This window comes from Ursus americanus, chromosome 11, assembly GCF_024610735.1.
Source record: "Ursus americanus isolate L20-20 chromosome 11, mUrsAme1.1.p, whole genome shotgun sequence".
Classification (NCBI taxonomy): Eukaryota; Metazoa; Chordata; class Mammalia; order Carnivora; family Ursidae; genus Ursus; species Ursus americanus.
In genome coordinates, this window is record NC_142137.1 from 13088130 (window position 1) to 13160218 (window position 72089).

General features: G+C 36.1%; 2 pseudogenes; one reads left to right on the forward strand and one right to left on the reverse strand.

The window, feature by feature from the left end:
- Window positions 1–24619: 24619 nt before the first annotated feature.
- Window positions 24620–24953, reverse strand: LOC123798589 (small ribosomal subunit protein eS24 pseudogene; annotated as a pseudogene).
- A 32940-nt stretch (window positions 24954–57893) lies between these two features.
- LOC123798591 (large ribosomal subunit protein uL14 pseudogene) lies at window positions 57894–58293 on the forward strand (annotated as a pseudogene).
- Window positions 58294–72089: the final 13796 nt, after the last annotated feature.

Genomic DNA, 72089 nt, shown 5'->3' on the forward strand with positions numbered 1-72089 from the left:
TATGATTTGTTAAAGTACTTTAACTATTCAACATTATCAGCACTGAATACCATGACTTAAAAGATGAAAAGATATTTTAATAGAATCAAATTTTTCATATCACAGAAACAGGAAGAATTTTAGGTTGAGCCTGACATTTAAGAACTGGAAGTTTTGTCCTTGTTTCCAATTTCCTAAGTGTATCCATTTAGGCACAATCTCTGAAGTTAACTCCAGAGAGCAAAGTAACTAATGTTACTCCAGAAGAGTAACCTAGTCCTCTTTTGTTTTACTCTTGAACCAGAAAATGGACAGGTGATTCTAAAATAGATAGGAGAGGACTGAAATTTCCCCACCATTGGAACTGAAAATATAAGAACTGATTGAAGGGAAAGCATGACTATGACACACAGCCTTGGCTTTTTAACTTCACTTAACGTAGGTTAATAAAATTTCAGCAGTTTCCTACGGGTATCAGATCCTCAAATTCTTTTCAGTCCTTCAATTGCCAGTGTGGTAATAATAAACTTTATTAAAAGGGGCTTCATAAAGAAGGTTATTATTTACTAAAACATGTTCTGCATAACACCAATCCTTGAAATATTATAGGAGAAAAGAAGTTTTGTATTAAAGTAAGTTTATGTAAGTCTGCACATTATTTCGTAATCTGAGAGATTTCTAATGCACAAATGTCATTTAATATTGCATCATGACTGTGTTTCTACTATATTCACTAATCTTTGAAAACACTTTTTAATAGCTGCATATCAACCAATATATGATGTTATAATTTATCCATTTCTCTACTGTCAACATAAGGATTTTTAATAGTCTGATTTTATTAACAATATTGTACATAAAGCTTCATGCATACTTCTGGTAGTTTTTATGGAATAAAACACCAGAATCAGAAATAATAATAGATCATGCTGAATGAATATAATAATGCTCCTAATAAATATTGTTAAGTTGCCTTCCAGAAAGTTATACCAATATGAGTGTATTATTGCATATATTCCCAAAGTTACACACATAAGAGCTTTTACAAATCAATATAAAAATCCCAAAAGAACAATGAGCAAAACCCTTAAAAATGGGAAATTCAAATAGTTATAAATGGAAAAATAATGTGCAAACTCTTGAATAATTAAAATAATGCAAATTAAATCAATGACTAAATACGTTTAATCTGTTAGATTAACCAAAGTAATTTAAGACTTAAAATAATATTGTAGGCATTCTTACTGCTAATAGGATGTCAAAGTGGCTTAAAATTTCAGGAAAACAATTAAGCAATATTTATCTAAAATAAATTAATGCCTAAAATAATTCATTTCCTTGCTATGTTTTAGAAAATTAGAAATGTGAATAGAAATATTTTCTTCTAGGGTGATCAACACAGCATCATTAATAGCAACTAATTTTTTTTAAATGACCAAGAGAAGACAGAAATATTTATGTTGATGCTGCCAATATTGCCTAATGATCCATTCTCTCCTACTACCTTTATTAAAGCAACCCTCAGATGTTAATTAATACACGCCACCTAGAAAAATGGTGTAACTCTAAGCCTTTCTCTTTGCTAGGGTGATTACATGACTATTCAGTCCAATTGGACGTAAGCAAAAAAATAAATGTGCAACATCTGTGGCCTTAAAATGAAGGATAGTCCTCTACTACTTCTCTCTTCTTGCTATAATGTGGACTTGGTAGAATGAGCTGGAACAACCATATTCATCCATGAGATGGGAGCATGGGTGGCAGGGAAACAAAGTAAATGATCTTGGATCTGATGATTTGGTGCTGCAGGAACTTACTGGCCCACCTGCTTCTGAGGCTTCTATATAAGGGATAAATAAAGATCTGTATTGTTTAAATTATCATTGTTTGGGCTTTTTTGTTACAGTAGTTCAAACTACCTCTTAGGTACATGATCCATACATGTAGGGATGTTATGCAGCAACTAAAAGCCTCCTAATAGCATGGAAAAAACCAATAAATAATGGTGCAGAAAGAAAGCAAAATATATTATGACAGTTTTTCAATTATGATATTAAAGGGAAGTGATCTCCAAAATGCTAATGGGAGTAAAGTCTTGGTGGTTAAGATTAGTGATAATTTTAAAATGTGCTTTTATTTCTAATCTAATTATGAGGATAATATCAGAAAAATCGCGATTGACATTTTACAAAATACCTGACCTGTACTTTTCAATACCTTCAAGGTCTTTAAAAACAAGGCAAGTTGAGAAAGTGTTAGAGCCAAGAGTCTAAAGAGTCGTAATAATTACATGTAATATGGTGTCCTGGATAAGATCTTGAAATAGGAAAAAAAAATAGGTAAAAACTAAGGAAATCTGAAAATGGACTTTAGTTAATATTTTAATATTATTAGTTTGTTGATTGTGACAAATGTACTATAATAACATTAGATGTTAACAATAGAGGAAGCTGGGTGTGGGCTATATGGGAAGTGTTAAGTAACGTACAATGCATGGTAACCAACGCCAAGGGAAGACTCCAAATTCATGGAGGATAGCAAAGATCAATACAATTCCCGACACCAGGGATGGAAGTCCAAAGACTTCTGCCCACTGCATCTTGGTATCTGAGTCCCCAAGGAAAGCACAACACAGCCAAGCTCTGGATGGTGCAATGCTTTTACTCACACAGGGAAGAGACAGTACAAGATCAGTTCCAATAGTGGGTGTCAGTTCCTCAATGGACAGTAGGTGTCCCTGGCTGCCAATGCAGGGCAACTGGCCTATGTGCTCCACTAATGCCCCCACATAATTACCCTGACCTCTCCCCTCCCAAATACTGAAAGCCCTGAGCAAGAATCAAGGCCGTTCATTGGTAATAATTGTGGGCTCTATCTCCTGGTAAGGAAGGCTTAAAACCCAAGGCCTATTTTTTTATGTGGCTGAGAGAGACTCCAAAAACCATGCGCGTAAGACTGCATTTTCCAACAGGAAGTCTTGTACTATCTTCACAAGTCTTCTATTAAAAAAATAATAATAAAATAAAAAATATATATATATTCTAGTCACTATTATAGGCCACAGACTTTGCTACTGATCTTTTGCTCTCTTGCTCACTTTGTCTGTGTGGGCAGAAGCCAGGCCTGCATCATCTCAATCTCTGCCAGATTCCCTTTCAAGATCTCTGACTTCCTAAACCACATACATGTTTAGCTCCATGGTCAAAGACATCAGCTCCCCTTCAAGTTACTGGCATCATTGAACTTGGAGGTTTGAAATCAATCTGGGCCTCAGCATCTTTTCATGGATTCAGTTTTCTTTTACTCTCCACTATCGTGACGTCCCTCTTACCTTCCCAGCTGCCTGCCCTGCTGACCTCAGATCCAGGGGCTGAGACAACAGATGGACATAAACTTTTAAAATAGTTTCCAAACAAGGTAAAAACCATATACTAAATCCCATATATTGTATCTTCCTTCATGTGTAAGGTTCTCTGATCGAATCTTACCTGTTTTCGCTATGTAATCTATCAGGACCACTTATTAAAAACCTCACGTATTGAGCACTAACTACCTGATTTCAAGGGCTAAGGGTCACAAAATCAATCAAGCAATCACAAGGAGGCTGAAAATCAAAAGACAACATGTCCTTGAATTCTGATACAGTATCTTGGAACCTCCTCAAATGCTACCATTTTCCAAAACGGATCAAGATAAACAACCATTTTGTTGAGCTCTCCATTTAGGAATTAATAATAGTAATGAAATCTACTATCTAATCACTATATATTCCAGCTCTTTTCTAATTTCAAATTCATTACATCTATAATGAAAATAAAAGATATTCTTAGTGGTCAGAAGACATAAAATGATTAATCACATATCTACTAATGACATTTTAAAAGTACCTCAGCCCAGAAATGTGACACTACAATCATTAAAAATCAGATTCAATTTTCAAAGATACTAATCTTAAACTTTATACTGCTGGCAGAAACATAAAATTATATCCAGTAAGCTCAGATGCTCTGGATAATGGAAAAGCTCAGTTCTATGGTGCTGCCAGAAAATAATATGCTTTTAGAAATTCTGCAAGTTGAGTAGGGAGATAACTGATCAGAATATGACAAAGTGATGTTACAAATTGTTCAGAACAGAAAAATTCCAGATCCAAAGAGATTTTTTTTTTTTGAGACACTGATTGAGGTCCAAGAGCAGCATAATGGTACCAAATGGATAAAAACAACAATAAAGTCACTTCTCATGCATAATGCATAGGCATTCTCTATTGGAGTTGATATCACCATCTGGTGTCTAATTATTCCCGCCTCATCCCACACGGTGGTATGCACCTAATGGAATGACTGTACATTATAATAACTCCGTACACAGACTCTTTGCTGCTAATTATAAGGTGCTAGTTGTTGTTGTTGTGTTTTAAAGATCATGGAAATCCCAAGGAATTTGGTGTTCATGGCTTAAAATAAGTATTTTGTAGGGTGTCACTAGGAAAAGAGAAACTCCAGCTAACTTTTATTTTTCCAAAAGATCTATTGTTCTTTTATGTTTAGTTCATTTCTTCCAACATCTGCACCACAGAAATTAATTAAAGTCCTGATTCCCTATTCTCATCACATGATCCTTCTTTCAAACAGCATCTTTCTTCAAACTGAATACTTTTATTTTGATTTATTCATATATACCTTCAAGTTGTAGGAAGGAATCAGGGTTAACTGTTATCGGTTCTCTCTGAAAATAACAAAAAAGACAACAATTCTAAGGAAACCAGACATTTATTCATCTTTCATTCTTTCATTCATTAAGCATTTGTGGCATATTTACTAAAAATTAGGAAGTGTAGGGTCTGAGGGAATAATTTATTACCACTTGAGAAGGACAAAGGCTAATTAATGAAAAAAGATGTAGAGCAATGATAACAATAAAGCTTCATAAGCGCTGTGGTAGAAGTATTTGCAAGTTCTTCAGAGAGAGGAGAGATGCTCCAGGATATCTTTTAATTCCTGCAGATACTGCTTCTTTCCTTGGTTACAGTTTTAGTTATTTCCTGCTGTACAATAAACTTCCCCCAAATGTAGTGGTTTCAAATGACAATTATTTACTGATGATTTTACAGCTCAGTCAGGGCTTGGAAGCAACAGCTCAGGCCTGTTCCACAGGGTATCTTTGGGAAGGCTTTACTGGAAAAACTGGAGGATCAATGTGAAGGTGTCTCACTCACGTGAACTAGAAGCTGGTCTGGCTTTGGCTCGTAGCTCAGGTAGGATGGTCGTTGGGGATGTCAGTCACCTGCCACATGGAGTTGCTTGGGCTTCCTCACAGAACGACAGCCAAGTTACAAAAGAGTAGAAGGAGAAGCTGCCAGCCTTTTTAAAGTGTAGGCCTGGAACTAGCGAGGTATCAATCTTCCACCATCTTCGACGTAAGAAGACAGAGGTTCAGTCCAGATTCAATGGACTGAAGACTCAGACTGCCCTTCTCAGAGCTCTGGTTCTGGCTATCTTAAATACACTAGTTGGTATAAAGTTTACCGGGTAAAAATAATCCTGGAAATTACTTTAGGGAGAAATGTAAACTCACTTCTCTTAAAATCCAGAGTGCCTATATGTAAAATTCCATTTTAATACTACGGTTCTAAAAAGGAAACTATATTCCATGGAATATTGGAAAGATAGGGTTTAATTCTAGGTTTCCTGAAATAGTTGTGTTAATCAAGAGAAATTTTTTTCTCTATCAATACATGTTAGATACATTTGATCTCAAACCACATTCTAGGTACATAGTGAACATTTAGAAAATACTTGTTATGTATCATAAGGTGACAAATATTTTATATGATATTTCATTCAATCACCAGAACAAAAGTTTCAGGCAAAATTATTATTCCCTTAAGAAAACTGAGGCTGAAGGAAATGAGTAGTTTATCTGAGCTTATATAGCTAATACGTGGAAGGTCTTGGATTCAAGCCCGGGATGACTTTCCCCAAAGGTTTGTGGTATATCATATTGCTTAAGCACAGGCAAATTGAATGTTAAGCTTTACAAGATGTATTTTTGTCTATTTTCCCTTCTGATATATTCCCAGCGTCCACTTGCAAATAAAATTTATTATTATTTACTACACACTCTATACAAAAATTTAACTTATAAAACTGCAATAAAAGTATGTGTTACCAGATATATGTGTGTATCACGAATTAACATTTAGAATAAAATAGGTAAAGCTGGGAGATAAAATTATTTATGCTCAAAGATCAGATTTAGGTACCAGACTCTATGTTGAATCTTCTAGTTGTTTAAGTATTTACCTTTTCTAATTCCTTCTTTTTCTATTCCATAAACCCCATGCTGGACAGTATTAGGCCTCTTACTTTATATACAAGCTGACAGCCTAGTAGGTATTGAATGAGGGGAATAAGTTATAAAAGTCCTATGAAAAATTTATGGAAACAATTAATTGGGTGAAAAGTCAATCAGAAAACCCAAATCCATAATACTAGGTCAACTGTAATCATATTGGAAAATTTCCCTGGGAGTCCTTTGCTCTACATTTTTCTGTTATGCTAAGAGAAAATTACATGAAAGTAGATTATAGTTATACTTTGAGACAATTATTTCAAGACCATTTGAGAGCAAAGAAAAAGTACTGAAGAGCTTTTTGAAAAATTACAGTTGTGTTTTTTTAGGTTTCTCCATTAACGTTAATTATGTTCTCCCTAGTGTCATGAGCTTAGGAGCCTTATGAAAAGAAAAATTTATTCACCAACAGGTGAATGTTTTAAGTTTCAATTCATTACCATTTGACCTGAAACATTTAGAGTTGCTTCTTTAAAAAAAAAAAAAAAGCAGCTTTATTGAGATATAATTTATATACCAAAAAGTTTGCCCAACTAACATTATAATTCATTGGTTTTTAGTTTGTCTACTGAATTTTGTGATCATCAGCACACTTATTTTCATCACTCCAAAAAGAAATCTTTTACTGAATAACAATTGTTCCCATGGCCTCACCCTCCCACCCTCTATGTTGCCGTAGGCAACATTATCTATTTTGATTTGTCATTCAGTCCAAATAGGGGAGTAGGAAAATGAAAGTATTCTCAGATTATGGGTAATATAATGTGTAATTCATAGATCTGGATTGCCTACATGCCAATCCCATGTTAATAACCTTAAAGACCAGGAAATATAGCTTTAAGTGCATCCTATGAGGCAATCAAAATGGTTTTAATGGAGTACAGAATCATAGCAATGGGGGCTGGCTCAACTTTCATCTCAACAAGGATCTTGAATTACAATCACTTTCAGAGACCCCATTAGGAGTAAGTGGAGAGAAGAGCACATATTTCAAACTAAACGCTTGTTTTATGCCCCGATTTTTTTCATGTCCTTCATTCCTTTTTTTTTTTTTAAGATTTTATTTATTATTTATTCGACAGAGATAGAAACAGCCAGCGAGAGAGGGAACACAAGCAGGGGGAGTGGGAGAGGAAGAAGCAGGCTCATAGCGGAGGAGCCTGATGTGGGGCTCGATCCCACAACGCCGGGATCACGCCCTGAGCCGAAGGCAGACGCTTAACCGCTGTGCCACCCAGGCGCCCCTCATGTCCTTCATTCCTAAAATATGTTTATGTATCTACATTCCTTTCCACTTCTTATTTATTTATTTATTTATTTATTTATTTATTTATTTATTTTAGAGAGAGAGTGCTTATTAGCAAGGGAAGAGGCAGAGGGAGAGATTTTTTTCAAGCAGACTCCAGGCTCAGTGCAGGGAGCCAGAGGCTGGGCTCCATCTCACAACCCTGAGGTCAAGACCTGAACCCAGAACCATGAGTTTGTTGCTTAACCCACTGGTCCACCCAGGTGGCCCTCCACTTCTTTCTTTATAACTCCTCCCACAATTGTCCCTGATAGTCACCACTTTAATTACACTCACTGAGCATTCCTGCGAGTCTCCTCTTCCTAATCCTGCCCCACCAAAAATACACATGTATTTCTTTAAAGTTTTATTCTCTTTTTTACTTTTTCTTTTCTTTTTTTGTTTCGTTTTTTGTTTTCACAAACAATCTCTGTTCAAACCTTTGATTTGCTTTTCTGAGACTTCTTTTTACCTTGCACCATGGACAATTTCTTTTCCTTTTCTCTCTTCTCACTCTTTCAAGAAGTAACATCTTATTCCCTTAGCTTAACCCTCCAGTGGGTCCTTCCTTTTTCAGTGAAGTCTATTAAACACGTCTTGCATAACCTCATGTAAATAATGTCCCTAACAAATTTATCAGCAGCATATCTGTGCCTCTGGTGTCAGCTTTTCTGTTGTTGAAAAAGAGAGGAATGTGTGTATTTTTTTCTGGCATTCTTAATATAACTGCACAACACAACATAATATAATAAAATGAGTAAAGACATGGGTTTGGGGTCATATGATAGACATAAATTCCCAATTCTGACTCTAAGTCCCAAGTCATTTGAATTATCTAAACTATAATCTTCTCATCTGTAAAATAGAAATGATAATATTGCTCTCATAGAATAGCCAAGAGAAAATAATAATGAATTCAAGCAGCAGAATGCGAAAATTGACCAGTAATATTAGCTATCATATTATTTTTATTACTACTTTTCATATACACATTAATCCTTCACTAGACTTCTTTTGGGTACATCTAGGTAAAACATTTTAAAATAAGATTTTTATGGCAAAGTGAATTCCAAATAACAAACTAACTTAAACCACTTTTTTTCATAGAACAGTGTTGCTTGCTGAAGACTTACTGTGTAAAAATAACATAACTGTTAAAAGATGATCTAGTTTATTTCCTGCTCTGTAGTCAGGAATATATACAAATTCATCTGCTTCTTAAATTTCTCCCATGAATATGAGGTCATTTAACTGTTTTTTGATAAACTAAATGGAACCAAAACCTTTTTCTAAGACATGTGTTTGCCATCAAAACTTGTTAGGTATGAGGGGGAAAAGAAAGAAAAAAAGAAATCTAATCTTGTCATGTCAATATGGAAATATTTTTTTATAAATCTGAGAAAATAATATATGCTTTTATCTCTCATTGTAAATCAAATTTTATCAAAGATTTTTTTCCAGGAAACATGTTTGCTGTCAATTAACCTGATAATTAAGACATAAGTAAATAAGACATAAGGCAAAGCCTGGAATCCATTTATTAAGTTGATTAACCCCCCTCGTCCCTTTGACTGACTTCCCTAAACACATTTTGCTTTGTTGTAATCCCTCAATACATGTGCTTTCTTAAATAAAATAATAAATTCTCTTTTCTTAAGATTTTATTTATTTATTTGAGAGAGAGAGCACGAGCAGGGGGGAGGGGCAGAGGGAGAGGGAGAAGCGGGCTCCCCGCTGAGCAGGGAGCAGGACCTGACCTGAGCTGAAGGCAGACATTTAACCAACTGAGCCACCCAGGCACCCCAATAAATTCTTAATTGTCCATCCGCCCCCAATTTTAAGTTCCCCGAAAGCAAGCACTTTGTCTTTATGTATTGTTAATCTCCATAATAAATTGCAGTTGAATGAAGGAATAAAAGAGTGAATTCAGAAGGATATTTTAGATCTATTCAACCTATTCAATGGGGAAATAATGCCCCATTCCAAATAGGTTCCTTTGAGAAGAAAAACAAGAAATTGGTATCTAAAATGACAAAATATCTTTTACTCAATATGCATATGTGCATGAAGCCATGTATAGTTTCTGCGGCCATGTTAAATGTGGTCACTCATATACATATAGCAAGGTTAAGTAGAGCGCGATTGATTTTAAACTTTTTTTGATGCCCTGAGAAACCTAACTAGCTACGTGGCACCTCTTATAGTATGTTGTCTAAATAAGGTTTACCCCAGTCTTGTAATTCTCTAGGGAACATAAGCATTGTTTCTGTGATCCACTCCAGAAATAAAAGCATAGCATACGTTCTGAATATTCACTGAAAACTTTAGTTAAACACAAAATACCAGGAATCGTGGTTAATATGATTAAAACCTTTAACTGAAAATGTTGGAAAACAATTTTTTAATATAATAATAAAGGTATAAAATGACTAAGAAATAATTTTAAAATTGAGGAACTAAAGAACACTGGTGTTCCTCTAGCTTGACCAAGGCAAATTAGATTATAAAAGGACCTTCCAAATTGTTTTTAAAAATGAATTAATAGAGTTTTCTCAATTTTAAGATTTTCTCTCGGCTTTTCTTAAACTTTTGGCACCTGCCAGAAAGTATGAGCAGTTGAGAAATGATGAATATGTAGCAATGAATACTAAGAGAAGAACTTTAAAATAATATGGTCAGGGTAAGTGTGACAGCTCCTTTTCTTCTACTCATAGAATGATTTAGTTTGCATCCAAAATATCATAGTGATGTTTATTTTCTAGTAGCAAAATTAGTTTTAAGTTTATATTATGAAATTGCTCTGCCAATATTTCGTGGGGTAATGCAAAAAAAAAAAGAAAAGAAAAGGACAAGCTGACATTCTTGATTCGTGTAATTTACTACCCGGCCCTACCTGAGATTCGCTGGGGTATAAAGTGAAAGCACATATGTCCTAATCCCAGCCAATTGTCCTGAGAGTAGGACCAACGTTTCTATCTTCTCTGTGCCTCCTGCCACCACCACTCAGCATTGCTCATAGTCATTTCTTTCTTTTTTTTTTTTTAATAAATAAACAAAACACCACCTGATGTGCCCTGGAAAAGATTTAACTAACCTAGAAAGTGGAAAAGTGTGCACTTTCATGTGCATCTGTGAGTCCGTGTGTGTCTGTGTGTCTGTCTGTGTGTGTCTGTGTGTGAGCAAGGGGAAAAGAGAGAGAAAAAGAGAGGTTAAATAATCTGAACAAAACTCTGATGTATCATTATTGTCTTCCTTGCCTAAAATATGTAAGAGATAAAAAAATCAGTCTTGATTATTTTGGTCAATATGTTTTTAGCAGACAAAATTTGATAGAAGAGTATAATTTTTATTTTAAGAATGTGCCCTTATTTCTCTATCAGCAGTTTAAAAATGTGGGTGTTTGCAGCATTTGGCGAGAAACCCAAAGGAGATTTATCTATGGGCACCAGCTGGTGCCCATGCAAGGCCTCACAGGGTGCTGTTCTGCTGGTGGCCACGATGGTTTAGGGCCTGAATTATTGCTTTTAAGCTCAAAAACATGATTTGGTTGCTATACCAAATGCAATAAGTTACTCAGACTGAACATGCTTATTAAATCATAAGAGATCCTCCGGGAAAAGTCAAATATTTGTAGTTTCTGCTAACTCAGGCATTCATTCCTTCTCACAAACTCTTTTCTCTAACTGAAATACCCTCTCCCGAGTGTTCTGCCAAACTGTCCAATCCTTCCAGGTTCGGCTCAAATACTAGCTCAAGCACAAATGAACTCGGGCTTTGGAGTTCTTCCTCTATGCCAAACTGCATTCTAGATAAAACTTCCTTATAATCATCAGCTCATTTTGTTATTTGGCTGTTTGTTAACTTGCCTGCCTCTCCTTGGTGCATAGGGACCATATTATCTGTGGCCCTTCATCTCTGTGTCATGGGCATAGGACAGAATTCCTCAGGTCAAAAAGCAAAAATTATTTTTTAAAGGAATCGAAGGACAGAAAGACTGGAAAGAAGAATATATAAAGAATCTTATTAAACATAGTTGTTTGCATAGAAATCGTATATACAAATTATGTAACAATATTTGCATTTATTTAAACAGATCATTCTTTCTGTAGTTATTTGCACAGAGAGTATGGCATCAGAGTTTAGGGAAGTGAATTTGGTCATCTTAATAAATAAAGGGAACAATGGGCTAACGGGAAAGCCTAATAAATAATTCTATCCCAGCACTGTAGAGTCATACCCTCCCACCAGACAGAACATTCCTACTGGTCCATACCACGGTGCATTTAATAAGACTCAGAAGACCAATATATTCATTTTGTGGGTAGAGAGGAGGAGGTCAACTCTTCTCTAGATTTTAACAGCTTTACCCACCTTTCACCTATCTTCTTCTCCCAACTTATATTTTTAATCAAAGTAATACTGTTGTTTATGGTAAAGATTGATTATATTTGAAATCACTTTTTTATATTTTTTAAACCTAGTTTGGGTTTCAATTTTATTGTAAATTTAATGTGATTTTTTTTAAATGCCCAGCATTGTTTCTGACACCTAAGAAACGTCAGATATTGCTAAATAAATAAAATGGAGTCATATTAATTTTCAAGTGATTTCTTCATCTAATGTATTATCTATATAATATGCTCATTTTTCCTAGGGTCATTGAGTCACCATCAGTAACTATTATGGCCTTGTTTCAGTGCAAGGTTATATTACCAGAAATGTAAATACAAAGTATATGAGAGAAAACACCAACATGTTCAGAATTAATCCTTTATAATATATTTTAACTCATTTAATTGTTTCTGGTTTGATCAGCTTACAAACTCAAAAAAAAAAAAAAAAACCCAGTATTTATGTTCAGGTATTCAATAAAACTAGAATCAATTTGTACGAAAGGACTATGACATCATGCCTTTAATTTAATCCTGTGAATTCATTTTTATATCTATTTAAATTATGCAATCTTTCAGAAATGATTGTGAGATGTAAATTATATTTAACTTTGTGTGTGAAGAATGACCCTGCTTTTGGCTGGTTGCCACCAAGAAGTTCTGTAATCATGTCCAGCAAATACAACTTCTGAATCTAATTTTTCTCTTCTGTGAAATAAGTGAATTGTATTAATTAATCTCTGAATTTCTTTCCAGGTATGAGAGTCTATTGTTCTATTTGGTGATGCAATACTACCAGGGATCCAGGAGACTTCAGAGTAACTGTAAAATGTCCATAACAACATGGCAACATTGTTTCAGGGTAATTTCCCCCTTGATGGATACTCCCCACTGCAGCAACGTTCATCATTTAAATTGACACCTGCAAGCTCAAAGCTCAATTAAAAGTGATTAGTAGCACATTAGAAAAAATTATAAGGCTATATGTAGACACATCTGAAAAACATAATACTCCAAGACTGGATTAAGTCTGCATTGCAAATGTCTGTTTACTTTTCCAGATCTACCACAAGAATTAAAACATGTTGAGATAAGGAAGCACATATTCGTCATTTTTCTTTCTTCATTTCCTCATAAGAAGTACGAATACAATACCTGTTAAATGAATGAGTGAATAAACAAAAAGAAAGTAGGGGCGCCGGGGTGGCTCAGTCAGTTAAGTGTCCAACTCTTGGTTTTGCCTCAGGTCCTGATCTCATGGGTCCTGAGATCATGGGTCCTGAGTCCATGAGTCCTGAGATCGAGCCCCACGTGGGGCTCCACACTCAGGGAAAGTCCACTTGGATACTCTCTCCCTCTGCCCCTTCCCCTCTGCTCGTGTATGCGCGTGTGCTCCCTCTCTCTCTCTAAAATAAATAATCTTTAAAAAAAATAAAAAGAAAGTTTACATAATTTACATGTCTCATATTTCTTCTTGCTCTCACTTGAAAATATATAAGCGGCTTACATTATTATAATATTCCATATATAAGTACCCAAGCATAAATGACTCTGGGAACAGTTGTAAAGTAGGCCAGAACTGTATTTAGTATCTCCAGGAATCTTTTTGTCCTGATTTATCTGGCTTGATTCCCAGATACCAGTGCTATATCTTCTATCTTCCTTCCTCTCATTCATGGTTAACTTCACTAAAAAATGTGTGTGTGTCTGTGTGTGTCCGTGTGCAGTATGCTGAGGATGATGGGTGGATATGAACATATCCAATAAAGAATGTGTTGATACATTTTATTCAGTTACTTACTTACATTTGAGTGTTCCAAGCATCCCATAATAATATGGTAGGTACTATAGGGATTAAAAAAATAATGACCCACTGTCCCTCAGATTCGGATCTGATGTTTAAATAGGAAAACTCCTGGATCAAATAAGAATTTCTTTACTGTGAAATCTAAAATAAAATAAAATAATAAAGTTAAAAAATAAATAAATGAAAAATAAATAATAAATACATAGGAAAACTCCTATAACAGTAAACATATAGACAGGTGAGTGACTGATAATTCTTGCCACATCAGTGTTGGCCCACTCAGCTTTTACCAATAAGTGGATCTCTCCTCGTCTCATTTCTCTTTCCTTAGATGAATGCAGGCTGCCTTGCCACAATTCTTCCACTGGGTTCTTCACAGCGGAATCCACAGAAGCCTACCAGTTATTCTGCTTCTGTCAGTTCTTGTAGACACCAGAAAGAATTCAGACAGTAAAATAGCCGTTGCTATCAAAATGTTTGAATCATAACAGATAGGCAAATGCTAATTTCTTTGAAGAATTATCCATTCTGTTTCCAAGTGCAAATTTATTTTGAATTAGACAAAAGTGATAGATATTTGCAAATTGTATCATACCCGTGAAATCATCTATATACCATTTTAGAGGTTTCTAATGTGAGAGTGTTATAAAACTATCTTTAGGCGTCAATTTGATTTGGATTTTGAAAAATAATAGAGACCCATTAAAGAAAGAATTTTAACCATGCTTGTAATTTCAATTTAAAAAAGAACTGCAGAGTTTCTCAGGCTAGGATAAGCCACTATTACTTTAATATGGGCATTGTCCCACTAGGGCTCTGCACATTTATAAAATCAAAATAGGGACCGTCCTGCTCCTATACACAACCCACTTTCCCTTCCTCCCCTCTCCCCAAAAAAGTATTTCATTGAACGTGATCGTCCTGAGAATTAGACCTACTGTTATATAAAGAAACTAATTTAGGAATAACATAAAAACCCTATAGCCTCCAGCAATTGCTTTTGATGTACAGTGGTCTGTTCTCTAACTCCTCCTTTGCCAATCCAGAAGAACCTGGGGTGCGAAATGTCTGTTTTGTTTTTTTCTTTTTCCTTTTGCTTTGGGACTACCTATAACCCTCCTAAGGCTGAGGTCAGACCAGGGGGAACATCTGTAAAAATGCAGATCAGGTTTGCTCTGCTCAGAGAAATGAGTGGTTTTAAAATAAGCATTTTCTCATCAGTATTCTGTGCCACCATTTAGCATGAAGGAGAAAAATACAACAATGAACCTAAGAAGAAGAGAAGATAAAAGGCAATGACTCAGAGGGGGGAAGAAAAAGTTTCTTCTTAATTGAGTTTAAAAGTAAGAAAAGAGAGGAAAATAGTCCCACAGCCTTCTCTTAGCGAGATATCTTCGGATCATTTTGAAGTGTATGTATTTGTATGACATCCACATTTACTGCACCAGATGGAACACAGTTAGAAGTAGAAAAAGGCTTATGGGTATTGTGGACACAGAAGCTGAGCGCCCCCTGAGGGACAGAGCCGGCAAAGCGCCTCAGAGAAAGCGGCTGGGACCTCCTTGGGATCATCAAATTCATCGGCTGGTACCCGTTCCAGTCCAGAAATACGGAAGCTATCGTGACTCTTCTCTCTCTCTCGTCTCCATTTGATATAATTTTATTTTATTTTTCATATAGATACAATTTAGATGTGGAAGTTCTTTTGTTTGTTTTTGTAAGATTATTTTCTTATGAACTACCTCCCCAAGTCAATTTCTCCCTAACCTGTACTCAAACCCAGTAATTTCACTTAATCAGGTTGTACTTAACCTGCAGTTACAGTTTTCTAACATTTTGTCCTCCCTGATGTTGAAATCAATCAGTGACACCTTCATGATACTATCAAGATCTTGTCTTCCCCAAACATTATTTTTCTTCGTGACACTTGCCAATTGAAGACATTTCAAAAGTTTTGTACAGCCTATCTAATCATGAGAAGGACGAATGTTATTTCATAAGCACTTATAGTTCCTCGTTTTGCTCCTTTTGAAAATAGTCATCCTGAGGAAAGTCTTCTAATTTTTCCCAGAGCTGATCACTTCTGTAATTGAGGCAGATGGGAGAAACATAAAGGGAATGAAAACACCTTATAAGAGATTGTCCATTAAGCATCCAGAACCCTAAAACCCATCATCTTTCTCTCCCCTCAACTTCCACCATCTGATACCTCTTTTGCCTCTGGACAACCCACTTTCCAAAGAGCTCTGGACAGAGGGTGGGAAGCTGTAATCTGCTGGTGGGTGAGTGCCATGGCCAGCTGGACATTTTCCTATGAGCTGAGGCAGGCCTAGATCCATCACCACTGTTACAGATACCTAAAGCTTAACTTCGAAAGTTCTGTTACAAGATTATGTGTGGTGTACTGTGCTTCCTCTCACACTCCATTTGGGGACTCTTTTTCCTGTCTCCCCAAGAAACTATAAGTAAAATTCCACATTATTCTTCACACATTTTAGACAGTCTTATTTTCTTTAAAGATTTTATTTATTTATTTGAGAGAGACAGAGTGAGTGAGTGAGTGAGAGAGAGAGAGTGTGAGCCAGGGGAAGAGAGGAGAAGCAGACTCCCTGCTGAGCACGGAGCCTGACCTGGGACTCCATCCCAGGATCCTCGGATCGTGACCTGAGCCAAAGGCAGACGCTTAACCTACTGGGCCACCCAGGCACCCTAGACATTCTTATTTGTGGTCCTCCCACCCTTCCCCATGCCATGGCAGAAAGTAGTCTCCAGGCAGGGCTTAGGTAATAGCACAGCTACCTCACGGAGATCCAGAAACGCTCATGTAATACTCATATTAGATTGTGAGATCTGTCATCAAGGACTTTAGAATCTTGGGTGCAGTATTTAGCTGCCCCTTTGGTTAATGCATCATCCAGGAAATCCAACAGCACAATTCACTGTGACGGGAAAGTTGTTAGACTTACAATGCAAGCGATAGGAGAAGGGCCTGACAGCAGAATTAATGATTCTTGATAAACAATTTAAAAGTCATAGGTAAATTATGTCGACTACTCTTGAGATCGAAATTGAGCGGAGGCACTATTCTAAATGAACGGCATGTCTATTATGAGAAGCTAGGTATATACCATATTTTCAGTAGAACGAGGAAGTTTACAAACACCATCCTATATTGCCATATAAATTCTTAAGGCAAGGAGATCTTTCCTCAATGGAGAAAGAGAAATGGAAAATATTGTGATTCATTTGAGATACTTGCTAGGCTTCCCAGTCTGGTTCTGGTCTTCAGAGGTCTGAGCTCAAGCCAATAGGCACAGATTTAGCCTACATGTTCCCAGAAGAAAGTTGCAGAGTGCAGGAGCAAAACTAGAAAGTATATACTTGAATGTTAGGTATCAACGCTTCTGAAATGTTATTGGAGTTAATAAGGAATGGGAGGCAGTATTGAAAAGCTTTAAAGGTAGAGGAACAGAGGGGATTAAAAGACAATATAAAAGCCTTTTTGCCTCTATTTCGCCATTGGAAGCTCAGATTCCGTGGTTCTCAATTCTAGTTGCATATTATTAACTCTCGTGTGATCATCTTAAAATTAAAAAAAAAAAAAATCAATGCCTGCCCCGATCCCAGCTCAAACCTAAATCAAGGGGGAGGCTGCGTAGGCATCTCCATCAAATTTTGGAAGTTCCCTGAGTCTTTTTAAGGTGCAAGCAGGGCTGAGAATCACTGACTGAACTTGAAGGAGCACATGACAATATTAAGTGTTGCCTTAATTTGAACGAAGCATTTAACTACAAGTTCCAAGGGAGAAAAGAAGTCCTCTCCCACATATGCAGATACCAAAAAAACCTCTGTTGCCATAGGACAAGAGGTTGAGAAGGGGCAACAAGGAGACAAGGGAAGCTTAGCATTGGTTATGCAATTTATACGCAAATGTTACTGAACACACTTAGACTTTACCAGAATTCTCCCTGTTGATAGATTTGAAGAGAAAAAGAAGTGAAGAATTCTTCCTCATCATACTGCAAAAAGGTCAAAGTGAGACATTGGAACAGAGGCCTTGCGGCAGGTTTGAGAAGCCGAGAGCAAAGTATGATCCACCCTTGAGGTTAAGTTTCTGGTAACTTAGAGGTTGGCATAGGCAGATTCTGGTTCTAAAGCCGAGAGCCATCTTGAAGCCTGCCGGGGCCTATCAGAGGCTACTCTCCCGGAGGTATGTGTTGTTCTAGTTACATCACTGAATTAAAACCCTCACTCTAAAAGTGAAAGCCGCCATCTATATGTTCTTATGATTTACCAAACTACATGCTTGTTATATCACACAATCACTTCAGTCGAACCTGCCTTCTTTTCTGTTTTATCAATTTCTATGCTATTTTGATTTTTTTTATCATTTTGATAATATGATTCTTCCCTTTTCCCAACCTGTCTTGCCATGACAAATTCATTAGATATTTTTAATCCTGGCTTGTTATCTGGCTTGATCCATTAATTGACTTCCTCATACTCCCGCTTTTCACCTTAGTGTTTGTTCATTATTTATATTGTCAATTTATGCATTTCTCATGCATATTCCTGGGTGAATGAGTTCTTTATTTTCAAATGGCTTGCCTCATCATCTTTAAACTGAATTTACTGGCTCCATCATTGTCTTTCTTAGCTCCCTCAAGCTGCTGAGCATTGTGACAAAAGATCAAGGAGTAATTCCAATTGGTAATAATTGAAAGTCGTGGTTTCCATTCAGCACCCAGATTCTCCTTCACTGCCTCCAGCATTCATTATTCTACTCCTTAATCAATTCTTCTAAATCTCTATCACTCTTTTTAATCATTAACTGTAAGAGTTTCTCAGATTTTCCCTTGTTTTTGATAACTTTGACAGTTTCAAGGCATTTTTCTCATGTTTCAACAGAGGTTATGAATTTTGGGGAGGACAGCCTCAGAAGTGAAATGCCACTCTCACCACATATTATAAAGGGGTGCATACTATCCAGAAGACTAATCACTGTCAAGGTTAACTTTGATCATCTGGTTTAGATGATGTTTGCCATGTACCTCCACTGTAAATTTACTCATTTTCCCCTTCCTGTACTTTTATCTAGGAAGTCACTGAGCACAATCCATACTTAAGGGGTAGTCAGTTAAACTCCACCTCTTTGAGGGCAGAGTATCTACATAAATTATTTATTTAAATTCTTCTTTATGAAGAGAAAAGCTATTGCTTTTTATTTGGTATTCCTAATCTACTCAACTCCATGTCCTCTGTGCTCCTTCCTTCCATACACAGGGATCATTTTAAAATAGACATCTGTCCTCTGTTTAAAACCTTCCAATAGCTGCCGATTAGTAGAAATATAAGATGCTAAGTCCTAAACTCAAGTTATAAAGCACTGCATACCCTCCATACTGTAAACCAGTGGATCTCAACTTTGGTTCACCTGGGAATCACCAAGTTGCTTCGGAGCATGCAGATGCCTGGTTCCCACTCTAAAGCTCTTCAATTTATTAGTGAAACATGCCTTTGAAATATTTTAGTACGTATTACCTTTTTATTATTATAAAATATGTATTCTCACACAATTATTTTATAAAAGCCATCATTCCAATAATTATATTTACTCATTGTATTATTCATAAATTTTCTAGGTTTTTTTTTTTCAGTTGATTATTTGGAGCCAGTGATTGCCTTTTGATATTTCAAGTACTTGGGTACATGTTATAAGCATTTCAATTCCCTCTCATTTCTACATTTTTAGTAAAGTGTTTCCATGGTGCTGAAAAAAGGTAATTACTTTATAATCAAGAAATGTATTTTAATGCTGTTACAGACCTCTAGAGCAATGAAAACTTCTAATCTAAGATATTCCCCAGATAAACTCTGTTATGAAGTATCGTCTGCACATAAGTTATTAATTTTCTCTTCATAATCTCTGACCTCATTTACCTATACTAAATTATATTTATCATTTATTTAAATAATTATTGTAGAATATTCTCACATTAGTGTATTAAAACATAAAATATAGATTACTTACAATGTATTTATATGTGAAGAAACAATGAAATCAGAGGACATTTACTAAGTACTAGAAAAAAGTATATTTAACCATGCCACCCGTTGATTTTAAATGATTTTATTTCCAAATTAATTCTTTAAAACTCAATCTGAAAAATGCAAAGTGTTCACAGATCAGCGTTTCACAACCAAAAAGCCTCTATTTTACACCATAACAAAGAAAAATATTTTCTTGAGCCAAACATTACTATTTCAAATTTAAGGTATATCAGGAATGAGAGTCATTATTTTGGATATGATCTGATAATTCCTTCTTTTATTTCTCTTTCTAGAAATAACTTCATTGGTACTTCTGATTATTAAATTAGAATGTGTAAAAAAAAATTTCTCTTTAAAGCCATACCATCCATATTTTCTATTAGGTAAAACTATCCTTGTAGAAAATATCATAATATATATATATAGAGAGAGAGAGAGAGGCACACACACACATATATATACATATATACACACACACACAAATGTGTAATGTGTGTATGTATATATGTGCATGTGTGTATATATATTAGTAATAAAGTATGTGTGTATGTATATATATATATATTTATTTATTTATTTATTTATTTAGTAATAAAGTTAGGAACAATTCCAGAAGTCAAACATGAGAAGAAAGCACAATAAGTGATAGTCGTAGCTTCCATGAGTCATGTCAGGTCGGCCCTGGTACAACAGAAGTATGCTGATCAGAAGGCTGTGCTGGGGGCGCCTGGGTGGCACAGCGGTTAAGCGTCTGCCTTCAGCTCAGCGCGCGACCCTGGCGTTATGGGATCGAGCCCCACATCAGGCTCCTCCGCTATGAGCCTGCTTCTTCCTCTCCCACTCCCCCTGCTTGTGTTCCCTCTCTCGCTGCCTGTCTCTATCTCTGTTGAATAAATAATTAAAATCTTTAAAAAAAAAAAAAAAAAGAAAGAAAGAAAGCTGTGCTGTTGCCAGCTCCTCACCCCAGGAAGGTTCAGACAGTCAGAGGTCTGGGGAGATTAGGCAAAACCAGCAGGTCTGTGACAGGGTCATAGATTGACCTTTTAAAATATATGATAAAATGTCTACTTTATAGTGCTAAAAAGAAGGCAGAACTCTAGCACTTCAAAACAGTTTCAGAATATATGAAGCAAATATTGACAGGTTATGAAGAAAATGTATAAATCTATCATCATAGGTTGAGATTTTAGCAAACTTCTAGCAGTAAGACAGGTGAAGTGGACAAACATTTCAGGAAAGCTATGTAAGATTTGAACAACACAAAGCCACAAGCTTGATCTGCAGGACATCTACCTCCATAGAAAACAGGCATCACATTTGAAGTCCCTCACCTTCCTCCTGCTATATACTCACATGTTGACCTCCACTGACAGGCGAACTCTGCATTCCCTCTTTCATATGAGAGGTCTTTCTGTCGTACCTAAAATCAATTCTCCAGCTATACCTTATCCCCCAGCCCCTTCCATACCTTTCTCAATAATCTAAGCGGATTCTTTAAAAGACAAATCCTGACTTTTTTTTAGAGAGAGAATAAGGAAAGTACATACATTTTATGTACTCATATTAGCTTTATATATCCACTGCTCATTATTTCTTTTAGATTTTTTCTGAAGCAATACTTATCATGCTGGAACTAAATTTCCCACCTCAAATAGTGAATATACTTGACTGAGCAAACTCTTCTTCTGAGATTTCTTTCTAGTCTATTGCACACTAGCAAAAAGTTCTCTAAAAAGAATACCTCACATGCTCCCAAAAAGAACTATAGAAAAATAAATAGATATAGACAACTCAGTTTTAATTCACTGACTTCATTTTAATACAATTATAATTAGAAAAAGTAAATAAATATCCATAGTGTTCTCACCTTCAGAAGACCATTCTGTTTTCTCACTCCTTAGACAGAAAATTTTCTATTATTGTAACTATTCAAATGAGGTAATAGACAAAGCAAAAGACATTTCTATTTGGCTTAAAGCCACGGTTGAATTAATTAAGCCAACCTCTATTAAATACTTACTATGTGTCAGGCATCGTGATAAGTATTGGGAATACAAATTTAAATGAGAGACAGTATGGATCAGTTCTGCATTGAGTCTGGAGATCTGATTCATAGAGTTTAAGAGGATACGAATGTTTATTCTCTCATCTATAAGAAGGCCAGGAGAAGGCCCTTCAGTGCTGGTACTATAGCTTCACAAAATTATCACGTTCCTTCATTCCTTCTGCTTCTCGTCCCTGCCTCATGTGATTGTCATTCTCAAGGTTACATCATGGATCAAGATGGCTGCTGGAGCTCCAGATTTTATATACTTGGCCCAAGGGGCAGGAAGACAGAAGGAGAAAGAAAATTTAAAAGTAACCTGTCCTTTTAACATGTTTTTCCAGCAGTTCCATAAAATGTTTCTCAGAACTTAGTCACATGGCATAGCATAGCTTCAGAAGGCTCTGCATTCTGTAGGCTTCCAGTGGGGCTCATTATCTCAATGAATAACATAAGGATTTTATTAATAAGTAGGAAAGGAAAAATGGGTGTTTTGGTAGGCAATCATCTGTCCTCATCTCACAGTTTCTTCTTGCCTTCAAGGTATACACCATCTAGCAAAACAGATTAATAGATAATCAAAAAAGAAAGAGCAATGAAAACTTAAGAGGTATGAAAAAGGCCTTTTCTTTGGTACTGTGGGTCATAAAGGGTATATGTAGTACTCAGATCTACTTTGGAAGGTCATGAACACGATAATTTGCATATTTTTGTTTATGAATGAAATTGGTTTTGAAGTGTTTCCAATGTATTGCAAAACTTTTCTAAAAGGGATAGAGAAATTGGAGTTTGGTGCTCAAGTGTTTTACTTGCACTTTTTCATTTAATCTTAATATAACCTTGTGAAGTAAATATTATTTCTATTTCCCTGATAGACACATGCCTTTTTGAACAGTAACAGAAAGTTACCCAGGACGACTAGCAATGAATGAGAGTAGTATTGAAATCTATGTCTTTCTCCCACTATTTGATTAGTTTTTCAATAATACCATAAATTAGCAAAATCCTTCCAACCAAGATGCAGAATTGGAAAACAAATCCCCTTGGTCTTTTATTGAAGTGTATAGTTAAAAATCATTTTAAGAGAGCCTCCTAATTATGTATTTTTCATCTTACTAATATTCTAAGATTTAGGATTTCAAATGTCTGCCTGCATGAAAGTAATCCTTCCCTGATTCCTTTCGGAACTGTCCATATTTTTCTGGTTTCCTAATATCTTTTAAGCAACCTTCCCATGTTTTGCTTGTTTTGCTTGTACCTCCCTAGTGTAGAAGCCAGGAAATGCACATTCTTGCCCTCTTTTGCAGTGCAACTCAGGATCATGAATCAGGATTCCAGTAATTGCAGTTGCCCAAGTGAAGCTTCATTTGGCAGCAGTCCACTTGGGTGGTAAGTACAACCTGTGTAGAGTTCATTTAATTGACATTGGATTTCCAGGAATGGTAGTGGTTACAGTTCTGACTTCTGGTCGTAGAACTGTTATCAGTGCTGGTGGAGTTTTGGTTGCAGTCAGGATGAGGTCTTGGTACCTGGTCCAAGCCATTTTGCCTCAGGCCAGTTTAGGGAGTGTTTTGGGCCACTGGTCCTATAATATGAGCATTGAGCCACATTTCTAGCAATTCTATGAGCTTCTCAGTGTATTTTTGAACAACTCTTTTTGCCTTATAAAACAAAAATTGTTTCTGTTGCTTTCAACTAATAATTATGAATAGTACAGTCCTTACACTAAATATAATTAGAGGAAAGCAAAATTACTATGACTGAAAGGTAATGTTTCTTGAGAAAGAATGCTGAATTGGGAGTAGCCTATTAGGTCTCTCACAACTTGTGTGACTAGAAAAAAAGATATTTAACTGCTCAGGAGTTTTTTTTTTCTTTAATATGTGAATAAATGTAGTATTAAGATTCCATCTACCTAAAATGATTTTTTTTCTTCCTTCATGAAGAGTTGCAGTGAGACTGAATAAAAAACATAAAGACACTTAAGACTGCAGAGCTCGATAACAGCGATGGTTAATGCTAGCTTCTCCGCTCTCTGGCAAAATGACTTGGTAACAAGCCCCTAAACTTTGTCTCAGTTTTCTCATCGGAAAATTGCATACTTGTAGTACCTGATTTATGAGGTTGTTCTGAGGAATAGATAAGTTAATATATTTAGAGGGTTTTGACAATGGTTGACACTTTATTTGAAAGCTTTATTAAATGACTACGTGCTAGGTATGATTATTGTTGCTAGTGTGTTTTCGATAATACTTGGCACACTTCATTAAAATACAGGTTCCAGGGCCTCTACCTAAACCAACTAATTCAGAAACTCCAAGGGTGCTGCTTAACCATGTATATTAGAATAATTATACACAGCGATTGATTTTTTTTTTTTTAGCACAACTAAGGTTGAGAACCACTGAACCATAAATATTTGGGGTCATTATTAATGCTAGCCAAATGGTAAAAGCTTTGTATTTTCACACCTCAGGAAAAACACACAAAAACATTTTAAATTAAATAGGCAAAAAATCATGGTAAAGATACAGAAACAGCATGATATAATGGAAAGTGCCCTCAAGAAAGATTAGGAGACATGTCTGAGATTCTGGCTCTCAGACGCACTCACTCACTGACCTTGGACCTGGGACTACTCACATCACCACAGATAAAGTCACTGCACAATCACCACAGATAAAGTCACTGCGGAATCTTTATCCCTTTTAGCCAGCACCAATATTGGCTTTTGCAGTCCCCCTGACTTTCTTCATTCTGTTCTTGCATTCCTTTTGCTGTTTTCTTGAGGTCTGTTTCTTCTCATACAGGTCACATCTTGCAAGTCTATGTTTGGGTTCATTTTTTTTTTTCCATAATCCAAGAAATTCTAAATCATGCCAGCCAGTTGCCTTGTCACCACCAAAATGGGTTCGGAATCCAAATACAAAGATGACATCTGGTATGGTCTTGTACATTTTGGCTAGTTTTCCCCAAATTTCTGTCTTAGGTCCTGTTGCCTTTCCGGTGAAGAACATCAATGACCATTTGTTTCAGCTGAAGTAATTGGTTGGTCATGAACTTCCTGGTCCAGATAATTACGTTGTTGTTCGTGATGGTGGTGAAGCTTCAAGCAGCCACAGAGAAAAAAAGAACTACTATTTGCCAACCAATCATATATTTAAAATCTTGACATAATGAAAGCTTTAACCAAAACCACACTGTAGTTGATGATTTGCACATTTGCCCTTTCTGTTGTACGTTGGGTGTTACTGAGTGCTTTCATCCTATACCCAGTATCTTAGTTTATTTTATGCCACTTTAGAAGTGATTATTTTTTATAGAATTGGATGATGTGATGGCTAACCACAAGAAAACACTAAAAGGTCAAAGGCAGTAAAGTATGTTTTTTTCCAAACAGAAGTAAAAATGACTTTACGCCTCTGTAATGTTTCACTTTCATGCTTTTTATATTGGCTAGGTCAGGAAATACAACTCATTCACATTGATCATTATAGCACATGCCATCAGGATAGACATAGCAGACTGTTAGAAAATAAATCAGCTAGACACCAGTGAACATCAAGAAGTAATACTTTCGAGTTCCCTACAGTCTGTAACCCATGCATTTATGTCAACTTGCAGGGAAATATATAGACAATAAGTCAACATTAATACAACAATATTAGAGAAAAGAACATAAGTATGGTTATTATATAAGAATTTCAGATGTTGACTTTTAAATTAAATCATTTTACTACTTAATAATTGTTTATATACTCTCTTTCTTTTGAGTACGCAATTCTCATCTTTCCTCTTTATATATAAATATTCTTACCTATGGTATTTGCTTGTAATGTTTTAGAGAATATAATACTGAGGACTGTTATCAAAAGATCTTTAATTGGGCTAGCCTGAGTCCTTACATTTTTTCAAATAGCTATTCTTGATTCTTGAGATTTTCTTACATTTAAAGAATATCCTGTGCCCCATTGTTAATGTTATTAATTCAGCTTTCTTTTTTTAACCTTTCTTATGATTCATTATTCTTTGTTCAAATTCAAATATTTAAGAAAAGAATCAGTTATTTAGGAATTAGGTGTTACTTATTAGAATTACCTTTTTTTTTCTCTAGACATCTATACTTGAGATTATCTGCCACTTGTAATTGGTAACATAAATTTCTAAAATATCAACACTCGGCAATAGTCAGGGCTCATTTGATTTTTCACATGGTTTCAAACAACATGTGAAATCATTATTTGACAAAAAACAAGTATTTGTCCATTATAACCTCACAGAATGAATTAGAAAAATTAAGTTCTTAAAAACTGCAATTCCCACACAGATAAATTACTCTCGTTTCTATGTCTCTTTTTAGCTTATGATATCCAGGGGTGTATGATTCTACATAAAATTTTCATGATATTCCCAACGGAACACATCTCTGTTTTCTGTTTTGCCGTATTTGTTGAAAAGCAGAGAGAAAAAGTGATTTTCTTTTCAAGTTTAAAAAAATGTATCTTGAAGAATCTAAATAACGGAAAAGGAAAAATATTCAAATATTACCTAGTTTCTCTTTTTTCCCCCAAAGACATTTAGTTTTCAGTTGGAAAAAGAAAAAATGATTAAGATAAAGAATTAAAAGGCAACAAGTAGATAAGAAATTATTTTACCCAGCCCTTGGAAAGTGTAAATAAATTTATGTCTTCAAATAGTCACTCCTTAGAATACTGAGAGAATTTCTGTTTTTAGAATTCCACTCCCCACTTATACCCCCTGTCCTTCTGATTCATGCTATTTCTTCAAAAGTCAGTCTACATGTTATGTCTTCTGTGAAGCCTTTCCTCTTCTTCCTTTGTGCACTCCCCTGTACTCCATACTTTTATCATCTATAGCACTTAAAACATTGAATTTCTATATTAACAATGTGGGATATTTTTAAAAATCTTTCACTTAAATTTTAAGTTACCTGAGGACAAGGTTTGTGTTTTATTTTTGGGGTTTTTTAATTTTATTTTTTAAAGATTTTATTTTATTTGTTTGACAGAGAGACAGCCAGTGAGAGAGGGAACACAAGTAGGGGGAGTGGGAGAGGAAGAAGCAGGCTCCCAGCAGAGAAGCCTGATGTGGGGCTCGATCCCAGAACGCCACTCCCTGAGCCGAAGGCAGACGCTTAATGACTGCGCTACCCAGGCGCCCCATTTTTTTTTTTAATAATTTATTTTGATTAGAGGTACAGTCTTTTTTTTTGGTGGTGGGGGGTGGAGAGAGCATGCATGTGTCCACCGGGTTGGGGTGGGGAGCAGCAAAAGGGAGAAGGAGAGAGAATCCTAACCAGGCTCCATGCGTAGTGTAGGAGCCCAACCTGGGGCTTGATCCCATGACTCTGAAATCATGACCTGAGAGGAAATCAAGAGTCAGCTGCCTAACCAACTGAACCACCCAGGTGCTCCAAGATTTGTGTTTTATTAATGTTAGTATCATCATTAATAACACATTGGTAAGCTCCTGATGAGAGTTTTTACATGATTTAATCATAAAATCAATTTATAGATCTTTAAGAAATTATTAAATATTAAAGAGGCACTACAATATTTTTATCAATTACTTTCAAACGATGCTCTACTGTAACCTACTAGTAGTCCCTTACAGGACTGGAATGGAATGTAAACAAAAAGAAGAGAGGTCAACTGCTGTCCTCCACTCTTACTATAAAATCCAGGCATCCCCATCCCTTGTCATTTGACAAAGGCAGCTTCACTTTTTTTATTTATATATTAACATTTTGCATAATATCTTATTTTAAGAAATGATTTTTCTACTAGATAAACAAGATCTGAAATTCTAATTTTAGGTGCACTGTCCAATGTGGAACCAATAGCCAAATGTATTTTCTTAAATTTAATTTAATTACAATTAAACAAAATTTTGAATTCAGTTCTTCAGTCATACTAGCTTGGTTTCAAGTGCACAATAGCTGCGGAATCCAAGAAACAAAACTGGGATACATTATTACGAAAGTGCGTGAGATGTTTCTTGACTTGTATTAAAAGACTTGCTCCATACTAATTCTCTAATTCTTTCTAAGTCACATTATAGGATAGAAGACTAACAGGCGTGTTGAAAGTGTGAAGCCTAGAGTGAAAGTTTTCAAGTTAGTAAAGCACTAACCTAAAACTCTAATCAAGTTACTCAACCATCTTAATTAATGTATTTTCTGAAAAATGGGTAATAATAATATTTAGTTTATAAGGATGTTCTGAGGATGAAACAAGACAAAGCATGCATGGATTTAGCATAGTCCCTGATACATTTTAGTAATCAAACTTATATCATTACCCAATTAATGTTAGTCTAAGTTACCACCATTTGGTAGGGTTCTCCAAGCACTTATGATTATGTCTACAGGTATATTGATAGATTAATTTGATGCTTTGCAGCACAACAAATTGGGTTACTTGAAGACAAATAAGCAGCACTGTGGATGAAAATATGAATCATCGAGCTTTACGTCAAAAACCAGGGGTGTATTGTATGGTGACTAACATAATATAATAAAAATATTTTTATAAAAAAATAAATATTTATTTAATTATTCAACGCAAAGTGAGGTCAGTCAGACAGGCCCCAGATGGTCAGGGCCTAGTACTCTCATTACAGGTTCTTGCAGTATCCAATCATTGTTCAGAAAACAGACCCTCAGGGAAATGATACTGGCACAAAAATAGACACACAAATCAATGGAACAGAATAGATAGCCTAGAAATAAACCCACAATATATGGTCAGTTAATGTATAACAAAGGGGGTAAGAATATACAATGGGGACAAGACAGTCTCTTCAATAAATGGTGCTGGGGAAAGGTCAGCTACTTGCATACACCATATACAAAAATAAACTCAAACTGAACTAAAGACCCAAATGTAAGACCTGAAACCATAAAATTCCTAGAAGAAAACATATGTAGCAATCTCTTTGACATCAGCCTTAGCAACATTTTTCTAGATATGTCTCCCTTGGCAAGGGAAACAAAAGCAAAATTAAACTATTGGGACTATACCAAAATAAAAAGCTTTTGCACAGTGAAAGAAACCATTAATCAAGTGAAAAGACAATCTAGTAATGGAAGAAGATATTTGCAAATGATATACCCCTTACCAGTAAGAGGTTAGTATATAAAATATATATAATTCAACACCAAAAGCCCCAAATAATCCAACTGAAAGATGGGCAGAAGACATGGATAGACATTTTTTCAAAGAAGAAATAGAGATGGCCAACAGAAACATCAAAATATGTCCAACATCATTAATCTTCATGGAAGTGCACATAAAAACCTCAAAGATATCACCTTACACCTGTTAGAGTGGCTAGAATAAAAAAGAGAAGAAATAACAGCTGCTGGCAAGAATGTGGAGGAAAAAGGAACCCATGTGTACTCTTAGTGGGAATGTAAATTGGTGCACCCCCTGTCTCCCCAAGAAACTAAAAATAGATATGCCACATGATCCAATAATTCCCCTCCAGGTTATTTACTCCCCCACCAAATGAAAACACTAATTTGAGAAGACATATGCACCCTTTTGCTTACTGCAGCATAATTTATAATAGCCAAGATATGGAAGCAGCCCAAATATCCATCAATAGATGAATGGATAAAGAAGGTGTGAAATATTACTCAGCTATAAAGAAAGGACGAGATCTTGCCATTTGTTACAACATAAATGCATCCATTATGCCAAGTGAAATAAGTCAGACAGAGGAAAAAAAGTACCATATGATTTCATTTCTATGCGGAATTTTAAAAACAAAACAAATGAATAAACAAAAAGCAGAATCAGACCTACAAATACAGAGAGCAAACTGATGGTTGCCAGAAGAGAAGGGGTGGTAGAAAGAGCAAAATGGGTAAAGGAGAGTAGAAGATACCGGTTTCCAGTATGGAAAAATAAGTCACAGGAATAAAAGGTACAGCATAGGCAATATAGTCAATGGTACTGTAATTTCATTGCATGGTGACAGATGGTAGCTATACTTGGAGTGAGCATAGCATAACGTATACAGTTGTTGAATCACTACGCTGTATACCTAAAACTAATGTTAACATTATGTGTCAACTATACCCAAATAAAAAAAAAGAAAGAAAGAAAAAGTAAAAGAGACTCTCAGCGGTCATAAAATCTTAATAGGCATAATCCCGTTTCTTATTATACCCATACTGTATACAACAAAACAAACTATATTGAATATATTTTAAACACAAATAAAATGCATTTGTCATTTCTGATATTAATAGCAGATCTCAGAATTTATTTGTTCCTTTATTCTCTCATTTAGATATGGTTAGAAGAATCTATCTTTACCAGTCTGGTAATGATTCATTAATAATAACTAAATGATGATTGATAATGAGTGCTTAATGTGTTAGCGATTTTAAGTGCCCCTTTACTACCACTTAGTCTCTGGATTTCTTATACAGCAACTTTCCAAACAGACCACCACCTTCCATTTCCACACTGAGATACTACTCACAGGCAGGTAACATGGGGATTTGAGAGTTTGCCCTTCTGTGACCTGCCACCCTTAAACAACTATGTTTCCACTGTGTTTTGCTATTATACAAAATTAAATGTCACTGGATGAGTTATTTCCATAGATCTGCAGAGGTTTTGGCAACAAAGTAATATCTCCTGGTTTCAGTATTTCCTGGAGTAATGTACAAATTTCAACTTTAATGGAATGATTCTCAAATTTAGAACTATTACTTTTATTTTCAGTAGTGGATTTCAATTGTGAAAATCAAATAAGTATCATCTTTTCCCATGTCTCTCTCAGTGACTTCCCTAGCATGTATTTATGAGGATTTCCAATGAGATATATTCTCAAGTCATTTAATTTCTTTAACATGTGCCTTTGAAAGGATCGAGAACAAATAAAAATACGAAATACCTTTAAAAAATTCTAAACTAGCCTCGTTTCCATTTTCCAAGGATTTTATTTAACATAGCAACTACAGACGCAACATCTAGGATTTTAATTCCTCCATGGCCTTTTCGAAGCCTTCTAGGATAGCTCCGCTTAAAATCTAGAAAAATAAATACTGAATTTAGTGAACGGTTTGTAGCTAGTTAAGCAAATATGCTAGACGAGCAACAATTAAGGAATTCAGTAAGTTTTTAGTGTAGTAGTAGATTGTGCTTATAAGGCTTTTCTCCAGACTTCCGGGAGTATATATCACATGAATAGATTTGATATCAGCAAGGTATATTCTGATACCTGATGTCATGGGTCTTTAACCTGCATTGAGTGTTTTTTGAATGAGCACATCAATAGCTTTTTTATTAAATTTATAAGTGCAAAAAAATGGATAAGAGCTAGTGCAAGATGAAATTGTGGTTTAAAGTACTAAAATCTAAGTACTATCTACAGAAATAAAAGTTAGGACATGTGTTCATGTTCATAAAATTAACTGCATAAGTGCAGTAAAAAAATGGCTCTGCTTCTGTAGCTGTTTGCGTAAAAAAATACATCAGGGGTTTCAATAACTATAAAAACACTGTGTTAAACTTTAAAGGAATTTAACCCATTAATAATACTACACTAGGGAAAACAAGAAATATGCTATTATATTCTGCATTAACAAAATGCACTGGGCCCAGTTGTTGAGTTCTTATTTTAGGGGGAGCATCGGAAATATATGAGTGTACTCTAAGGGTATTCTAAGTACGGAAGGAGTAGTGCATGCAAATGATACCATTGAAAGAAGGCTTAATTAAATAAGAAAGTTGAGTCCAGAGAAGAGAAGCCCTACCATGGTCACAATACCTCTTTTATTCACTCGAATGATTGCCTTGGTTGTAACTCTTTGCTTGCTTGTTTGTTTCTCCCACATCATATGGACAAAAGTTAGATAAATGCAACAAAGTTGCAAGGAAGTATATATGCCTAATTATAAGGATATACTTCCTTATACTCAGCACTGGCCAACAATAGGGATAGTATCTCAATTACTCATTCATAAAGATGTCCAAGGTAAGCAGGGATGTGGGAGAAAAGAATCTTCATTGGAAGAAATGTGTCACTAAATGCTAAATGAGGGTACAGACAAACAAGAAGAGAAAATGATGGTACCTCGAGATCACGTATGCCATGTCTAATAATTTAGCAGCCGAGCTAACCCTTTAAACCATAATTAAATTACTAGATAAAATAAGCAAAGACAGCAATGATATCGACTGTCAGATCATGTAAAATACCGTGGGGTAAGATACAAGTACTAGTTCTTGCTGAATGTTAATCAGAGTACTGGTGTTAAGCATTTAATATATATTAGAATTATTTATTAAATATATTAGAATTCACATGACACTTTTTTTGTCTGCTTATTTAAGTGGGCTCTACGTTCAATGTGGTGCTTGAACTCACAACCCCGAGATCAAGAGTCACATGTTCTACTGACTGAGCCAGCTAGGTGTCCCTCCTGTGACAAATTTAAATAGTCAAGGAAAAACCCTCTCAAACCCATTGCGCTTTTTACCTAAAGATGGTCTACTCTGTAAACCATCAGGAAGATTAGCAATTAAAATAATCTCTAAAGACTTTTATGGAATATAAAGCAGGTAAAGCAAGATTATAAAGTCTAAAGTCCAAAATGATTCCCTTCTCTGATGCTTTATGTATCAAATGATTTTAACATAAGGTCTTTCGAAGACTACCCCATTGCAATCTTATTCGGCTCTTCCGTGCTAGGACTTAACACACCTCTAAGTCATCTGTTTTCTCTGATGTGATCAAGCGGTCAATGACAAACTTATGTGTATTATAATGTGTATTAAATTTATGTGTATTATAGCTTCCAACTCCGTTCCTACCAGCTTGCTACTAACTAGCAAGTGCCCTTAACTAGCTGTGCTTCTTTGGCATATAACTTACTCTCCTGTGTTCAGTTTCCTATCCGTAAAACTATAGGGTTAGGTTGGCTGGCTTTTAAGTATAGTATATTTATCCTCTGAAATTATTTGATTCTCTGCCAGCAAAATCTAAACAGAACCTACTTTCTCAGGGGAATTTTGATGACAGATGGCCTCTACCTTTTATCTACTCTGCAACGCCAGAGAGGCTTATACTAGTCTCTCTTCATCCTGTTATGTATAGGAATCATAGCTTTTCATAGGTACTTACCAGAAAGCCTTTAGTCAGGGATTCTTCTGTTTTGCTTTCCAAGAATTCAAGGAATCTGAAATCCACAGACAAAAATGCCCCTTTCATCTCAGTTTTGCTTTTTAGCTTTTGCCGGAACCAAATAAGTAAAACTCAAAGGTTAGCGCAGCAGTCTGGGTCCTGCCCTGGTTTGATGGCAGTTTTGCCTTATCGGAAAGCACCCAGAATGAGTTTCCTGCATGATCGCTTTGCGTTTTCAATTCTCCACCTGCTTCTTAGGACATGTGTAAAATATATTTTGCGTCTGCTATCTCTAGTTTTAGCATTTTCCCATTTCCCATTCTTAAGCTCATAGAATTTTAAAGTAGCCAATCCTTTTCCTTAATGAATATTTTAAAATAATTTGAATATTCAAAATAGAGCAAAATAGTTGAAAGAAAACTTTTTCACATAAAAACAGGAACATGTTTTACAGATTTCACACTTGTTCCTTTTTTACTTGCTCTAGTCTAAAATGACTTTTGGGTACAGACAGAAACCTAGCTACCAGCTGTCCAGATTTCTTTCCCTAAATTGTCTAATTTGAATTGTTGCTTGATGTCATGAGGCTAACTTCTGATAACTTAGTATTCTGCAGCAATAATTTTTAAAATATGTTCTGAAGAGATTAGAAATTAGGGTAACATTGAAAAAGTCTACTATGTGGGCGCCTGGGTGGCACAGCGGTTAAGCGTCTGCCTTCAGCTCAGGGCGTGATCCCGGCGTTATGGGATCGAGCCCCACGTCAGGCTCCTCTGCTATGAGCCTGCTTCTTCCTCTCCCACTCCCCCTGCTTGTGTTCCCTCTCTCGCTGGCTGTCTCTATCTCTGTCGAATAAATAAATAAAATCTTTAAAAAAAAATAAAGAAAAGAAAAAGTCTACTATGTCCTAAGAAGTAGCTTATACATCAGTCTAAGTCCAATCAAAAGACAGAAATCACACAGTAATTTCAACAAAGTAAGTTTAATATAAAGAATATGAAACTATGCTAGGTATGCAGAAAAAGAGTGAACATAACAGGCCTGAGGCTTACCCTTAGGAAGGCCTGCTTGTAAGGTTGGCCTTTGGCATCTGGGAACTTGTATTTTGGAAGGGTTTTCACCATTCCCTGATAACAATGGCTCACTGTGCCTAAACCGTTGATGCAAGCAACATGTTTTATGTCGAACACCTGCTTTCCTTCTGGGAACCTGGAATTTTGGCACATACTAGGCAGATAGTGGCTGACTATGTGACCAGTCTCAAATGAAATCCCTGGCCACTAAGTTTCTAATGAGCTCCCTGGTAGACAATACTTCATATGTGTTGTCACTATTTGATGCTGAAGGAATTAAGTAAGTCGGTGTGACTCAACTTGGTAAAGATTCTTGTAAACTTATGAGTACGTAGTTCCATGTAACTTTTCCCTTGGCTAGATTTTCTGTGTATTTTTTCCTGTAATAAATCATAACCATGAATACAACTATATGCTAATTCCTGTGAATCCTTCTAGTGAATAGTGGAAACTAGGGATGGTCTTGGGAACCCTGATACACTAGGTTACTATAAAAATATAAAGAGAATTCTGAAGAATACCCTAGGACACAGACAGCATCTCAGAAAAGACAAATTTGGAAGAGTGGCCCTGCCCCAAGGCTGGGGTTCTGAGAACTCACTGAAGAAGATACAGTTGCATCCCAATGGGTGGCAGAAAATTTTGCTGGGTTGCCAGAGCTAGATCTAGTCCAGTCACCGACAAGCAAGAAACAGTACCACAGAGATCAGGCAAGACAGGGTTAGTGGGAGAATACATAAAGGGAGTTAGTGGGTCCTATAGAAGGCTTGGAGCTTTCTGCAAGACTGCATTCTGCAAGACTCAAGCTCTGAGGCTCCATTAAGCAAAAGGTGGTGAGTGGGAATGCAGATGGAGTCCAGGCCATGCAGGCTTGAGTTCTGGATCATGCAGTGCCTGCAATCAGGGGGCCATGGCTGCAAGGTCTTTGAGGGGTTGCCTGCTCCAGGCTTGCAGTTGGAGAGAATGTCTCTCCTCCTCACACCACAATGCATGACTGACATTCTATACAGTAGTAGCAAGGAAAAGCAGAAGTAGCACTTTAGAACCAGGAAGATTACCACCACTTCTGCCGCCCCTTCTTCTTCCTGCAATGCCCCTCCAGCTCCCTCTACTGACAAAGTTTAACATGTTCACTGTAAAGGTGATCTTGCTGGAAGAGCCCTGTTCATTATCTTAAATCAGACAGTGAAAGATGAATTTGCATCTGAGAAGCAATATATTGATAACCGGCTAGCACACACAGTGAAAGCATCTAAGAGGCCACTAAACAAACTTCCCTTTTAAGTATTCTAAATTGCCAATTTATGTAAATTAGACAAAATCACATTATTTCTATTCCTTGCAAATAAAGAGAAAATAAATTTATATTTTCTCTTTGGCCCAGGTTTAATATCTCGGTACATACTCTTCTTGAAGTCCTCATTATTTTCCTAAACATAGTATGCCTTTCACTTGTTCATGTATTTTTTAAATGGTAAATAAACTTCAGGATAATAAATATACAAGTAATTTAAATTTTAATATTGTCTGGAAGTCACTAGTCTTTCCTTGTTTCACTGTCTATAGTAAGTTAGTACTCAGTGAATGTACAATAACACAACTAATTTGGGGTAAAAAAATATACTACTTAATTTTTAATCTGTATTCTGCTTGTTTACTATTCACATTTTACTCAATTGAATTTTATTCAATTAGATTTCAGTATTTTTTTCTCCATTTTTTTCTCCCAGGCTACCCTGAATGTTTAAATCAGAAAAAGCGCTATTGATTTTTTTTTTATCATGAAAATGTTTCTGGTCTTATTAGGTTGGTGAACTTACTTCTTAACAGAACTTACATTTCCAACTTAAATTACTTTGTAGTACAACCTAATGTCCCGTGCAATGATGTTATACCTGTATTTGTGTCAAATCTAATTATGAAGGCTTGATTTGCGTAATGTGCAAGAAATTATTTCCACTTTCGCTACCTTGCAAACAGATCAATTTTCTCATTAGCCCTTTCCATCAGTTCTGATTGCTTTAAGCTTATGCTTTTTATATTACTTTATTTCCTAGCCAAATTTGGTCCTCACCTCAAGTAGGGGCAGGTTGACTACATGTCAGGAGATTTATTCGTGTTGACATATTAACTATGTAAATCAGTAATAGTGTGATATTTTTCATTATTTCCTCTCTTAGTAATTATTTATATTGGCCCATCATAGTCTTTCTACACTTTCTAATAGGTTTCTTTTTGCCTTTTTCTTTATGTCAGAATTTAGAGAAGAGCAAATAAGGAGATGAACCTCAAAGTAGGTGACAATCAAAGATGAAGAGGAAGTGGGAGGTATAACTCATTGTAGGAGCAAAGCTTTGGATAAAAGACTCTAAGGGTACTTCTTCGGGCTCTGTGCTCTGACAAAAGGAGTTATGTGGTGGTGCGTAATTTTCCCACAGACGTTTTGTTCTTTGATGTGTTTGATGCACAAATAAAAATGTAGGTTGAAAGTTTGCAGACTGGAGTTTGTGTGTTTACAAAGGGGGCTGTAAAGTGAATATGCTGATGCCTGTGAAGTCAGACTTGCTGTAGATAATGGACACTATTAGGAAGATGTGCTCAGAAAAGAGTTTTCAGAATGCCACATGCTTCTGTGAATGCCAGGTTTTGCTTATTGTCTGCATGTAACAACCATTCACCAAGTGCATGTTCAAAGCATCTGCTAATAAAACGCTCTCTAACAGGAAGGTTGATTCTGTTTCATCAATGGAAAAATTGAAGTAGTATTTACATAATAAAAAACAGGAGTACAAGTTTGGTGACCCCATCCTTTATAATTTTGAGTCCTCAGGACCGCGGTATGCAAACAAGATGATAATAAAATATATCTTCTGTGTAGTTTCACTAGAAACACTTGTGCAGTTTCTATCAATCTTTCTTTTCTTAGTCTTGATTCTATGTGTATATATCGAAATTGTAGAACCCCTCTCTATCTGTATGTATAGAATTATTATAGCCTACACTTAAAAGTCATTAGGAATGAGGCCAGAATTCCCTGTTTAAAGTCCCAAAGTACATAATTCCTAGAATTGCTCTTCTCTACTCTTCCCTCCAATAAAATCCTTTAATTTCCCAGTGACACATCAGGATCATGGTAAGATCAAAAACTTTCTGTGCTGACTGTTATATTTGAAGACCAGCATAGCCCAGTGTGTAGTAATATTTAATAAATAAATATTTATTGCATGAAAAAGCAAATAAGCGGGGGCGCCTGGGTGGCACAGCGGTTAAGCGTCTGCCTTCGGCTCAGGGGGTGATCCCAGCGTTATGGGATCGAGCCCCAGATCAGGCTCCTCCGCTATGAGCCTGCTTCTTCCTCTCCCACTCCCCCTGCTTGTGTTCCCTCTCTCGCTGGCTGCCTCTATCTCTGTCGAATAAATAAATAAAATCTTAAAAAAAAATAAAAAATAAATTAAAAAGTGTTTAAAAAAAAAGAAAAAGCAAATAAGCGAAAGAATAAATAACCCTGCTGTTGCCACCTTAACGCTGACCCTATTGTTCTCAAATGTCAATGTTCTGGTTTTCCAGAGCCTGACTGTCAGAAACAAGTCTATATTTGAGATAAACTTTTTCCAGTCACCTAGTCACTGCTGTCAAGTAGCATTCTGAACCTGGATTTATTCCTAGTAAGGCTCAAATGTGGCCAGGGCAAGACAACTTTTCTACTCCATGGGGGCAAATCCAGGAATCAGTCTTGGACTTCTGACAGATGTACGTGAAGGAGAAGCAGACTCCATCAGTAACCAGACAGCCAGACTGTCTCTGGGGCCAAAGAAAGTTCCATCTTTGTCTGAAGCACTGACCAAATCTGCTGGCTTGGACCCCAAAGGTTGCCCATAGCAATGAGGCATTTTTTAGCCTCATCACAGGTATAGGGTTGAATTTCAAACAACTGTATCATTTCCCATTCAAGCCGACACTCTACTGAGAGTGGAAGTGTGCGGGTGATGACGACACTTGAAAGCAGAGTAAGTCAGGACTATGTATGCAAACAGGGATTTATAGTTACATTCTCCATGAGAATACCTTTCTTCTAGTTCAAGTTTCCCAGGGAAGGCTCTTCTGTGGAGGTAGTATCTTCATTCTCTTTGACATCCCTTATTTCACTTCAGAGGGGCCAAGAAGCTGTTGACTTTCAATGACATGGTTCTGCATCTATTTCAAACAGAGATCACACAGTGATCAATAGATTGAGCCCTTTCCCTTTGTTTTGTTCTCTTTGTGTTGCTAGATTTTTGTCTGTTTCATTCACGAAACCCTCCCAAACCCCTAGAACTATGTACTTTACATGGCTATTGTTGGATGAATACGTCATGTACATTCTGTATTTGTATCATGATATATCTCTATAACTAAGTGCTGGTTCCTCTTATTCTTTAAAGCGCTATTTTTCTCTAGTTTACATGAGGAAAGGGAGTTGTCTTACACTGCTTTTTGCATTACCACCATTAGTTTCTACTCACATTCATGAAGGACTGAAGATTTCCAATCTCATCTTGATGAGATTGTGGCATATTTTCAGGGCTTCAGTGGAGAATGCTGGTGATATTGGAGCATGGTTCATTCCCTTTTTATGGCCCCATCCTTTGTTTTCCCACAACACCAAATTGCTCAGTGGTATTAACATTACTGAAAATTTAGAGCAAACTAAAGTTAATCAAAGTGCATTTTTATGTCATGTACCTCTTATTTGCTGCCCCTTATTTACATAACTTCCTAGTGGAAAGAGTAAATAGCCACTTGTTAGGGCAAGCTAAATTTTTAGACAAGAATCCTCAGAGTCTTCATTTTTAGTGAAATACGTGTTGGGACATTAGAGAGTTGGAAAGGCAGAGGGCATTATATGCAAAGAGGATGGAAAGGAAGAAAGAATATGTCCTTCAGTTAAGAGTTAATACCCAAAGTACAGTGTTAAATCATATAATCCTATACAAACATACATAGACACAGACACAGACACACACAGACACACACACCAAATTTGCATGATTCTGTTTCTGGTTGGGAGGTGTGTTACATACCAGCAAATTAAAATGATGAAGTGAACAGTTTTTTCTTGTTGTTGGACAAAATTTATTTGGGGTAACTATTGAGGTTTATAATTATTAGAACTTCAGACAATAGAATGTTACTCAGCCACCAGAAAGAACGATTACCCAACATTTGCAGCGACATGGACAGGACTGGAGGAGATTATGCTAAGTGAAATAAGTCAAGCAGAGAAAGACAATTATCATAAGGTTTCACTCATTTATGGAACATAAGGAATAGCAGGGAGATCGGTAGGAGAAGGAAGGGAATAATGAAGGGGGGGTAAACAGAAGGGGGAATGAACCATGAGAGACTATGGACTCTGGGAAATAAACTGAGGGCTTCACAGAGGTGGGGGGGCGGGATTGGGATAGGCCAGTGATTGGTATTAAGGAGGGCACATATTGCATGGTGCACTGGGTGTTATACGCAAATAATAAATCATGGAACACTACATCAAAAACTAAGGATGTACTGTATGGTGACTAACATAACATAATAAAAAATTATTATTTAAAAAAAAAAAGAACTCCAGACAAATTGCTATACTAATACTGAATCCCTGTTGCACATGGGTACACACTAAATATTTACTACTGTAACTAATTTCATTATTTAATCAAGAAGTGGGTACTCTGAGACTAGAAGACACTTTTAGAGAATATAAAGCCTCCAGGTGACTACACTGTGAATGTTCTAAAAATGAGAAATATAATTATTAATTCTGCCATTTGAGGTTGAATATTTTTGTTATGATACTCATTCTGGGAGGAATATACTTGAAAGGTGGCCCATGTGGCCATCAATGTCTAATCAATTATTTTCTAAAATTTGTGTAAAATATGTCATATGATCTCAATCTTGCTGAGGTAGGTAGCCCTATAGGTAGCCCTATACCTATCTCCAGTTCATAGATCCCAGAAAATCCAACACTTGTAGCCAGAAGAATGGACGGTCAGTGCTCAGCAGCAAATGTGGATGACATTTTTTGTTTTCATGAAAAGATTTCCCAGGGTCTGGATGGAGACAGCTGGAGGCAACTATAGGGATCTCATCCCATTGGAAATGGTAGGAAGGAACACCTATTGACAAGCAAAGAATGGCTTTTTGAGCAATAAGGACCTTGTAATTCTTATCGGAGTGTGACATTTAACAACGATTCTTCTGGGCTTCCTCGCAGCTGAGTCATTTTTTTTTCAGGAGCACTCTAACTTGAATGAGGTTTCATTCAGAATATTCTTCATTTGAACTGAAGACAAATGTCTATTTACTAACAGACTCACAGCAGATTGTGACAATTCGCTCTGTAAATTTGTACCTGAACTCCTTGTGAAGGGGCATGTTTATTTGCTTTTCTACGTGTTTTCAGGTGGAGAGATCACCATTGGGGTAATTCTACTGGCCCCATTTCTTCTTCTTTCCTTCTCCTTCAGAGAATGAATGGTCAGTTTTAAAAAAGGAATGAAGCTTGTTTAGTTTAGACACTTACTCTCTTGCTTTTGTCTTTGGAATATGTGTGAAGAAAACACACATTTCCTACTGCTTAGTGTAGTGAGTTTTATAGAAGTAGGGTTCTTAAGGAAGGCCAATGATTTTCTAGCCATGCCTATCCCTGGATGGGAATATTCTTTCAGGGCTACATTTTGGGCAAGCTCATTTGCTTAACAGACTAAATCATGCCATATGACCTACCTTTTATTTCTATGAAGGTGTGGGCTGATCTCTTTGGCTGACTACTCTCAATCTCTCAAAGGTTTATTAACGATAATAATAACAATCATATATATCTGATCCCATAATTTACTGTCACTTCTCAATTTGTCCCTCTTCCATAATTCTTAAAGCTCTTTCCGAACTTTTGATATAATTTTCATTATCTAATATCTTAAGGAAATTTCGTGTGAACTAATGTGATATTCTTTACCACAGAAGAGTACATTGAAACTTGGTGCATTATTTTCCCCACTATGTACATTAACCAGAGTTTGGTCATCAGTCACAGGAAGCACACTATATATATTTTTTGTGTGTGGAAATAGACATAGGGAACTAATAAGACTTGTTTGCTCAGTCTTGTTATTGTAATTCTTATGTCAAAAACCATCCACTAAATATATTAAACCAAAAAATTGGGGCAAGAGAACTTTACTGAAAGATACAGGATGATATTTTCAAACTTCCTTGAGCTGAACTACCAAGATACATTAAGAGAAAAAGAAAATCGAAGCTGAATAAAAGCTTATGAAAGACAGAGTAAATCCTTTAGGATGATTAGTTCAGTGAAATGTTAAAAGAATATTTTGTGTGCATGTCAGGTCTCTTGCTATTCTCAAACTAGTAATTTGGATTCACTTCATTATAGCTACTGAAGCACCTTAGCAGAGTCTGGGAAGAGGAGTGAAGAGCCAGAGAGAAAGAGCAATAACACTTGAAGGATAGAGTTGCTCTCATAACTCAGCTCTAGATAACTCAAACAAGCACCTTGCAAATGACAATGCAGGGCTGAGCTCCACTCAGTGTGAATGAAAATGCATAAGACACAGGAGTCCTCCAGGAGCTCCCTCAGTGAGCCTCAAAATGACTATTCCAAAGATGTAACTCATTTCTCTTTGTTTCAAGAGCTGATTCCTCCATTTTAACTCAAGGATACTTTTCAAACCAATAATATTTGACACTATGGCTGACTTTCACGTAATAAAAGTTGTCATATTTTGCTAAAAGCACATGGATTTTCACATATTTGTGGCTTGGTTAATGGGAAACTTTTTAGCTTAGTATAATTTTCCAATGGCAATATCATAAAATATGGCATTTTCTGAATGACCTGATTATCTATTCTTCTGGCTCTTTTCAAGGAAAACTTGATATTCAAAGAAATACTAATAAATAGATTTGAATTATTTGTAAGCAGAAAAAAAAAAGGAACTGGGCTTTGTGTACAGGCTCTGGATTTTGAAAGACATGGACATAGGACTAAATTCTGGATCCAAATCTTAGTAAATTTGCAACAGTGACTGTTGCAAATAAATTAACTTCTCTATGCTTTCCATTTCCTGATCTTTAAAATGGAAATCTTATTAGTACTAACCTTGTAAGTTTGTGTGGATATAAATATAATAACAACAACCCATTATTAAACAGTATTTAACTGCACACCAAACACTAAGCCAATTGCATTTTGTGATTTAATTTAATCTTCATAGCAAATATTTGAGAATACAGACTACATTTTCATATGTGGTAGTTTTCTCTCCCACGGCAAAATACTCCAGTCTGACTTCTAGTTCAAAACACTCTTCTTAGCTCCAGACGTATATATTTCTGCACGGTCCCATCTGGCCATCTGCCAAGCACCTTTATAACTATGTGAGCCCAACTGTCCTCATCATCTTTAATCCTGTCCTATTCTTTTGTTTATCCTGTTTTCCCAGTAAATGGCAACACCATCCAAACAGACATCAAACCATAAATCTAGAAGTTATTCAATCACCCCATAATATGTTGATTTATCTCAAACCCATCCATTCACCCCTTGCAACTGTCCTAATCATCTGACACCTCAACCATTCTTACAGTCTCATTAACTGGCTTTCCTGGTAACAGACTTGTCTCCCTCCCATCCATCCTGCAATCCATTATTTATATTGGAGCCAAAGTGATACTTTAGAAACTCACATGTGATTATGTTGCCCTATTGCACAATACCCTTAATTTTCCTTTCGATAAAGATGAAAATATTTAACATGACTTATAGGGTCCTGCTGAGTCGAGGCCTTACTGGCTTCTGCAGTTTTACTGTACTTCATTTGGCCCTCACTGTCTGTGCTTCAGTCGTGCTAGTCATGTTTCATTTCCTCCAATGTATTTTCCCCTATATTTTCTCAAGACCTTCATTCATAGTTTGCCACTGTCTGCAATATTTTCCTCTCCTGTCGTGGCTGAGCTAATTGACAACTCTCAGGTTAGGAAGTAGGTTAGTCTTCATCTTATGCATTCATAGGACTTTGTACTTTTTGAGCTCTCATCACATTTGAAAATATTATAATTGTCCCTATCATCTTCTAGATTGTAAGCTCCATGAAGATAAGAAACCTGTCTGTTTCCTCACTGGAAATCCAGCTCGGAGCATTGCTCATTGCTCATTGTGGTTACGCAGTACTCTCTGTTGAATCAACTGAAAGTCTAAGCAGGCATTTGTAATCTGTTTCTTTTACCTTTTAGGTTCTAGGAATTGGTTTTGAGCTAGAGAGAAATAGAATCTGAGAGAGGGAGAGAAAGATTGAGAGGGGACGCAGGGGAGACAGGGAGAGATAGTTGTATGGAAGAAAATAATGAGCAACAAAAATCATGAAACCTCAGGCATGGGCAGCGCTGCCTTGAGATCAATGTGCACAAGGGACAGAGAAGGTTATTGTTCCATTCCAACCTGTCACCTTCACTCTACAAGGCTGAGCAGCCTTAGCCCAGCAAGGGCAGCTATTATTTCTAGCTTCCATTTACTAAACACTTCCTATGTGTTTACGCATATTGCCTCATTGAGTCCTGTCAAGCCCATGAAGTAGACTCCTCTATTTTCCTCATTTTATATATGCTATGGTAGAGACACAAATGTCTTAAATAACGCACTGAAAGTGGTAACGAACAGAGGTTCAAGCCCAGGAAATCTGACTCCAGAGCTTGTGCACTTAAAAACTATGTCCTCTGTCATTGGGCTGCCTCGCCAGTGGGCCCTGGCTAGTAGTATATTCATGAGAAAAATGGCCTGGGTAATTCTGACGACGAGGAACTGAGAAAGAAGTCAAAGCAAGACTGCCAGCAGGTGAGTAATATATGACAGATACTCTGATCTCATTCTGAACAAGCCTTTCTGTTACCTTTCTGGCTTGTTCTGAGGAAGCCTTTCTGGATCATTTTTAAAAGAATGGTCGTGTGTGTGTGTGTGTGTGTGTGTGTGTGTGTGTGTGTGTGTATCTGTTGTAAAAGAAAAAAATTCACGAAAAATCTGAAAACTATAGAATTTAGGTGACTTTGCCCTGAGTTGTTATTTAACTGCACATGGAAGGCATGAATCCTCAGCCACTCAGCTCCTGAAACTAGATATCTGCCATAACAAAATACCACAGCCTGAATGGTTTAAACCACAAAAATTAATTTTCTGACAGTTCTACTGGCTAGAAGTCCAAGACCAAGGTGTCAACATGTATGGTTTCTACTCAGGCTTCTCTCATTGGCTTGCAGATGGCCACCTTCTCACATTCCTTCGCATGATCTTTCTTCTATGCATGTGCATCTCTTGTCACCATCTCTTTGTATAAGGACACCAGTCATATTGGGTTAGGACCCAATCATATGACTCTATATTACATCTTTAAAGCCCCATCTTTAAATACAGTCTCATTCTGAGGTACTGGGGATTAGGATTTCCATATGTGAATTTGGAGCAGGGGGCACAAAACTTAGTCCATAATTCCATCCTTTCCATGTAAGTATAAAACTCTACTAAGGTCTATGGAAATGATTAACTGGAACTGGTCAGTCTCAGCATGTGAAACCTTTAGACCATAAAGGCAAAAACCAATAGTACTTTGTTTCTTTGTTTTTCAACAGTGGCAAAGGTGGAGGCAGGAGCATCCATAGTGGCTGTGCTCTGGACTGCCCTCTGGTAGCCCTACTGCTTGAAGCAATTGAGATAGCCAGTGTAAGAATTTTAGATATCATGACAATTTCTTGGGACTAATAAAGAATTGGTAATATAGTATCTACAGTTGAAATATGTAGCTGAAAGTATCATTAAAACTATCACTATTTATGATAAGAATTAACAGGATTGAGTCTCTCAATTTGTAAAGAAGTCATTTTACAACTCTTCCTTTGTCACAAATGTCCTTTTTTGAGGAGAAAGAATAGTAATTCTGCTCAGAAATGGGTAGTCATGTACTTTAGTGAAGACTAAACCCTTCATAATCCAGGAATGGAAATACCCTTAGTATATACTAACCGTAGAAATTGTTCTTTCTTCTAGCTAATTAATGGTTTGAAAGGGCAACCATTTCTTATGAATGAGACATGAAGGAATGTATGTTGGGTGGAACCACTACACATTTCAGAAATTTCTTTATTCTGAAAATGAGAAAACAAGTAGAGATAGTCTTTCTTTCATGACTCTGTATCTAGTTATGCCGAGAAGGTGAAATCTGCAACAGCAAGCCATTCTGCAAATATGAGGGAACCAGTGGAAGACCAAGTATACTGGGTTGAACGATATCCCTCCCCCACCCCCCAAATTCATGTCCATCCAGAACCTGTGAATGTGAACTTACTTGAACACAAAGTCTTTGCAGATATAATCACATTAAGATGAGGTCATATCTGTTGACAGCAGGATCTAATCCAGTGATTGGTGTCGTTATAAGAAGAAGGAAATGCGGACATAGGAGATACACAGGGACAATACCATGTAATGGATGTAGCAGAAATTGGAGTTACAAACCAAGGAATATCAAGGACTTCTGGCAACAAGGTAAGGAGAGGCAGGGAAAGTTTCTTCCCTAGAGGGACCATTGCCCTTTTGATGCCTTGATTTCAAACTTTTAGCCTCCAAAACTGAGAGGATAAATTCCCATATTTTTAAGCCACCTAGTCTGTGGTACTTTGTTACAGTAGCCTTGGAAAGTAGGGCACAAGGCAGCCCTCATAATGTTAGGGAAAGCAGTGAAAACAAATGGGGTTCTTGATGATGCTAGTGAGCCCAAGATGAAACTACACTATCTCTGGTCTTCTTGCTATTAAATGATATTTTTTCTTCCTGATTTAGCCAATTCTGGTTATTGTTGTGTTTGTTGTTGGTGGTGGTATTTATCGTTGGGACATCTCAAACTGATACGCGATATTTGGGGTGTTGCAAATATTTGGGGAAGAAGAACACTTGGAATAGTCTCGAATTCCCTATGCTGGCCAAACAGGTGGAGGCTCCAAGTGCAGAGATTTGGGGGATTAATGTAAATGTGACCTCATGTGTTCTCACAGTCTGGTAAAGCTTTGCACTTATCACTTACATTCTGTTACTTATTGTCACTCCACTGCTATCCCAGACTCTTGTGGCCTGGGGAAACGCTAGCGATATTTGCTTGGTGGCCAAGCAACATACAAGTAAATTCCACTTGCCTCATATCAAGATCCTAGTCTGAGTTTTGATTAAAGATAAAGAGATGCAAAAATACCCAAATCACATGCATGAAAACAAAATGTCTGCTTCTTCAGATAGTTCTATTTTTATGTCTATAATTCTGTTCACCAACTGCATGTGTAACCTTTCTTTAAATTTGCAAAATAATTCAGAAGTTTTCATGCTGCCAATTGCTAATCAAACCTTCTTCATCAACATCCACGCCCTCTTCCCATTTGTCATCTTATTCATACATCGCAAACAGTGGCTCAGGCAGCTCCCTCTTCTCTTTGCCTCAGGAAAACAGGCTGCAGATCCAAGGGGAAGCTTATTAGCAGCTAAAAGCTAATTTTTAATGCTACCTAATCAGGATGCTGACTCATTTAAATTATGAGCTTCAAGAAAAAATTCTTCATTTAATGATTCAAATATTAGTGTGGCTCGTCATACAATGCCTTTAATATTGCTTGCTTCCTCTCAAGTTCAAGTCCTAATCCTTTGTGAGAATAAATTGGTAAACCTGTTTCTTTCTCAGTGCATATGGTGAAAACCTATGAGATCTGTTTGATTTATATAAGTGTATTTGGCTGCTATTTTATATTTATCCAAACTATATTATAAAGTACAAGTAAGGCTCAGCTCCAAGAATAAGATTTTTTTTAATATAAAGACTGGACAGGTTAGTGAATATGGCACATGCAGACTTCCCAATTATGACTGGCTTACTAAATTGATTTCATTCATTCTACATCATGTTACTTGCTTTCATTATTGATTTATCCTGTAAGCTAATGAATGAAAATGCAGGTGCTTGACATTTTCATATATTTTAAATATGTTTTTAAAACTGAAACATTGTAAAAGTATTTTTATAGTGTTCAGATTTTTTCTAACTGGGAGTGTTTTCATTTGTGAAGAAGAGGAGAAACCTGTAGCAACAGTTTGGCATCTCTCTGCTTCCCGTTGACACTATCAAGAAACTGATTTGAAATGGAATCACCAACTAAAGGACACTATCCGTTCCAACATGAATTGGACATGCAGTAGGTCATGTAAATTTACATATAGTAATATCATGTAGCATGAAATCCATGACTTTGCTCACTTAGAGGAAATCATTTCCGGAGCTACTTATGGATATCAATGAAGCATCCAACAACATTCTTAGATCAGCATCTGACATCTACGAAGGAAGTTTTGCTCCCTTTAGAAGTTTCAAATATTCCAAGTTTATTCTAGTATGGTTCAATTGACATTATCTTAACATACGAGCTATACAATTAATGTTAGAGGACACTTACAACAACCTGGTACCTGAAAATAAGGGATATTTGAATGACACGGAAGATGATTATCTGGTCTCTGACTGAGAACTACAGAAAGAAAAATCTTATTAATTCAAATTTTCAATTTTAAGACCCTTCCACTGAGATTAATTTCCCTTCTGCAACATAAAAAAAAAGAAACCCAAAATCTTATACCATCTTCCTTCCCACATGATATTCTTTCAAATATTTGAAAGCTGCTATGCTTCATATACACATTTCAAGGCAAAATAATCTCACCATCTTCATCCACCCTGTTGTCTTCTTCTTTACCCTCTTTAATGGTGGTGCTTGGTATTAAATACAACATTCTGGCTTGATATGACACACATGGGATACAGGATTGTATATTTTCTGTGGGATGGTTTCCTTTGGGACCAGAGGGAGCACCATGGTGTATGGAGACATAAAAAGATGGTTTTGAAGGGAAAAGAATATCTAATTATAAAAGAGAATTTGTCCTTCTTCCCTTTCTTCTCTCCCTCCATGTCTTCCTTCCCGCCTTTCTCTCTTCCTGGATAATTTAGTCTACAATCAATTATGTTGTGCGATCACGATCGTTTTTTTTTCACCCAGAACAGAGCTGCAGAGCAGTGTGGGTTGTCGGATCTCCGTGTGTACAAGAGGGCAGGAGAGGCTGTCGACACTGGGGTGGGTGTTTCTGTGAGGGGGACAGAAGATAGTATTATAAATTTCTCTCCATTTATTTAGATCTCCTTTTATTTCTTTCCGCAATGAATCATACTTTTCTTTGTGCAACTCCTTTTATTTCTTTTGTTAACTTTCCCCTAAATTTTATTTCTTATGCTATTTTGAATAGAATTATTTTTATAACTTCATTTTTGGATTGTTCATTTTTAGTATATTGAAATACAACTTAGTTTTATATTTTGATCTTGTGTTCTGCAACCTTACTAAACTCATTTTTTAGTTCTAACTGTGTGTGTGTGTGTGTGTGCGTGTATGTGTATACTCCTTGGGTTTTTCTATATAGAGAATTATGTCATCTGTTATTACAGTTTTACTTTTTCCTTTCTAATCTCTATATGCTGTAAGTTAGAAAAAATGTTTTGCCTTATTGCATTGGCTAGAACTTAGAGAATATTGTTGAACAGAAGTGGTGAGAGCATATATTCTTCCCTTATTTTTAACCATAAAGATACCAAGCTTTCAACACTAAGGATGATGTTAACTGTGGGTTTTTCACAGATGTGTTTTATCAGTTCCTTTGTAGTTGTAGTTTTAGTTTTTGGAGTGTCTTTATAATAAATGAATGTTGAATTCTGTCAAGTTTTTTTATTATTTATTGAGATGGCCATGTGATTTGTGATTTTTTTCTTGGTTTATTCTATTAATGTGATGTGATAGACTGAATAATGACCCCCAAAATATGTCCAGATGCCGACACCTTATTCCTGGAACCCGTGAATATGTTATATGTTATCTTAAGTAGCAATAGGAAACCTATGCAGACCCTGGTACTTGGAAATGGAGTACTGCTGTAACAAATACCTAAAAATGTGGCAGTGGCTTTGGAATTGGACAGTAAGCAAAGCCGGAAAGAATTATGAAGAATATATTAGAAAAATTCTAGATTGCCTTGAATAAGCTGGGTGCTGAAGGTACCATCAGTGAGAACTCAGAAGGAAGGGACGAACATCGTAGAACAAAATCGGTTGTCTTAGAGAATACTTCAATAGTCATAAACAGACTATTGGCAGAAATATAAGTATTAAAGGTGCTTTGGATGAGTGCTCAAAAGGAAATCAAGAGCATGTTTTTGGAAACTGGAGACAAGGAATCCTTGTTATATAATGGCAAGAAGCTTGGCTGAATTGTGCCTTACAAACTATTTGAAAACTAGAACTTCTAAGCAATAGAACTTTAATATTTGGCTGAGATTTTTAAGCAGAGTGTTGAAGGTGTGGCCTGTTTTCTCCTTACCGTTTATAAGAAGCCACAGAAGATTGTTTCTAGCATTTGAAACAAAACAGTTTGCCTGGTTGGATTTTAATTTTATTGGGCAGGTGATTTCTTTTGTCCTTTCATTTTCTCCATTTATGAATGAGAATATCTATAACTGTTTCCTATACCTGTCCTAGCACGTGTTTGGGGAGGGGTTAACTTATGTTCTAGTTTTACAGGTGCACAGATGGAGAGGAATTTTGCCTCAGGATGGATTATGCCCAGAGCTTCACTCATAGCTAATTTCAATAATTTAGATGATGAAATCTGGGACTTGTGAACAGTAAGTCTTAGGTGAGATTGAGATTTGAATTAATATTACATTGAAGACCTTAGGATGTGGTGAATATATTTTCTGTGGGATGGCTTCCTTTGTGACCAGAGGGAGCACCATGGTAGGCTGACTAATAGCCCTCAAAGTTATCATCCCCCGGCCCTGTGAAAATTTTACCTTACATAGCAATAGAAAACCAAGGCATGATATAGTATATTAACATATGTTTGGATGTTGAATTAACTTTCCACCCCTTAATTGGAAAATTCTTACTTAGTCATGATGTTTAATACTTTAAAAAATATATGTATATACATATATGGCCTGATTTGTTTTACTAATATTTTAATAAGGATTTGCAATTAATTTTTAAACACTCACAGTGGTACTTTATTTCTATATCTGTTAAAATTTACCTTCTGTGTGTCTTTTCTAGACAATTGGAGCTCTCACACTACAACCTATCTCAGGGTAGGTTATTAAATATAATACTGGTACACAAATATTAACCTTCATTGGGTGAACAATATGTAATATATTTCTATAATAAAACTCTTCCTCTTGGGGCGCCTGGGTGGCACAGCGGTTAAGCGTCTGCCTTCGGCTCAGGGCGTGATCCCGGCGTTATGGGATCGAGCCCCACATCAGGCTCCTCTGCTGGAAGCCTGCTTCTTCCTCTCCCACTCCCCCTGCTTGTGTTCCCTCTCTCGCTGGCTGTCTCTATCTCTGTCGAATAAATAAATAAAATCTTTAAAAAAAAAAAAAACTCTTCCTCTTTAGTTCTACTTTAATCTTAAATACATGCATACTTTTATGTAAGTTTGATACTTTTGAAAAATTTTACTTGCTTTCTTAACCATCCATGTTATTCATTTGGAACCGAGTATATCCTTGATGTCGTAACCTGTAATATGAAGTATATTCGTTCAATAGTGTGAAATATCAAATATCTTTAAATACTCATTATTTTATCATTAATTTACAGAAATATGATTTTATACATTCCTCACAGTCCCATTAGGAATAACTCTTTGAAAAATAAGGAGGGATATCACTGGTCGAGCTGGGCTACTTGTTCAAAGTAGCCGGAGTTGCCAACAAAATGAAGATAACTCAACCTCTGTTTCTTTTTCCAAGTTGCTCTAAGACAATTCTACTCAGATTTGACTTTTCTTAATTTTTTTTCCTTCTTATGTGCTTTGATCTTTCATAATCTGGCTGTCTTCTCAGGTTCAATGATCCCAACAAACTTTGTCTTCATTCCTATGAGTATATAATTGGTTCTGTGCTTTGCCTCTGGTTAATTCCTCTTTTGTTAATAGCTTCTCATTTCATGTGCAAATACTCACTGACAACTCTGGATTCATGGCTTCTGGACATGCTACTTAAAGGGCAATTAGATCCACCTGGACCTTTAGTCTCTAGGACCTTCAGTTTGGCCACTCTCTTCTGCCCCCTGTAGCTCCAGATGGCACTACCTCCACCAACCTCTGAGTTCTTGGGATCTTTATAATATTGCTCCTTTGATATCATAGATATTAGCCCAGAAAGATTTAAAGATCAATTTAGCTGTGTTTGATTATAATTGTTTCTTAAAATTCAATTTAAATAATTATTGATTACATCACCAAAATATAACAGAAAAATGCCTCATCTATTTCAATCAAATGTCATCATTATTAAAATACAAATGTTATTTGTGCAATACAAACAATTCAATATCACTATGTATTAAGTCACTATTCTAGGCATTGGTATATATAGATGATTATGCCTGGTCTGAACTCTCAAGCTGCTCATGGTGTATTATGGGAGAGATGATGATAAACTAATAGTTCCTATTGATGACAAAAAAAAATATTGATTTTTTAAAATAGTGACTTTTATTTTTTTTATTTTTTTTTTTACAAATACGACTTTTTTTTTTTTAAGATTTTATTTATTTATTCGACAGAGATAGAGACAGCCAGCGAGAGAGGGAACACAAGCAGGGGGAGTGGGAGAGGAAGAAGCAGGCTCATAGCAGAAGAGCCTGATGTGGGGCTCGATCCCAGATCGCCGGGATCACACCCTGAGCCGAAGGCAGACGCTTAACCGCTGTGCCACCCAGGCGCCCCTAAAATAGTGACTGTTTTAAAAGTTTGATAGCGTTTGCCAAGTAAATGCTCACAAACCGTAATGTAGGAGAATATGGGACTTTTTCATGTGAATCATGTGTAGACTGGGAATTTTTAAAAAGTGTAATGACATGTCCAAAAGCTGATGTGTGTGGCAGAGGCTTAGTTGGGGTTCTTCAGAAGTAAAACCTTAGATCCTGTCTCGAATACATGCAGTTTATTTGGGGGAGGGAACCTCGTAAACAAGACGGAGGGAAAGAGCACAGTGAGAAAGGAAAAGAAGTAAAAACAATAAAAGCTTTCATTCTGAGTTTTGTTGTAAGCAACAAAGTCTCAGTCTGTCAGTGCCTCCAAAAATAAAGGGAAGGCCTCCAAACCGTTCGCCTAAAAGTCGGGATAACAGAGTATCTATCTACCACTTCTGCCCACTATTGGTTGAGGCTTCCCCCCAGGGATGGTGCAAGGAGACAGAGCTTGTGGGGAACTGTCCAGCAGGCAGGTCTGAAATCAGTGGCAGACAGAGCTGTGACACAGACACCAGAGGCCCAGAGACGTGTTCTGACTGGGGACTTGAGAGTTACTCGATACAGATGAGGCATAGGATGTGTGCATGTATGTGTATGCATCGCTGGGTATAGACGACTGTGGGCTGTGAGCGGCAGGGCAGAGGACTGACAAAGCAGGTGGGAATAAAATGACTAGTGATGCAAGGGGGCAAAGTATGAAATTTGAACTCTCCCTGGGATAAGCATTGCACAACAATGGAAATTCATAAGTAGAAGTAACATGGTGGATATGTGCTTGAGAAGCGTTCCTCTGAAAACAAGCTTGGTAATGACTTGAAAAGGAGCAAGGCTGTGGACGATGAAACTAGCAGAAGATGAAAACAGTGGTTCCTTTGGGGGATGAAGTGGTAATATCGAGATTGGAGATTAGGGACTGTTTAATGGAGAATGTAGAAGTCATGGACCAGAAACTAGTATTTAATTAGATGTGGAAAGTAAAGGGAAAGAGAGAAAAGAATAGGGACTCATATCTTTGCAGATGAACAAGTGAGATGGTCATCCTAGTAATTAGAACGAGGGATGAAGTTCACGTGTTCAGCTGGCTAAGGGTACCAGGAGGCATTTGGAGCTTGAGCAATAGAAAAGGGTCTGGGTTGGGGTATGGACTTGGAGTTTCCTATAACTAAGTAGCAGGGAAATATTCTATTGTGCATGTTATCATCTACAAAGAATATACACAAAAAGAAGAGATAGGAGCTGAGGATTCTGAGTGACACCGCTATCTAAGGAGTGGATAGAAGAGAAACCACAAATTATAATGTAAGGAGTGAGTGTTGGAAAAGTTAAACCAGGAGAGACTGTAGTCACAAAATCTAAGGCTAAAATGTAAAAGAGAATATATTAAATTGCTTTAAATTGCAGGCACTTTAGTAGTTCTAGCAGTGGTCAATCGTGTTAAATATCTCGTACATTCAAGTAATGCGAGGATGATAAGTGGAAATTAGATTTTGCAGTTAAGCTATTAGTAGTGATCTTTGCAAGAGCAATTTCTATGTAGTGGTGAGAAAAGTCAGCTTACAAGGAGTTAAGGAGAGAATGGAAGGGAAAGGAAAGTAACCTGGCTAAGGATGGAAAGAAGAGAAATTAACAAATAGAGGGGATGATGTAAGAATAAATTGGGGCTTTTGAGAGAAACATGAACATCTTTACATGCTTAGGAGAGAGGACCAGCTCATATAGGAGAAAGAGGAAAAAATAATGAAGCAAGACATAAGGTGAGAGCAGTGCTGAAAGCATGATAGGTTAGTGTTGGATATAAAAGGGATACATCTTTCTTTTAAGCAAAAAAGGAAAATGGGAAACATAGTGAAGTTTAGCTGCTTTAAATTGTGACAACATATTAATAGTCCAGCTATTTACAATTTTAATGGCAGCAAAATTAGACAAAACAGATTTTGGCTCCACGATGACACTGGTTATTAGGGAGAACTTCCCCTTAATAGATTTTGTTAATGAATTGGGAGCTCTTCTCTAGGAGATCTTTAAGGACAGCAGAGATAGCCATCAATCAGCAGTGATTTAGGTGAAGCCTAGTGATGAGGCCCCTGTTGATACCTCCCAGCACTATTCATTCTGTCAGTAGACTACATTGGATAAAGCTCATTTTGAATGTGGCAGTTCTTAGCTCAGTTGTAGGTAAATGGTACACAGTAAGCACTTAATAAATAGCTATTAACTTAATGACATAACATCCTCTACATTTTAAAAAGAAAGATATATCAATAGTTTAATTAATTATTATCCTTGGACCAGAAAATACTAGCACCACTGGGGTTCTAATTAAGAAAATTATTAATAGAAAGACATCTTAGCTGCAAGATTTGCTTAATTTGTATTTATGAGACAAATTTTACACATTTCGGTGGTAATGTGCTTTTGTGATTTTAGTTCCTGTCTTTGAACACAAAAAAGTCCCTGTTTTTTAAACAATCAAAGAAACAGCACTGCATCTAAAACCTGTTTTTAGAAGTGCGATATCTAGGGCATCATTGGGTCAGTTTCTGATATTGCTTGAAGCCTCTGCGGAGTTGATCCTGAGATGGCTATCTCATTTGTTCACAACAGGGCTCACACCATCTCTTAGGTGGGGTCCCTTAAGAGGTAGGAAACCTGAAGAAAAATTGCCCAGTCTACAGTCAATAGGCAATTGTTTTCTCCACTGAGAATTATTCACTTGCCTTGACCCACCTTATGGGTTTCCTCGTCACTCTGCAGCTCTAAATGCAACAGGGAAAACTGTTGCAGAATGCGGCTGTCTGCGTTTCTACTGAAATCAGACTATTCTTTTCATGTCGTGAGAGCAAATCTGCATTTGAAGTATGAGAATCAGATTCGTGGCTAGGTTGTCTAACCTTCGATACTATGAAAACGTAACTTGCAGTTTTTGCTGCTGTAAGATTTGGCATTTCTATAATATTTTGACTGACGTAGTCTCCTCAGACATTAGCATTTTATTTCAAGTCAGTTATTTGGAGAGTGTTCTCCCTTTAAATAAAGCAACTGTTTTAAACTATTTTAAACTTTTAACTTACAAGATGACATACAATATAAAATTATGCTTTCTATGGGAGCTATGATATAATGGTCTTATTCTTTTCTCTGTCTCTTTTTAGGGTAAAGTGATAGAACCCTTTAAATATACATTGTGGAGCATTAATGCATCCTTATGAAGGGAAACAACTTTCCTTCTTTCAAGTTTCAGAGAGAACAAGAAGAATATGCAGGAGTAAAGTGTATTTCACTTAGAACGATGTCTTGGCTAAGATGTCATTGTCCATTGACTGCTGTGAATCTGGCGTAATTATAGTTTTCAGTCGGATTCTCCAAGTTCAGAGGCTCTTTAACTTTGGAATTATGAAAGGCACATGAAGACATACTGAGAATATTGGGCCCACACAAAAATGAAAATGATTTACAGTTTTTAAAGCAGTCTACTCATATATAACTATCTATACCACAAATTATCCATCTAATGTCAGATTGTGTCCTATCAGTAATTACCATGCTAAAAATTAGTGCCAAATTGTCACAGTCTTGGCTTATTTTTTTTTTTATAATTTCAAATAATATTTTCAGTCACTTGTTCTTGTGGTGAAATACTAGGTAACTACTTCTTTAGCAAAATTCTAATTGCTTTCAGTTACATCTGAAACCCCTTGCTCAAAAGAGGTAGGCTATCCTCTCACAAATTTTTTACAAAAAAAACAGTCACATTTGTTCTGGCTTCTAAATCATATGCGTAAGATCAGCACTGAGTAGCACAGAATATTAGCACTCCAGGTCCTCATCGGAGAATATCACTTCAGACCAGTAATTATTTTTCCAGAATTCAGAAAAACCTTTGACTCTAAATAACAGAAGTATTTACTTTGGCTCATAGGCCACAAATTGGTGTCCCATAGCCCAAATGTGCTTATGTATAAGTGTTTTATTCAGCTCATTATGTCCAAAACTTACTTTTGAATTAGATAACAATATTTCAAAATCAAGAGATTTCACATAAAATTAGAATATTTGACTTTTCTTGGGAAACTGGCAACCTATGTTGTTACAAGTTCACAACCTACACAGTTTTAAGCAGTCCTTGCACCTTCTTTACCCACTTACCACCTTTGTAGTCATTTGAGTTTGCGACCCCTGACTACAAGGACCCGGCTCTAACTCTAGGTCCACTTATTAATTGTGTCAGCTTGAAAAAAAATTATATAATTTCACTACACCTCAATTCTCTCAGGTATCAAATGAGCGTCACATTACCTGCTTTACTGAATCATTTCTATTCAAGTAAGTTCTAGATATTGCAGAGTACAGACAATCCCTACAATTAATGTGGTAATACTGGGGAAACTGTAGCTAGCTCAGTTTCACTTCAGATTCCTTGGATCATGAATTTATGAGGTGATTCAGAATCTGCCCTATTTTTTTGCAAGCTCCAAAACCTGATTGGTCAGCATCCAGTGTTAGTTCATATCAATCAAGTCTACAATTCTGATGTTAAACATTCAAATCTATGCTATTTTGTGGCATAAACTTTAACTGTTGAGGTATTAGACATTTGAGTCCTATGGCCAACACATTTTCCCTTTGGGAAATTTACATGAATTGCCAAATTCTAACCAGGGGGCTGTTAATTCACAATTAGAAATACAACAGGCCCGGTTAGTACAAACACTATTTAAGTCCTTGGGCTGGGTATTTTCTTCAGATACTTCAGGGGGAAAACAGCTCAGTTAGAAGATGATTTGGTGATTATGAAATCACAAAAAAATGGAATTAGTTATAAGATTTGAATAGTTGATGGAATTAGATGAAGCTGTACTGTTACAACTGGACAGGAAAAGCCTTTGGCCTATGTCACCCACTTCCTTGGGCTGTCCTTGGATGGATAGTGATTGTATTTGACACTGAACTCTGATTATTTTATTGTTCATGCTTAACCTACGCTCCTTCTGATTGATACTGATATTTTGATGGATGTGTGAATTCATGCAATCAGGATCATTCAAGGCTTGCTCTTCTGAGAGAATCTTTGTCTTTCTAAGATAAGCTGTCTATCCCTGGCCAGGTTGATTCTGTCTTGATCTTCCTGTTTAATTCTCAAAAGATATCTTATTTGTAAATTCTTTATAACCCTCTAGTTACAATCCAGGCTGGCTCTTTTCCTTTCAGCTCTTTGTAAGGATTTGTTCCTCAAACTCCACTAATTATCTTTTTTAAAACGTTCGTCTCTGTATGTTGTTTGTATGTCTGTATTCTGTGTGTATGTCCGTGTGCCTTAGGAAGCATATTTAGTGGAATCTGCCATACATGTCTCTTAATTTTTAAAGAAAATAATATATCCTCTGTAGTTTCCTTTTTTTGAAATCTGCCATATGTGGTGGTTACCAGGGAAAGGTGAGAGTGGCGGGGGCGGGGGGGGTGAAATAAGGGATGGGGGTTAAAGAGCGGGCTTATCAATATAGAAAAATAACTTAAAAAAGAATATCTGAGACCCTTCCCATTTTAAGTTCCTCTCATCTCATGAGTAATCTTAAAGAAGTCATTTTTTACCTAAAAGTCTCAAATAACTGTGCAAAAAAATCATATGCATTTGCTCTAAGTTATAAAATAAATAACTTGCATTTCTTCAGATTTTACTGGCAGATCTAAAAAGACAAAAATATTTGCTACAAAAATGTCGTCCTCAATTCTACTCAATGACTAATACACTTATTTAAAAAAAAAAAAAGGTACAGCTTTTCTTCTGTCCCTTTCCTGCATTCAAGATGTCTGAGTAAGGACGTGGTGGGTCCTCCGTTGCAGAATTCTGGATTTCCCTGGGTCTTTCGGTAGGACCTGTGATCAACTGTGCTGACAACACGGGAGCCAAAAATCTGTTTATCATCTCTGTGAAGGGTATCAAGGGAGGACTGAACAGACTTCCACCTGCGTGGTGATGGCCACAGTAAAGAAAGGCAAACCAGAGCTCAGGAAGAAGGTACATCCAGCAGTGGTATACTGCAGGAATACTGGAGAAAAGATGGTGTGTTTTATTTTGAAGTTAACATGGGGTCATGGTAAACAATAAAGGTGAAATGAAAGGCTCTGCTATCTTAACAACAATTCACAAAAGAACGTGCAGACTTGTGGCCCAGGATTGCATCCAGTGTTGGCAGGATTGCATGATTCTTTGGTGTATTTGTTTAAATAAATAAATAAATAAAAATGATTTGCTCCTCCTCCCCTAAATATAAAAGTAAGAATAATTTTTTAGTCCCACATCAGGCTCCTTTGCTGGGATCCTGCTTCTTCCTCTCCCACTTCCCCTGCTTGTGTTCCTTCTCTTGCTGGCTGCCTCTCTCTCTGTCAAATAAATAAATAAAATTTTTAAAAAAAGAATAATTTTTTAAAAAGGGACACAATTTATTGATTACATGAACACACTAACATGAAACTACCATGCTTCATTTTTTGACTTGTAGATTTTAGGTCATTATTTGTGAGGTTTTAACTTTATATTTTAAAGTGGTAGGAGACTACTTTTATGTGTATTTTCCACAGTGTAATTATTCATATTTAAAAGTTTAAAATTATGTTCAAATATATTTTAATTACATTATTTTTATATTTTATAAAGTTATAAAACTAGCATAAAATATATAACAAATGCTCAGTCATTGTATGCATGCCACAATTATTTAAAACTATAATATAGAATAATAATAGATTATAAAAATCCAATTTGATCCTAATTTATTGAAAACAGTTGAGCTCCTAATTAATTATTTACTTTGCTTCATAAAACCCAAAGTCTGTTTATTATAGGTCAGGGATGCCTTGAAATCTAAAGAAATAAAATTGGGCCATATAAAAAGGAGAAACTTGCCTAAAGGCTAAGCAAAATCTTAGTTCAGGAAAAAAGGGAAGGGAACTGAGTCTACTGTACATAAACATTTTTCAGTCCTATGTTTTCCTGTGAACACAAGACAGTCAAGATTTAAAAGACAAGGTGTCTGAGTGGCTCAGTCAGTTAAGAGGCTGCCTTTGGCTCAGGTCATGATCCCAGGGTCCTGGGCTTGATTCCCACATTGCAGGGCTCCCAGCTCCGCGAGGAGTCAGCTCCTCCCCCTCCTTCTTACCCTCCTCGCTGCTCATGCTTTCACGCACTCTCTCTCAAATGAATAAATAAAAAAAAAACTTAAAAAAAAAAGATTTAAAAGAGAAAGTAACTAAGTTGGCAATGAAGTCAATAAATATTAATTGGTAATAAACCGCTTAATTTAATTTTCAGAACACATGTAGTTTTAAGATAGTCATCAGTGAGAGAAAATAACCTTTTTTGAGGGAGTTACTTTTTTGCCCAAATTTTGTAGTAATAGAAGAAAAAGAGTAGTCAGAAATAAAATGACACTTTTACTGTTCCCGTGAGGCTTATTGTGGAATTTTTAATTTCCAGTATGACTGTTTTCTGTCCATTGGTATGCAAGAATAACCAGTAACTGAATAACTGAGTTCAGTTATTTGTCCAGCAGAAGGAGAGTTAAATGTAAAGGACAGCGAATGAGGATATCAAAGAGATACCTGCACTCTCATGTTCATTGCAGCATTATTCACAATAGTCAACATATGGAAACAACCTAAGTGTCCATCAATGAATAAATAAATGGAAAAAGAAGATGGGGTGTATAAAATGGAATATTACTCAGCTACAAGAAAGAAGGAAGTCTTGTCATTGCAACACCATGCGCGGAACCCGGGAGCATTATGCTTAGTGAAATAAGCCAGACAGAGAAAGACAATACAGTGTGGTATATTTACATGTGGAATCTAAATAAAAAGTCAAAATCATGGAAACAGAGAGTAGAAAAATGATGCCAGGGGATAGAGACTTGGGGAGATAGGGAGCAGTTGATAAAAGGGTATAAGCTTTCAGCTGTAAGATGAATAAGGTCAGAGGATCTAATGTATAACATGGTAACTATAGTTGATAATATTGTGTTGCATAATGGAAATTTGCTAAGAGAGTAAAACGTAAATGTTCTTATACACTCAAAAGAGATAAATATGTGAGGTGATAGATACGTTTGTATGTCTTAATTAACTAGATGGGAGGAATTCCTTCCCAATGTATATGTGTATCAAGTTAACACAAAGTACAGTTTAAATATCTTAGAATTTTTATTTGTCAATTATATATACCTCAGTGAAGCTGGAGAAAAAGAATAGTGAACGAGGATTGAGGACTAGGCAGAAAGAGCTTCATTAAGTGGAATGTGTGGTTAGCATGTGAAAGGAGAAACTGATGGCTCTGTTAAGATAAAGTACTGAGATACCTAGAGTAGTCAAATGCCCAGGAAAGAAGGTAGGATGGGACTTGCCAGGGACTGGAAGGAAGGGGAGCGGGGAGCAGTATTTAATGAGTAAAGAGTTACAGTTTAGGAAGGTGGGCAAGTTCTGCAGATGGATGGTGCTAATGGTGGTACCACAGTGTGAATGTGCTTAAGGCCACTAGATGGTACACTTAAAGATGGTTAAAATAGTGGGGTTTATGTTATGTATAGTTCATCACAGTTTTTAAAAACATGATATAAAAATTCAAAAAAAAGATGAACCGCTAGTCCAATCATTGGTGATCCTATAACACAGATGCTTAACATCCCGTGATGAGAATGGCATTTACTTCTGCAGTTTTCCTCCTAAAATAAATAAAAAAATAAAAATAACCCCATCCTTATCATGAGAAAAATATCAGAAACACACAAATGGTGTGATATTCTTCAAAATAGCTGACCATGCCTCGAAACTGTCATGAAAAATAAGGTTGTCTGTGACCACTTCCAATGTACCACTACAGACCTTCCGGGGTCCCACCAGAGAGCAGAGACGAATCCCACTGCTCAACAGACAGAATGCATTCCTTCCTCTTATGTAAATTCAACCCAAGGGGAAGGGAGGGCACAGTGCTGGGGCACAGGATCTAACACCCCTGTCTCCTTTCGGTTCTCCTATTTCCATCTGCACTGGTCTGAGAAGTAGGAAAATTTGATTCTGCTTGATAATCTCTTACATTCTGTGAAATCTTTCTGTTCTAATATCCAAAATAAGCCACTTGTGCTTAAAAGCCCAGAATTGCTTGGTTTTTATGTGTTTGTTTTAATTCTTTTCTCCTAAAATAACTTCTTTAAATGCCACGATTAACACCAGTATAGTAACCAGTTTGGAGGAAATTACTGGAGGAAAGAAAGCACCTCTGAACTAGAGGAAAACAGACTACAATAATCTCATCATGTCAATAGTTTTTTCTAGAATATCTATGGCGTTCTCGTTACCGTCAAGTAAAGTCGTCTTTTAATGTGATTTTCAAGACTCAATTTTTGTAAACTGATCTCCAGTATATAGGATAAATATACAATAAAACCTCATGTCTAAAACTGAGTTATCCTCACAATAGTACACAGTATGTCTGTCCCTTCCTCTCTACCTCTGCCCGTGCCATCTCCACAACCTGAGATCTCATCTCTGATCTTATCTGTCTTTCTAAACTACATGCAGATTTTAATTTTCACTTTAGCCTGCTTTAACCATGCCAGCTCACAGTGCACACTAAATCTTCCTCAGTAATACATTTGAAAAGCTTTCTTCCATCCATTGATTTGCCATGCCCTTCCCAGGGACACCTTTGTAGAATTATGTGGTGTTTGGAAAATATGGAATTTTGTTATCATGATGTTTGTCTGTAACACATTAACAAAGGATTTTAGACTCTGAGAATTTGAGTGACTTGCTTAAGATCACTGAAATGATAGTCAGCAAGATTAAGAGTATATCCACAAGTTAACCTTATTCATGAGTTTGAAGCTTCTTATATAGCATTCTGTGTTGGTTTTTAGTCCTTCAAATGTTGGTAACTTTTGAAGACCAGATGCTAGGAAACTTTCCAAAGCCACACAGACTTTCTCATCTCTCTCTCTCTCTCTCTCTCTCTCTCTTCCCTACTCTCTCTCATGTGCTCTTGCTCTCACTCTTTCACTCTTCTGCTCTCCTTTTTCTAGAACAATTTCTGTTGTTCTTGGATCTGTAGCTGCCTTTCTCACTACTGTATGCAGATAATAAACCAGGATAGTAAGTTACATTAATGTAAATCAAATGCCTATGTCATTAGACTTTCATAGAGGCTGATATGACACAAGATGAACAAATTTGTTTCCAACCAATTTGTTCTCAATTCAAGGTCAGAAAGTCAACTCAACACATTATGCATGCTTTTTCAGGTCCAAAGAAGTTTTTGGCTACCAAATGGAGACTCCAAATGTTTATCATAAAATTTATTATTTTAACTCTTCTAGTTCTATCTTACCAATGGAAAAATCGTATTAGTTTGTAACATAAAGACACATAACAGTTAGTGCTTTGTGAACATGGGCATGTCAAAGTGTAAGGATTATGATCTTTATCTGTGTGCCCAGCAAGTGTGTGGTAGTCGTCATGTTTGTTAGTGCCAGCCCAGTGCAAGGTTTAGTATTTTAATTCCCAGCATTCTCAGTAGCAATTGTTCTGGTGTCATGAATAGAGTATGAGCCAAATTACTGATAGTTGATGAAATATTATACGGCCCAAATGTCAGAGATAGCTCTGCTCAGTAAATGGCACAGCAAGTAATAGAATTGAATTAAGTTACTTTCTCATTGATCTACTTAGTACAATGAGATTACAATTTCTTATTCATACTGCAGCAATGATGTAAGTATGACTTATGTCACTAAGTTTGTTGCCCAATATCCTTTTTGTCCTCTAGCCTTACTAATATAATCTTAATTTAGTTAGAGATAAAAAAAAAAAAAAAGTATTTTTTTCCTGGCTCCTTTGCTTCTAAGTGTTGCCACATGACAAAGTTCTAGCCAATGAAATATAATCAGAAATTGAATTGGGATGGAGGGAGTCATGAAAGTTTTTTTTTCTTTCTTGAAATAAAGGGACAAACTCAGCTGGCATGATCCTCATGACCTCCACCTTTTTTCCTGCAGTTTTGACTCTAATGTGAGGCAGCAGCTTGTGAGTGGGAGGAAGGAAGGAGCTTGGTTAATTCCTTTTTGCAACATGGACCAATCCTAAATGGCTTACTTCCAGACTTCTGTGTTATGTGAAAAAAAAAATTTGTTTAAGCTGGGTTCTTTCATCTGCAGCCAAACACAATCCCAATTACTATACTCTTTTCAAATCTAATCTAGTATGTGTAAGAGAAGCAAAGTACAAATATCCTTATTAACCATGAAGACCTGATTTTAGGGGTAATGGTGATCATAACTTATGTGATGAAGTCCCCTACAGCTGTTGCACACTGGAGAGCATCAAACTTCAAGGTCAAGGTCAAAGCCAATATTACACTCCAGTACGTTTCCCGTGCTCTATGGTTTACCAAGATCTCCTGAATCTGAAATCAGAAGGGAGAATTTCCCTGGAATAATGAAATATTGAAATAAAGAAACATTATTTGTTTGGTATTTGTTTTTGGAACAATGACCTATTTCAAGATTTGAAAAAATAAATGATCAGGTCATTCACTAAGAAAAAAATAAAATAAAATAAATTCTAAATACAAATAACAAGCCAGATACACACACACACACACACACACACACACACACACACACACACATAAATCTAAAATATTTCTAGCATGTAGTTACATTAACTTTATTTGTGATATGAGGCTTGAATTTTATGATTTAATTATCTGAATCCTCTGAACTTTGAAGACAGTTTTGAAAAATAACATTCCACCTTTTTATTTATGCAGTAAATAATTTTCTTTCAAGCTTAGCCATATGTCTAAAACTTTTATTAATTAATTAACAATAAATAATCATTGAGAGTTTGTTGTGTGTACTAGACATCACCTTAGCTACAGTTGGCTTACACCAGCTCTTGAAAGCCTGTTCTCAACCCTTCTCAATCTGCAATGGCATCGCATTTTTAGCTTGAAATCTATCATACTGGAAATGCTTACACTAAAGAAAGTGGCTAATGCTGCAGATCAATCCTGTGTGTGTGTGTGTGTGTGTGTGTGTGTGTGTTACTAGTGTTAAACACCACAAGTGTTAAGTGTGTGTTACTAGTTGTTAAGCACCACATGCATACCACTACAAAGGATATAAACCTAAGACACCACTCTTATTTCTTCAACAAATATTAATTTAGCCTAATTCTATGTCATGTACATGTTAGGTTCCATGACTATTACAAAGATATTCTGCATGTTCTTTTCATTCATTCATGAAAATTTTTTAAATGTCCACTACAAAGAGGCATGCCTTAATGCTCTTTGGAGTTGACATTCTAGTGGGCAAGGTCTTCAACTCAAAGTGTTTGAAGTATCACAGGGGTTATTCCATCTTCTCACACACTACTGTAGTGCAAGGCAGTGTGTGTTAAGGACTGAGGGAGGGCGAAGTCAATGGGTAATGTTATTCTGAGCACAGGAGACAACTTGAGCGTGATCTGGTAAGCCTGGTGATGCTTAACCAGAGGGGTGCCATTGGTCCTGAATCTCAACGTCTGGAGAAGAAATTCATAGATTCAAGTGAGTATGCGTAGTGGGCAGGTAACTTCATTACTATTTTGAACTTATTTCTGTTATTTCCTCATATTGTATTGTAATAATGTTTATGTGTCTTTTTTCCCCATCACGCTTTGAGAACTCTTCACAAAGCAGAAGATGAATACTAGTCTGTTTTGTCTCCTGGCACAGAAACTGTCACAGTGCAAACCCTCAACAAATGCCTCTGGACTGAATTCAGATGGGAGAAGTAAAAAGAAAATGCAAGCTGTGTTTAGGAAATGGTGAGAACTGTAATTTGGTTGAATGAAAGATTATGGGAAGCAAAGTGCATTAAGACAGATAAAAAAGAAAATGAGGTGAAATCAGATCATGAATGTGTTACATAGAAACTGACCTTTAGTGGGTATTTAAAAAGTATTTGGTAGGGGAGAATAATCAAAGCATGCTCTAAAAGGATAATTTAACAGCTGAGTTTGAATGTGGATTACAGTGTAGAGAAGCAATAAGACATTTAGAAAATAATGAAATAACGTAGGTCACAAATCAAAATGGACGAATCTACCAAGGGGGCGAAAGGAATGAAATGATAGAATACAGTAGACTTTGAGGTAGATAAAACAGGAGCATTTGTTATCTTATTTCGTATAAAATAGATGAGTTAGATGAAAAAAAAAATACCTTAGAAGTTCTGAGCCAAAGTGACTGGAAACATGAATCTATTGGAAAACTAAGGAGTTTCAAAAACTACTTTTATATTTCTCTGTTTATATTTTCAAGGATGTGAGATTTTTGTACATGCTGAGTTAGTCTATTAGACGGTTTATAAATATGTGAGATATTCAGTAAGAAAAATAAATTATTCAGTATATATGTTTATTTGCAGAATATTATGACACATACTTCAAAGAAAGTCTTATTTATAACATATTGAATTATCACTGAAAATATATAACATACACCAAATGTAGTGCCTAATTTATCTTTATCTTTAATCAAAATTTCTATGTTCACCCAAACCAGTAAAGTTGAAATAAATTACCTATATTCCATCAGGTCATAAGATACTGGTAAATTTTTCTAAGTATACTTTGGGGTTGTTTAGTAGTTGTCATTCACCAATCTGAAAAAAAAATGACATAGCTAATCAAATTGATATGTTACTTGCTAAGAGACTACAACACAATTGATCTAGTCCCAAGAGTCCCATTGAACTTGTGTGAGTTTCACATATAGCTTAATGACTTTAGTTTTCCCCCAGTTTTATTGAGATATACCTCATTATATAAGTGTATAACATATTGGTTTGACTTTAGTTGTGTGACCTACAGTGCACCTTATGTTGTAAGTTCATATTTAATGAGATTGATGGTTCTTATTTAAATGACAATGGAACACAAAAAGTCAAGTTTTATTTACAACTAATTCATCTGATTGACTTTAAATAAAATGGTTATATTGACCCTTTCTGGATGGCAAGTTAACCCTTTTTTGCCACTAGCTATTACTAAAAGTGAGCTATTTTCATGTTCCTTGCTAAAATAAGGCCTATTACCATGTCTGTAAAACCATCTATGAGTTCACTTTTTCAATTAAGTAAGCAACACAGAATAATATTTGAGTCTGCCTCAGAAGAACATCTTTTTAAAGATTTATTTATTTATTTTAGGGAGAGAAAGCACACAAGCAGAGGGAGGGGCAGAGGGAGAGAATCTCAAGCAGACTTCCTGCTGAGCAGAGCCTGATGCAGGGCTTGGTCTCCCCACCCTGAGATCATGACCTGAACTCAAATCAAGAGTTGGCTGCTTAACCGACTGAGCCACCCAGGCACCCCTCAGAAGAACGTTTGTGAGAAAGAATTAGTTTTAAATGCTTTGAGTTGTTAAGAGGAGAAATTTCCATTCAATAGCTCCAAAGTACTATGTGTTCTGCCCCCTAAGTCATCTTTCTTTTTTTTTTTTTTAGATTTTATTTATTTATGTGACAGAGAGACAGCCAGAGAGAGAGGGAACACAAGCAGGGGGAGTGGGAGAGGAAGAAGCAGGCTCCCAGCGGGGGAGCCCGATGTGGGACTCGATCCCGGAATGCCAGGATCACGCCCTGAGCAGAAGGCAGACGCTTAACGACTGCACTACCCAGGTGCCCCCTAAGTCATCTTTCTAACCTTATCTTTTGCTATTCTTTTCTCACGCCATTCTAACTGCATTAGTCTTTCTTTCCACCATCATCCTTGACATGCTTCCACGTTACTGTTTTCCACACTAACTATTCTGTCTGCTTGAACATTGTTTCCCCATATATCCACATGTCTAGCTCCCTTATTTCCTTCAAATCACCCTCTCGTCAAGGCTACCTAGACCACCCTATTTAAAATAACACATACCACACAATATTCATGGCCCTCCTAACCCTGCTTTACTTTACTTTATGGTATTTTTTGCCTTCTAACTTGCACATAATTTACTTGCTTATTATGTTTATTGTGTGTTTCCCTGTTGGAATTTTTCTTGCTTTGGTCACTGATAAATCCCAAGCCTTAGAAAAGTAAGGTATAGTAGATTCTCAACAAATATTTGTTGAATGAATGAAGACTTTACTACAGTTAAAAGAGTTGGGGAAAAAACAATAACCTCTTACTATTTCAAGAAAAATTAGCCCAACAATAAAGCTTAGAATGCCAATTAGTCAGTGAGCATAAATAATTAAACTGCTACTGAAAAATAAGACAGGTACTTATTAAAAGTCTGCCTTCCTTTATATGATTTAAGTGTCTGTTGCATTTCTAGGCAGATTATAAAGAAAGCTATAGAGCAGTCATTGTGTCCATAGAATTCTTGGTTGGCTATAATCAGGGAATTACTTAGAGAAACCACACCACTATTTTCTTAAATATTAAATTCAGTGTAATATCATACCACTGTATTTTAAATAAATATAAACACAGTATATATTAGGCAATAAAATAATCTGAACTTCAAGCATACGAAAAATATATGTTCATCTCTTAAGGTCATTCACTTACCATAATGATTATAGGAACATGGTATATTCAATGGTGTAGAAAGTATGTGAGGTTCCAGTTTCTTTAAGAGGGTCTTACACTGTAATGGAAAGTCAGTACTGGCTTAGATTTCAGATGTTCTATAAACTCATTCAGCTGAAATGTCTTTTAGCTTCTGTCGTTCAAAGATTATAATTTTTTCCTAGCACAAATAAGTCCTTTCAAAAAAACAACCAGCTTACCACTGAAAGTCCCTCTCTGTTAAGCAGGGTAGTGGGAAATACTTCTGTGCCACAGTCCACAGAAACGGATGGAAGAAACTGTGAGTTTAAAGTGTATCATTCTAATAAAAGCAAATGAAATTAGATAAAAGCTGCATTTGTTGAAATATTGTTTCATTTTGAATATAAGATAAATTCATATTAGCTCTTTTAAGCAGGACAATTGTACATTTGGCCCAAGGTCAGGATGTAGCAACTTAGGTTTCCTTTGAGAAAAAAAAATGTAGAAAATATTTCAGCCCTTTTTTTAATTAAAAAAGAGAAGTAAAAAAGTGAATACTGCTTTTCAAACTTTATCTAACTAAGCACAAAGCACATGGAAAGATGCATAAATGTAAAATTAACTTTTTGCTGTTCAGAAAAAGGATTTGGATTTGAGAGCAAGTGAGCTAAAATAAAAACATGCATAATTTACACTACAGATGGGTATATTCTCTGCATTAAATGATACCTAGCAATTTCAAGGAGAAAGAAAATAAAGTGACAATCAACATTAAGAAGGTGGCAGAAGTAATCAAACACATGCCATGTGTAAGAAAAGGCATAATGAAGTTTCCATAAGAATCTTTTTTTCATGACTCAGACACCAAATAACTATTTCACAAGCTTCAGCAGAAGTTCCCAGTGCATTTATCAATAATGCATCCAGCCACAGCTTTAGATATTAAAACAAGAGGAAGTTGACTATATCAAAGATCCAAAGTTCAAACATATTATACTATGGAGCTTAAAACCAGACAAGGAAAATATGGGGGTAAGGAAGGTGGATTGTGTGCTGATCCAAAAAAAAAAATACTTTTGTTGAAGGTTGAGAATAAATTAGTAATGAGATACAAGGTCTTAAATCTTGCAAATCAGAGTTACACCAAAGATCCCATAGGTGTGAACAAAATGTTCACCATTTAAATAATATCTGTTAGGCAATGGAAAGATGGAGATCATTGTAATTTAAAGTATTTGCATTGCATGAGACAATTCCATTGGCAACTACAATGTTTGCTGAAAATCTCAGCAGAAGACAAAGAGCTATAATGTAGATCTTTACATTCAGGATTGAAGCACATTAATAAAGCAACAAAGTGAAGTTTCCTTTGCCAGTTTTGATAATTATAGTTGTATAATTGCAGACAGAGATTCAATCTGGCCCTAATTATAATTCATAAACAAAACGTTATGGGGAAAAAATCCTCATTATAAGAATAACTGAGAATGTTGTTTGTTGTGCTTTAACAAATATTATAGTAAGTACATGGTACTTTAATTTACTTGGCCCTTACCATTTTGCATTGCTTTTTGTTTACTATTATGTTACTGAAACATTCTGGAAGTATTTCAGTTTATTTAGGAGTCTGCAAAATACATATTTTATGTCATTATAAGTTTCTGATAAATATCTGAAAATTATCTCTTGATTAATTAATAGGAAAAGGAATTAATTAATAGGGCAAGTAAATAAAATAAACATTCTTTGCTTTCTGTTTGGTTCTATGGAAGCCAGCCAAATGAACTTCAAGTCTAGACAAAGCTATTAGGTAGCAAAAATTCAGAAGATTTAGCAGATGGCAATCACATATGTAAAATTCATGTTTTTAGAATACCAAAAATTTTAGTTTGGGTAAATTTTAGAAATTTTCTTTTGACGTTAAAGCAATTAGGGCACTGTTTTCTAGCTTGGTATCTTAAAAGTTTTGCTTGGATCATGGCTATAGTTTCTGTGCTTGGAAACCTAACTTAAAGATGTTAAATCTGATAGAGCTTATATCTGGATCATTCCCAGGCTTCATTGATTCAGATCATACTGTAGTTAAGTAGCAAGGGAGTCATGTATCTACCTTACTTCTTCATTAGACCCACTTAGAAATCTTAACTCCAAAACAATTTAAGGAAGAAAAAAATATATTAAGATAAAACTAAAAATATAAAGGTGTAAATACCTTTGTGTCCATCTAAAAGTCACCCTTAAAATAAGAAATGATGTTTATTTCCCCCATGAACTATCAATACAGTGTTTCTAGAAGGAATGGTGATTTCGTTTTCTTATAGGAAGACAATTCAAACTCATAAATAATTTCTCAGTGTAAAAATGTTTGGACTGCTAAGTCAGCAGCAGTAGGCTTCCATTCTAGAGCTGAATAGCAGGTCATTTTAAGTTGCCGTATTTTTAAAACATGAGGTGCTCCTGTCAATTGACAGCGTATCTGTTAAAAACTCAAGGGGAACAGAATTGAAGAAAATATGTTCTGTTTGGCTTCACTGGGCTCAGGACACACTTAGTAACTTTAATATGTGCTTTAACCCACTTTAGAAAGAAGGTTGGTGTCACTGACAAAGACAGAACTTGTAATGGGACTTTCTTAGAGACTATTTTCACCTCAGATGGCCTCCCTGCAATCGTGGCCAACATGCAGAAGTGCGTCAGGTTGTGGACCTCAGGTGAGCAATGCCACCCGGAGATATACTTGAAATTAAACAAAACGTCACTGCTAAGTGTTTTAATTTTTATTTTTCTGTTAATTAAGGCAATTAACATGATTATAAGTTATTATTTTGTTTTCGTATTGCAACCTAAAACCAAGTAAATTTGGAAATGAAGTAAAAATTAAGGAAAGAAAATTCAGGAATATTGACTTTGATTGCTCTTAAATATAATGTAACTTCATTTGATTTTCACTTCAAATTCTGCTTCAAGCAATGAAGGATGCCCTAAACTCCTTCCCCCAAAATGTGACCAGTGCAAGCCACTTATATACAGTTAAAAATAGCTATTTGACACAGTTGCCCTCAGAAATGCTTTTTGAATTCTAGTGATTGGATTTCACAAATGAAATTTATATACATTTTAATATTCTTCATAGATACTATACTAGCCTAAATATTTCTTTCAGTCAATACCAAGCTTCATTCTATTGAAAAGAAAGACTACAGTGCACTGAGTAAAAGCAAGGATACTAAAATCAGACTATCTTGTGTGGAATTCCAGAAATTCCAGTTATAAGCATTGTGATCTTGGGGAAATTATTTCCATATTTTGTGTCCCAGTTTCTTCTGAACAATGGGATAATAATGGCTCTATAAGATTGTTGCATCAACTATACTCAAATATAAAAAAACAGATGTATCAGCAAAAAACAGTAATCATGCTGCTGGCTTACGGTAAGCTATCAATAGATGTTAGTTACTCCTACTTTTTAAAAAGTCTTCTTATTCTTCCTCAAGTGTAAACTCTTAAGAAAGCTGAGCTGTTGTTCTTGTACTGAAAGATTAAAGCATATTTCAAGCAAGGCGCATTTTAAGTTTCTGAACATAGCCATTGAATACTTCTATTATTCTAGGGACCCATAAGTTATATGGGTCAAATACATAAAAACATTGTTGTACTTTGTTACTAATATGCTGAACAATGTTCAGCTAATGAACTAATGTGTTCAAAATTGTCATGCTTTCAGGTTAGTTTTTGCAATTTTTGTATAATTTTTATTTTTCCAGGATAATGCTCAGCAGCAAGGCAAAACAATCACATTAAGACAAAAGTTGTCAAAATGACAGGATAAATGCATAAATTACAACTCTGCTGATAGATTACCAAAAAACTGAGGCTAGGTATGCGTAGTGAGCCGATTGTATTCAAACCTGCCATTTAATTATTTTTTCTGGTAGCTTATTTGATTAACGTGGGTGATACTAATGCAAACTGGGGAAGGAACTGCTGCAGGTATAAACAATGCTACTTCAGCGCTCTATTTAGCTAAATAAAAACCAAAGCTACACTGATTACAAGTAGCCTGGATTGTCTTTTGCAACATGGTCATTTTTCTGATTACTACTATGAGCTAGCTTTTCTCTATAAGATTTCACCATTATCTAGAGTTCTTTGTGTACAGATATTATCTCTTCCAAGTGATTAAATAGGCTCTTTGTATATAAGGAGTATCTAGCAACTCTTTGTTTCAAAATTGAAGTGAGCAAAAACAATCAAGTACCTGGGGAAAGAAGAAGAAGAAAAAAAGAATAAAATGGAACTCATGAAGCCGGAAGTTCAGAAATCCTTGAAAAATAAGCATTTCATTATAATCAGTAGAATTGTTCAAAAATAGATCTAATCTATTTTAATTTTGAACAATATGCCATAGTTCATTTTAATATA